This window comes from Hoplias malabaricus, chromosome 9 (assembly GCF_029633855.1).
Source record: "Hoplias malabaricus isolate fHopMal1 chromosome 9, fHopMal1.hap1, whole genome shotgun sequence".
In the NCBI taxonomy this organism is placed as follows: domain Eukaryota; kingdom Metazoa; phylum Chordata; class Actinopteri; order Characiformes; family Erythrinidae; genus Hoplias; species Hoplias malabaricus.
In genome coordinates this window covers 40,722,046-40,794,134 of record NC_089808.1, presented here as the reverse complement: position 1 = coordinate 40,794,134, position 72,089 = coordinate 40,722,046, and the positions used below count along the sequence as shown (strand labels likewise).

Below are 72,089 nucleotides of genomic sequence, written 5' to 3'. Positions count from 1 at the left end.
TTACTGCTTGTGTGGACAATGGATGACCCTTAACGTATTTATTTTACACCCCTCTCTACATTAAGAGCCGTCTCGACTTATACACTGAGCGATCACTGGATTAGGAATATCTACCTTGTGTCTACACTATTTGTCCACACTGACCACACTGGAGCACTCTGTGGTTCTACAATTACAGACACAGCAGTGCTCCTGGACTTTTAAACCCCCTCAGTGTCACCTGTTGGACTGAGAATAGTCCACCAACCAAAAGCATCCAGTGTCCACCGATGAAGGACTAGAGGACGAGCGACACACACTGTGCAGCGACAGATGAGCTACTGTCTCTGACTTTACATCTACAAGGTGGACCAACGAGGGAGGAGTGTCTCACAGAGTGGACAGAGAGTGGACACAGGGTTTAAAAACAACACATGAATACATGATGAGTAAACGGTGCCAAACTTTACCGCCCGCTTAGTTGTGCTTTTTCAGAGCTAGCGATTCCATTTAGAGACGGGGTTTAGTGACGTCACGGCTCCATTCCATGGGGAAGCCCTGGCAGTGGAAAAGAGACAAGCTTTAAGCGTGCTGAGACAAGCCGAGCCGAGTCGTTTAGAGCCGGATCCATGCGGAGGAAAAGCGACATAACTGTGATTTAATATAAGTAAATGAATACTTCGAGCATCAGAGAAGCATCTTGGAGCCATATAAGAAGGACCTGGTCCCATTTTCTTTTCCATTAGGTGGACTGTATTTATCTGGAGACGTGATGAACCAAGGCTCTGTGGGGAGAAGAGGAACCAATGGAGAAACCTTGGGTCTGTTTGTTCATATGGACAGCGATTTGACACATGCCATCTACACCAACAGAGCACTCAGCGGGTGCTCTTCATGTTGAGGTTCATTGCTGTACACACAGAGAATTGCTCTGGGACATTGTTTTCCTCCACACTGATAGAGTTGATAGTGGGGAAATGTTTTCCTCCTGCTCCACATGAAGCACAACAATGACACGTTTGTACCAATTCTTTGAGGAAAATGGAATGAAAGGTGGGCTTGTTTACCTCAGGCCCTACTTTATGCTCATGTCTGGACCGTCTAAACCAAGAGGTGGTCCTCATTCCTTTCATAATGAACAATACGACAAGGTAGAGTGGAAGAAAATGATGTTATGGACCAGGAGAAGAGGCCTGGGCATGGGGGATTCAGCAATATTTCCTTCAAGTTGTAAAGAAGCCCCTAAAGTCACTGTTTAAGCATTGATCCATTATTCATTCATTCATTATCTGTAGCCCTTATCCAGTTCATGGTCGCGGTGGGTCCAGAGCCTACCTGGAATCATTGGGCGCAAGGCGGGAATACACCCTGGAGGGGGCGCCAGTCCTTCACAGGGCAATGATCCATAATCCATGAAGAGTAATATGTAGTGCCATTGGTTTGATCGAACATTACAAACATTTTGGGGGCTCCCGATTTGTCCAGACTGTTGGTCCTATCATTGGAAATTCACTGGGTTGATCCCTGGTGGTGCATTGGCCATCTACGTCTGGGAGTCCTAAGAGAGCACTACTGGCTTAACCCTGAGGCTAGTGATGAACCTGTGGTTGATGATGTTTTAAGACATGCACAGCATCTACCCACCCCCCTTCACTGAGGACCCATGCTCCATGCTGCCCCAGTGCATCAAACATTGGGCAGAAAGTGTCATGGCCGCCTAAAAGAAACAGTCAGGGTTGGCATCAGAAGACCCCACAACCTCAGAGAGTCAGGACCTTGGTTTTAAGTCTCACCCACTTGTTGAGGACAGTGTCCCTGTCACTGCATCCAGGCATTGGAATCCACACAGACAACAGGATAGCGCCCCCTGTTGGCCCATTCAACACCTCCCATACAAGTACAGGCCCAAAAATTCTTAACTTCAGTGGGTCTGAACTTTCTGGAGTTCAGTGCTATAGTGTGAGGCTGTGGGTCATTTGACTCAAAGTGACAGTTACAAATGCATCTCTACTTTATCTTTATTTTAATCCAGAGCCCCACACTGTGGCTGTATTAATATGTATTTTTCCGAGAGTCACTGATACACTGAGTATTGATTTTATCAATTAATCTGACCACAGTCTTCAAACCCATTTCCACAGTGTTTATCAGGACATGTGCTTCTCCTGGAAAAGACAACAATAAGATAAAAATAAAATAAAAAACAATCAATTTGTGCCTTTAGTATTCAGAGAGGCCTCCTACTAATGGTGCGGAGGGAAATGGAGCTAGGGCTGTTGCTAAGTGACCATAACTCTCATGTTTTTATGGTCTATTTTCAGGTCTCGGAGTTATGTTTTTTGCCCCCTGGTGAATGAAATTCAAATAATCGCAGGGTGCTTTAGCTCCATGTGTGGCGTATTTGCTCGAGGAGTACTGAATGCTAAATGGTTCACGCTGTGTTCTGACTTCATGGTGCGGCCATCATGGACACAGACACGCAGCATGTGTAATCTACATAGAAAAGAATGATGCTCACAGTACTAGGTAAAAATTAAATTAAGAAATGTAATTAAAAACAAAGCTGTGGACTGTGTTCTCAGGACAGATGGAGCTGCAGATGTGTACAAGTGTGTAGGGTCTTTTTTCTTGTCCGGTCTACAATTTTGTCATTCTTTTGAATATGCTTCTCTGGCTGTCGCACAACTGTTTTTTTCTTCTTTTTTTTTTGCCAGTTTTCATGGAGAAATGTCAGACACACACTACACAACTGGGGATTATTTCCCCCTGGTTGTGGGAAGGCATGTTCAGCACGGTCTCTACATACTGCAGAGGGAGCTAAAGATAAGCAACACACACCTAAGGCTACGTTCCGCCTTAAATGGCTCAGCAGTAGCAGACTCCAATATGTAGTGGCTGCATCATTTAAGGTGGAACTGAATGTTAGAATAAAGTTGGAATAAATGCCTTTTTGGCCCACTGTGTTGTTTCTGTTACAGGTAATACTGGTCATTTGGGGACATGGGCATCTAGCACTATAATGTCTTCAAAGTTTTCATAGTTTGAGCGTTTAATCTGTCCTTCACTGTAGAGAACCACTGCCCCTTGTGGCCACATTGCAAGTGTGTGTTTAATATCTATGCTGTGTTTTCATTGGCTGTTGATGGGCCTTGTTCAGACTCGAAGAAGAAAGAAGAAAACACCTTTTATGGATCCCCTTAGGGAAATTGCTTCTCTGCATTTGACCCATCCGTGGTAGTGAACACACAAACACACACTAGTGAGGAATTCTTCACAAACACACAACCGTGACTTCAGCTGTGAAATATTTTTATTATTACTTTTTCTTTTGCCGGTCCTGGGAATTGAACAGGCAAACCTTCTGGCCTCAACCTCGCTTCTCTTACCTCAAGGCTATGGCTGCCCCTTGAGTTGGTGGAGAGTTTACACTACGCAATTACATCCAAAGTTGTGTCGAAAAAATGCTGCGTTTGAAAAACGATTTGGAGTCATAAAATTGGAATCAGAGTCCCTCGCACTCTACATGAATTTCCCACAGGGTCTGCAGTCTAGAGCCAACAAGCCAGACTCACCCCAACTGAAAACTGGGGTTGAAATCAGGCTAAAAGTCATGACGTGTAACCCCTGATTTAGGATACCTCGCTCTGAGAGCTCAGGTTTGGAAGGAGTCTTACATAATACTTCACCAAACTCCCAAAAAGTGCCTGAACTCACAGCACCTTTTCTCACTAATGTTTATGCAGCTCAGTGCCATCATATCCTCACAGAACTGTTCCAACATCTACCTGCCAGAAGAGTAAAGTAATACACTCCCTATGAAACACCCAATAACCCTTTCTTCTAAGAAGATAAGCTGCGGGAAAATTAGTTGTTCAAAAAGGTTTGCCCAGATGGTGTAGAGAGATAAGTGGAAAGTGAAGTGAAAGATGGGCTTATTCTGCATTTTAAGGCTCTCGCTTGAGCCCATCTCAGACCTCACAGCTGCTGCTCATTCCTGTCATTATGAAAAATGACAAGCTGGAGTGGAAGAAAACGAGAGAATCTCGCAAAACACAGAGGAATGACAGAATGGCATTTAGCTCTTAGAGCTCAGTTGGGAACAGTGGCTCATGTTGTAGAAGACCCTCAGAGTGAGATTGATGATGCTCTCAGGGTCTATGAGCCGATGCGGTCCCTAAAGAACTGCTGCAGCGCCAAGACTTTCATGAACACCAGATGAGGGCGATTCCTTAAACCGAAAAGCCTGGACTCCAAATGTGTCTCAAAATGATTATTTCATATTGTTTCAAACAAGAAAAAAACAGTCAAACGATAACAGCTCTGTTTTGATTAAGTCATAAGTCATGAGTATCCCCAAGACATTACAAGATAACAACTTAACAGCCTTATAAATAAAAGATGTTCTATTAATCAGATTTTTGGCAACATTATGAATGATTAATGATCACATATTAACTGTTTTGTCATCTTTGACATAAATATAGTTATTGACTAAATGGTTACATTAATTTAACGGTGTACATAAATACATCGTCATGGAAACTAAACATTTATCTCCACTTCTAATTTATTTATTTATTTATTTATTTATAACCTTCAGCAGCCCTAATAATTTGAGAGATTTTCAGGGTGTTCGAGGACAAATAATATCAGTACATAACTGTATCTCTGCCACACAACTCTAGGGTCTTTTGTTTGTGGATTCAACCCCCACCATGGGTCACTGTGGTGTTCTCCCAGTGTATGTGTGGGTTTCCTCCAATGGATTGAATAAAGCTTTGCATCATTCAGACATATTTCTTTTGACTGAAGTCATGTTCCTTGCACTGAATCCAGTTTGCACAAACAGAAGCAGACAAAAGTGCATTTAGCTAATTAGGAGAGTGCAGACCACACCACAGTCTGGTTCTGGTTTGCTCCAGATTGCTTACAGTATCTGTATAACAAGAGAGTAATGCTCTAGTGGTGAGCAGAGAGGTTAAATACTGTGGGAATGTGAAGTGAATGACTGCATGACATCATTAGAACTATTAACACTAGCTATTAACACATTAACACTAGATATAAATATTTATAATGGATATTGTACAGTAAAGTGTCCATGGGTATTCTAAAAGGAGCTTAGATACAAACTATATTATTATTATTATTATTCTTTTTTTTTTAAATAATTTTGTTATTCCGGATTTTCTTTTGTTACCAGTTTCTGAGACATACAAGAGGTCAACCATCCAATACAGAGTTCATTGTTCAGTGTTAGACTGCAAGGAAAGTAGTGACCTAACCGGCTGAACCATGGAGGGAATGACTATGATCAAAACAACACAAAACCACATGGAGAAAATATGGGAAAGTAGAAATTCTATATTCTTTACACGTACATATCACACACACACGGGGTAATACACTCTGCGGCACATGATTTGGTGAAGTCTAACTCAGTGTCAGATGCTAATAAAGTTATCCGTATGCCGTATGGAATTCTCCAGTCTATTTATTACTTCCTGCCTTCGAGCATATATCAGACTAATATTCAGGAATAAACAGAGACAGGGAAAAATCTGTGAACATGCGTCTGTGTGGGTGACTGACGTTACTGTGGGTGTAACTGTGGTACCTCAGGTCATCAGATCATTTGTGAATATTAGAGGAAAACTAATTTAATTCTCCTCTGGGACAGTGTTACTCACTCACTGACTGGGTGGCTCCTGTGGCTGTTAGAAGTGATGGGATAACAGTCTGGCCTTCAGTATGATGCAGGCAATTTTAAACTAATTAGATTTTTGAATGAGACCCTCACTCTCTCTTCTTAAAGGAATCCTTTCACAGTGTCTCCTCAAGGGTTAACTCCTTATGAATGGATTACATTATATAACATAGATAGATATTTATATCAGTTGTGTTAACAGCCTTAAGTTCACATTTCTCAGTTGAAATAAGTGGGATGCACTTGTTCCCGGCTGTTCAGATTCAGATTCAGATTCAGATTCAGAGCTGGAGCATGAGAGGAGCATGAAAGTGAGATGCGAAATCCACCAGCAGCACTCCATATGAAAAATATTGTGTCCACCCAGTTTTGCCAAAGCCCTCCCAAGATCACTATCTGGTTACCCCACTGCTAATGATGGAGCTGTATTAACTACTACACTAATAGATGGATGGTGTTTAAGCAAGAGAACACGAGAGGGATTGTGTTATCGCACAGCTGTGATGCAGCGCAAGCACGAGTCAAAGGCGAGTGGTGTAGTCCATCTGTTACTTCACAATAACCCTTTTACACAATGGTTCTGATAATAAATATGAAATAAATAAACAGAGCTGTAAATAAAATAAAATAAATAAACAGAGGTGGCAAATATGTTTATAAAATCTGTAAATACTTCTGCCAAATTATAATTCCTTAACAAGTAGCTTGTGGCACAGTAATGAACTCCATTTCACCCCAGACTGGATGAGCCTCAGCTCACTACAATGTCACTGACCTGCAGAGTAAACTACCCACACCGCTAATCTGCAGAGTAAACTACCCACACAGCTAATCTGCAGAGTAAACTACCCACACAGCTAATCTGCTGAGCAAACTACCCACACAGCTACTCTGCTGAGCAAACTACCCACACAGCTAATCTGCAGAGCAAACTACCCACACCGCTAATCTGCAGAGTAAACTACCCACAACGCTAGTCTGCCGAGTAAACTACCCACCCCGCTAATCTGCCGAGTAAACTACCCACATCGCTAATTTGCAGAGTAAACTACCAACGCGGCTAATCTGCCGATTAAACTGCCCACACAGGTAATATGCAGAGTAAACTACCTGCACCGCTAATCTACAGAGTAAACTACCTACACCGCTAGTCTGCCGAGTAAACTACCCCCACCGCTAGTCTGCCGAGTAAACTACCCACACCGCTAGTCTGCCGAGTAAACTACCCACACCGCTAATCTGCCGAGTAAACTACCCACATCGCTAATTTGCAGAGTAAACTACCAACGCGGCTAATCTGCCGATTAAACTGCCCACACAGGTAATATGCAGAGTAAACTACCTGCACCACTAATCTACAGAGTAAACTACCTACACCGCTAGTCTGCCGAGTAAACTACCCACACCACTAGTCTGCCGAGTAAACTACCCCCACCGCTAGTCTGCCGAGTAAACTACCCCCACCGCTAGTCTGCCGAGTAAACTACCCACACCGCTAGTCTGCCGAGTAAACTACCCACACCGCTAGTCTGCCGAGTAAACTAGGGCTAAAAAAGGGTAAAAATGGCTAAGTATAAAAACATAGAAAACAAGAACAGAGAAGAAAGAGAACCAAGCGAAAAAGATTAAAAACCAAAGCTGCTTCTCCTCGCTCCTCACTGCTGTGCGCTCAGGGTCAGGGTGAACAGAGAGTGGCTCTTTATCATTTAAAGGAACAGGTGCTGAAAGCGGGTGTTCTGCACAGGACCCTTTAGACATGGGGAACGCGGCTGTGGAGTTTGACCGAAGCAGGTCACAGATGTTTCATTACTTTTGGAAAAGAGGACGAACACATCCCCTTAACAGAGAGATATGATCAGCTCTGTCATGTGGACACAGCTTCAGAGGCACTGCCATTTTGATCACTATTCACACATTCTATTTTCCAATTAAGTGAAAAGGGCTTCACCTAAATTCATAAACAGACGCTGGCGCTGGAGCTCTTGTGATAAGCAGAAGGTAAGTACTGTTTATGAAGCAGTGCATATTTGTGGAAGTTCAGATTTCCCTCCAGCAGCATCCACCTTTACCTCCACAGTAAACTCAGAATAGGTCATATAAATTCTACCACACTGAAATGTAACGTGCTTGTGCAAAGTTCACTTCAAATCCGCCCCCTTGCTGCAAATACAGATACAGGATTTCTGCTCCAGAGCTCTGCTTGGCTTCTCAAATTTCAGGAGGTCAGGGAAGTGGAGTTGAATTGATGAGAATATGAGAGGCAGTCTAACGATAAGGAGGCATTAATGAGGAAATGATATCTGTGAGTGGTTCAACAACACTAGGGATACTTCAGGAGTCATGGCATGTGCTTGGCGTTAAAATATCAATTAGACACTTACAATGGCTTCAGGTCCAGGTCCCCAGGTATTTTAATGCAAATTAATTTATTCATGGAAAAAAATGCATGGGCAAAAAATACCATGCTGCACTCATTTTAATATCCCCTCTATTCATGTTTGCTAAAGTTTCCCCTGAGGCTAGAAATGTCAAGCACATGTGATGGAAATACTAAATCACAATGGAAATAACAGAATGAATACACTCTATGTGGCCAAAGGTTTGTGGACACCAGCTCAGCCACAATTTCTTTTGAAACAGAGGGTTGTAATAAAGGGCTTAGTATTGGCACTAGCTGTAAGAACATTGCTGTGATGATTTGATAACATTCAGCCAAATCAACATCAGCGAGGTCAAGTGAGATCAGTGAGATAGGATGGTTCCTCATGCTCCACAGCGCAGGTCTGGGGAGATTTACCCAGTGACTTAGATTATAGATGAGAAGACCAGTCACGGGTTGAAATATGAATGGGAGTTCTCATAACACTCAACGGGGCATCCGTTTTACGGATAAAGTCCCTCCACCTTCAATCAGGGGATCTGAGCAGTCACGATTGATGAAGTTTATGTCAGACTGTGAGATTGTGTTGTCCAGAAAGAAACTATAAATGGGCACAGGAGCATCAGACTCAGTCCATAGTGCAGTGGAAAGCCTGGTCTGAAAGGTTGTATTTTCTTTTCCATCATTACAACAGCTGGCTGCGTGTGTGGCAGTGTGTGGCAGTTACCTGGTGAAGAGATGCCCCCAGGATACACTGGGGGAAGGAGGAGAGCTGGCGGATACAGTGTGACACTCTTGGTGAGGTTCTACTAGGTCCTGCTGTTCATGCGGATGTTACCTAGACACCGAACACCTCCTTAAACCTTACACACATCCATACAGCCTTAAAGGGTATAAGCTGTAGACCCTGTACAACCTTCATGGTAATATTCACTGTGACCTCTTTCAGTAGGATAATGCTGTTTAGGAATAGTTTGAGGAACTTAGTGCTGACTCATCTTCCAGTATCAATCAGATGTATTATCTGTGGAATAACAATAATAATAGGTTGCATTTATATAGTGTCTTTCTAATACCGCAGGTTGCTTTACACAAGGAAAAATATGAGAAAAAGGGAAGAAACTTATTCCTGTGGAGGAGTGCAGAAGAACTGAGAGAAGAGGTAGGAATTTCAAAAGAAAAAATTGAAGAGCAGAGGATTCCAGAGTCTGGGTGCCATAACACTGCATGATCTACCACCAGCAGTAACTAATCTGACTTTAAGTACTGACAGAAGACCACTCTCAGAGGACCTCAGTGATCAGGACAGTAGTGCTGTTCAATTCAGAAAGGTAGGCTGGTGCCAGGCCGTGTTGAGATTTGGATATTAGCAGGAGAGCTTTAAACTGTATATGGAGCGAGACGGGTAGCCATGGAGCTGATGAAAAACCAGGGTGATATGAGCTGATTTTTTTAAATTATAGAGAATACTAGCAGCAATATTCTGAACACACTGAAAGGAGTGTATGGTTTTATAAGGAAGACAGATGAAGAGAGAATTGCAGTAGTCTAGATGGGAGGAGATGAATGCATGAAGCACAAGTTCAGCATCCTTAAAAGAAAGCAGGGAACAAAGGTCAACGATATTACAAAAATGAGAAAAGGATGTTTTGGTTAAGTCCTTATTTTATGTGGTTTGGGTGAATAGGAGGAGTCAAGAAGTACACCTAAATTGTGAACAAGTGGAGAAGATCCCAAACGAAAGGGCAGAGGAGGCAGAATGGAGGTTGCTTACATATACTTGAGTGTCGTCTGTGCAACAATGGAAATTAGGACCATGGCCGTGAATGGTCTGTCCAAGTGACAGCATGTAGATATTGAATAGTATAGGGCCTAGGACTAAACCTTGGGGAACACCTTGTGCAACTGTACTAGGTGAAGATTTGTGTTTACCAAGAGCATCAAAGTGAGATGTATTAGTAAAGTAGGAAACAAACCAGGAAAGTGCCGTGTCAGTAATGCCATTATATGCCGCATCAGAGTCAGTAGTGAATAGGAGATTGTTTAAAACCCACAGAAGGGCTGTTTTGTGGGGAAGCCAGACTGTAAAGGCTCAAAAGGTCATTGTCTATCAGGAATGATGGCAACTGGGTGGCCACCACAGCTTAGCTAAAAATGGAAGGTTAGAAATAGGTCAGAAATTTGATAAGGTTCACTGTGTTCATACCAGGCTTTTTAAGAATGTGTGTGATGGCAGATGTTTTAAGGCCTACGGGGACATGACCTGAGGCAAGATACATTTGAATGAGATGGGAAATGGGGCAGAATAGGACTGCAGAGTAGTTTTTCTGAGGTATAGGGTTGACTCAGCATCGAGGAGACAGGTAAAAGCATTGGATTTAGCTATTAGTTCTGATATAAAGGCTGGACAAATAAGTATGATCCATGATCTCACTCTACGACTTGGGGACTAAGTGGGGCTAAACTTGCAACAATGTCTTCAGAGGAGTAATCAGATTTAATGTTAGGTATTATTTCAGCTATTACTCTTGAACATCTAAATTACATGCAAACCAATATATCTGTTTCTGAGGCTTTAGGTGGCCCTGGGTTGGCAGGTCCACTACTACCCACTGTCCGACCCAGTGGGGCAACACTGCCTCACACCGGCCTCTGAGGGACAGGAGTACTCCTTTTGTCTTTTTAGTGTCCAAATATGAGACGATTCCACATTCTAAGTGACAGCTTGTGCGGTGGGTACTAAAGAACTTTAGGGGGCTATATCCGACCTGAAACAGGTCTAACCAAGCCACGGCAATGTAAAGGACTTAAAGGGTATGCTGCTAAATTCTTGGAGCATACATTCAGATCTCGTGTGGTTCATCGATAGGTTAGAGCTATTCCCAAAGGACACAGGGGAATGTACACAATATGAAGAAGGCGGTTTTGAATCGAAGTCCTTGATGTGGATGGTAAGATTTCGAATGTGGAAAATATTATAAAAACAAATGGCAGCGTTAAAGGTCGTAGATTGCGATGCTGTGCACTTGAGCGCAGAGTTAAGAATAAACCACGGCTGGGGCACATTTACAATAACAAAGCCAGGAGTAAGATAAGGAACTCACAAAGCTGACATATGCAATGATTGCTGGGTAGATGTGCGTCGGCGCCCAGAGCAGAGACGTGTGGAGTGTGGAATGAAATTGTGGCTGTTATGAATGCGCACTAAGCCGAGCCACAGATTCTCCATATCCAGCGGGGTGTTATTGCCGCTGGTGGATTAGCCGTTTCTGTCGTAATGAAACAAACGATGAGCGAGCAAAGGTTATGGCACTGTTCTTATTTCCATGGAAAGTTTGAGCTTGTATTTTGTTTAATATTTGAATCTGAAAAGAGCACAAAATGCCATATCTATCCCTACCCCTATTTTTCTTGCTGGTTGTGGGGACTCAGCTGGTGACCTTTTGGTCAAAATCCTGCTTCATTAAACATTAGGCTACGATTGTAAATACATTGCAATATCATTTTATCTTTTTCTAGACGTTATATACTTGTTTTAATGAAACACTCATTTTTAATATGAAATGACGACGCTTGTTTGGACCATGCACTCGGCATGTAAACACAAAATAGGGGGCCATGTGTTGCCAGAGGTCACTTTTTGGAGCACTTCAGATCCAATACAGTCTGCCAGGGCCAGAACAGCCATGCCTTTGCTAGAAATGGGCCAGATGTTATCTGCTACAGGTGGCCAAATGAGCATGTTTAATATGTGGGGCATGTGCAGTTCATAGCTCAGACAGTGGTCAAGCTGGACGCGGCATATAAGTTAATAATATTGGTTACTTAGGTGTGTGACCTCAGAAACCGTGGCCGACTGAATTTGTATTTTTAAGATACTGCTTGGAACACTACAGTTTCAAAGTGGAAAAACTATATTGACTCAGGATATGCCTGCTAGCAAACACACACACACACACACACACGCTAACAAAACTCAACACCACCACACACATGCTAACAAGACTAAACACCACTACGCTCATGCTAATAAAAATAAATAACACCACACACTGACCCATGATAAAAAACACTAGCACCCCACCCACAAACTCTCTCTCTCTCTCTCTCTCTCTCTCTCTCTCTCTCTCTCTCACACACACACACACACACACACACACACACACACAAACACACACATGCTAACAAGACTAAACACCACTACACTCATGCTAATAAAAATATATAACACCACACACTGACCCATGCTAAAAAACACTACCACCCCACCCACAAACTCTCACACACACACACACACACACAAATGCACGCACGCACACACACACACACTAACAAATCTAAGCAATTGATGTTCTAAAGAGGGCGTCTTAAAGTGTTTCATTATCAATTTAAGAATGTGTTTTCAGATGAGTCCAAATGACCTGTCGGTGTAGTGGGATTTACTTAAAACCAGTCAAAGACTTACTCAATCTTCTAATACCCTTACTACAAACTCATGATGAGAGACAGCAGAGATATTGACTAGATTTAAGACTGTTTCGCTTGCCGAGACGTCATTTATTGCTGTGAGGCTGAATTTAGATAATCATTAGAGATGAAACTAATTACTTTCCCTTAAGAGAGCAAGACTGCTCACGCTAAACCGTGTGATTTTATTACATCCAGATTTTATTACATTCTCCTCTCCCTAGCTTTGTATTATTATGGTGTCATTTCAGATCCCATCTGATCGTTTGATTTCCACATAACATTTTGTTTCGACTACTTTCTTCCATCTTAGGAAGATCTCTCGACCCTTTCACTCTGAGAAACACCTTTATTCTCCAACCACTGTCCACTCATTATCATACTTCTCTTCCGGCTGTTATCAGTCTGTTTGATCCTAAATGTGTTCTGAGAGACAGCAAACGGAGTGTCCAAACCTGGGCTAACTGGGCTAGCTTCTTGCTCTGCTACTGACATATGCCACTGTTAATCACTCTGAGATGTGACCCACCCTCACAGCTTTGAACAGCAGCAGAGAGGCATTAGTTTGAGATTTTTAAACATTATTTCTCTAATTAAACAGCATAGCTTTAAGAGTAACATGCAGACGTCATGTGGACAGTCATTTTAAAGATTAGATTTTTGTTCTTCTGTCCTCTCTGGGCTCCCTGCCTCTGGATTTAAAATGCTGCAGTGTGTAGAGGACCCAGCAGTGAGGGTTCTCACCATAGATCTCCCCTATGTGCTAGTTCTTTCAGTTCAAACATCATTAATGTATTTCGTATTTAATAAATTAATATTAGCTTTATTTACTTTTTTTTCAAATACTGGAACCGATTGAACGAAACTTATGTATAAATAATATTGATAATAAACATTTTACAGTCATGCTGCTGCTGTTTTCTCAGGACATCACTTGGAGCTATGAAAACAAGCTGATGGCTTCTTTACAGAGCGAGTGATTTATGAATCGATGCTTGTTTATTGAGCTCTTGTGTGCAGCCCTCACTGGAACCCACCACTGTTAAACTTTACAGATAATTACGCGTGTGTATCGATAGAGGAGGCGTTAGTGCCTGGGGCAGATGTGTGGTTTTTAGAGTATTAGCGCTGCCCTGTGGCTCTGGGCTATGACTTCCCTCCCTGACACTACTCTGGACAGGCGGCTCTTAAAGTTCAAGCTCTATCTGGGCCAAAAGCAGGGCTGAGTCCCCTGAGACCCTGGAGATGGATCCAGAGCTGACGGCTGAATACAAATATGGATTTTGTGGCTTCCACCGACCTTCACATCTCCCCATGCTGCCTGGCAAACTTTCCTCCAGTGCTCAGCAACAGGCTTTCAGCCCCAATTAAGACCCAGTAGTGCTCTGTTTCATTTAAGAGACACTTGGTTTGGACTGGATTTAATAAATCCACTTTGGTTCAGACAAAGCTCCGTCTCTGAATGAGACCAACAGCATGTCTGGGGCTTGGTTTTGGCCGAGCAATGCAAATCTCCTGTTCTTTTACTGGAGTTCTGCTGGGAAATCCCAGCAGGCGAATGGTGTAGTGTCTCAGCCATTTTTTTTTTCCGTTCCCTTAAGGCACAACAGGGAAATAATAGCTCTGCCCTCCACCTGTCTTATGTAACACGCTGTAGCTTCCCACATGCTAACCGCATGAACCTGGATATTGTCTTGCCCTTAGCAACAGAATCCCCAACCCAGGCAGAAACAACTGCATTCAACGTCTAAATACAGCGACACGAGTGGCACAGTGGCTTAGTGGTTAGCACGTTTGCCTCTCAGCACTGGGATCTTCAGTTTAGGTTCCATCTGGGGGGAGTTTCCATGTTCTCCCTGTGTCTGTGTGGGTTTCCTCCCACAATCCAAAAACTTGGAGGTTAGATTAATTGTCTTCTGTAATAACTGTCCTGGTGCGAGTGAATGGGTGTGTATATGTGTGGGCCCAGATATGGATTGGCTGCCGCTTCTCGCCAGTGTGTTTGTGTGGATCGAACACTGAATTTTGATTGTAAAGTGTCCTTGAGTTTCTAGAAAGGTGCTATATAAGTAATGTTAAATATGGGAAGCTCTGGAGCAGCTGCACATGGGCCTACAGTCACCATGCTCAATAACAAGCGTGGGCTAGAGGGCTATAAAGTCCCCCAGCTCTGGGATGTGTTCTCCATTTAGTATTTTTTAAGATGAGTTGGAGCAGTTTATGTGATCCACAACTAACCATCCAACATCAGCACCCAGCCTCACTAAGGCTCTCAGGGCTGCCATCAAATCCTCACAGCAATGTTCTAACTTCTAGCATAAAACCTTCCCAGAAGAAACTACGGCGGGATCATGAGCACACACAGCGAGTCAGGGGGCAGGTTTCTCAGAACAGGATTTATGAGTTAGCCTGACAACTCAAGAGCTGAGAGATGCTTAATTGTTCCAGAAGCCCCACTCAGCACATCTAGTGTCCATTAGGAAAGAGGCGCAGCTGTTTTCACCATTGACATGAGGCTTAACTGAGAAATCCTGATGTCTGTGTGTGTGTGTGTGTGGATTGTAGATTGCTGCAGTAGACTTCTGTTCTCCCTGTGTCTCACTGTGTTTTGTTTGATTTGTGTTTATCTGTGAGAGTACTTGAGTGAGGCTGGTTTTCTTCCTCTGCTGCTGTCTGCTGTGAGATCTGCGCCCGGATACAAACAACACCTGACCTTCTTTCCTCAAGTATAAACCTTAAGGGAAGATTTTCCCGCATTTAAGATAATTCATTAAGTGTTGCATAAAATCCCTCAGACGTCTCGTAACGTAACTAAAGGGCAAACTGTAAAGGATTTACTGCAGTGACTAAGGTTTTGTGGCTGTAACTTTCAGTTGTTTCCATGACAACGGGACCGCTGGGGGGGAAAAAGCACTCACTTAATGGCTTTTAAACAAAACACAATGGAAATGAAAGGAGTAAACAAAAAAAAAATCTAACTGGACTGATGAGGAATCATCAAATCAAATCAAATTTATTTGTATAGCGCTTTTTACAACTGCTGCTGTCACGAAGCAGCTTCACAGAATTCTGTTAGACAATGTGTTGACATGAAATGTAATAAACCCCCAGGTGAGCGAGGCCAAGGGTGACAGTGGTAAGGAAAATCTCCCTCAGAGCTGAGGAAGAAACAAGGCGCACAAGGGGGAAAAAGTGTATTATTGTAGAGGAATAAAAAAAAGAAAAATGTGACGTATCCATTGTGGTTTTCAGGCTCACTAGTGATTATCTATATTGAAAAACTGTCAGATCTGTCTTTTAATAACAGCTCGTCGCTCAGAGGGTGAAAATAATTGTCTCAAATTTCAGCAAATTACAAGATCAGCTTCAAAACTTCCAAAAACTCAGACATATTCTTCATCTTTGGAGAGTTAAAAGGAGTTTTTCATTCATTATCTGTAACCACTATCCAGTTCAGGGTCACGGTGGGTCCAGAGCCTACCTGGAATCATTGGGCGCAAGGCGGGAATACACCCTGGAGCGGGTGCCCAGTCCTTCACAGGACAACACACACACACACACCTATGGACACTTTTGAGTCGCCAATTCACCTACCAACGTGTGTTTTTGGACTGTGGGAGGAAACCGGAGGCACCCGGAGGAAACCCACACGGACACAGGGAGAACACACCACACCACAGTCACCCGAAGCGGGAATCGAACCCACAACCTCCAGGCCCCTAAATAATTCTGTTCCTTAATTAATTCTGAGGGAGTTGACAGCTTCGGATCTTTATAAAACACTTTAGGTTTTTAGGAATATTTAAGGATTTGTAACGATTTCCTTAAGAAAACCTTCAGGTATCCCTTTTTCTGCTTAACTTTAACTTTGAATGTTAATCTTAAGGGAAAATGTTCACTTAGGATGTTTTATGCCACCAGGCACAGTGGAATACATCTCTGTCTGTGCTGTTTGACTGGGAATGTAGACAGAGGTGCCTGTTGGTTGGTGTCCTGCTGTTTCTAATGACGACTGAGGGATCATGTCTCCGTTATAGCTGCTTAATGGGTAGCTGTCTGCTTTCTGCTGAGTCAGCCGGGGAGCGTGTCCTCATGCCGCTGCTCAACCATGGGTCAGTTTTCTGGTGCTGCCCATGTTTGTAAGCTGAGGTGAGTACGTCCCTATGCCACTGACTGTGGGAAGCGTCCTGTTGACTCTGCTGCTGTGTGGACCGGTGGCCCTTTTCCAGCTACTTGCCTGCTTACAGTGACTTTTTTTTGGGACCCATTTTATTCCTTTTGGCTTGGTGCTACTCACTTGTGTTTTGAGTGCTGGTTTGTAAACGCTTTGGGTTCTTGAATAGCACTATATAAATGAAATATATATATACAGAGTGACAGAGACAGTTAGAGTGATATAAACCCTAGCTTTGGGCTGTGGAGCAGTGGATCAGGCCACTGTTTTTGACAGTTACTTCTAGCAATACAGTTGGTCCCAAAGTTATTAAATGGAGCTCCATTCCTCATGAGAACACAATTCCACTGCTCCACAGTCCAGTGCTAGGTGGATTTTTTCCCTCTGTAACCCATGATTAGCATTGGGCACAGTGACAGTAGGCTCCCATTCAGCTTCTTCAAGGTAAACCCCATTGCATATGAGCCTAAGGCATAAGCATAGCCCAGATGGCCATAAAGGCCCTAGCACCGGGCTGGGGAGCAGTGGAACTGTGTTCTCATTAGTGATGGTAGTCCATCATAAGTAAGTGAACACACTAATGATCATGTGGCCTCAAAGGGGACATCTAGAATTGTGGGAAAACACTGTTATCTCATGTTTGTTTATGTTAAGAAGCACAGCATCTTTTAAGGTGCTCATTTGTAACTTGAGTTGTTTAATTTTGTAGCACTGTCGCTAATGCAGTTAGCCAGCTCCCAAACTTGGTGACATTTCTACATTAAGGGATCTGAAACAGCAAATATATGTCAGTATTACCCACCTATGGAGCAGGAATAGAGCAATCTCCTCATCTCAGTTCATGCTTTTCAAAGTTTGAAGATCTTTCCATTGTCTTAAACTCAAGATGCTGTTTTTCTTTCATGCGCAGAGAGAGAGAAAGCCTAGTACACATGACTGAGACACTTGTTTTTTTCTTTTTTGCCCATTTACAGACACTGGGGCTTTGTAAACACATTAGACCACGCAAAAATGTTTAATTGCTCCAATGTCACGCTGACTGTGAGTCTCTTGTCTTTTCACTTCTGTATTTTCAACTGGACTTGGCAGACCTCTGCTCTTCATCATCATTGCTTCCTCAAACAAACAGTAGTCTGCTCAAGGCTCAGTTGATAAACCTATTTTACCCGGACGCTCTGAAGGTCTGCAATTTCAGAGACATAATGACCTGTGGTAATGACTTCATTTCAGATGCAAATTAGTAACAAAGTGGTGGGACCTTGAAAGCATTGGATATGCTAATGCTCAGTGCGCTTATGTGGTAAATACATTTATTTAACACAGAGATAGAAAAAAAATGTTCCACTCCGTCCAATTGGCTACTTCAGAATACAAGCATTTTTATGGATGTCCATGACCACAGCTCCACTGCCCAACACTGGAAGGCTTAGGCTCATAAGCATCCTGTTCCTTTAAAAAAAAAAAACCTGTAGATAAACCCTATAGGAAAGCCTCAGTCGCCATACAACAGTACAGGAAGATGTAGAGCAGCTGCACATGAGCCTAAAGTCACCATGCCCATTTCCAAGCATTGGCCAGTTTGGTATAAACCTCCCCAGTGTTGAACTGTACAGCTGGAGCTCCATCCAGTACATTTGGGTTGGAAAGGTGTTTGTGATTTGGAGCCAATCATCTGCCATCAGTACTCCATCAAATTATTGGAAACAGAAATGTTCTGACATGTAAATGCCACACATGGATAAGTAAAATAAATCTGGACACTGTCTTTTCAATCACTAATGTCAGCCACCACTCTGCAGAGGTCAGACATATTCATTTGTTTGATTAGGTGATGAAATTCCAGTGCAGAACCTATTACAGGACTCATTATGGAAAGACATTCTAGACGTCAATCTGATGGAGGCTAAATGGAATGTGCAGCTGCTCCATTAGTGCTCTGAATGAAGCGACTCTTATCTGTGGGCACTGGGCCGGGATTAGCAGAAACCTTGGGTCGGGGCGGACAGAGAAGTGGGTAATCAGTGGAGTATTGATGAAGCGACCCACCTCTGTGGTCTCGTCTGCAGGAACAAAAGAGAGGCAGAGTGTTGAGAGAATGAATCGGAGGCTGTGATTGGTCATTGTCACTAATCTTACACTGCGCTGGATGTGAGGACAATGAGCTGCTGCTGTGTGAAGGAATTATTTTTGTCTCCAAACACAAACCGCCTCCAGTGCTCTCTGTTGTTTTCTTCATCTATATTACACATGTATGTAATTAGCCTCTGCCTCTCTCTGTTTTTCTTTCTCTCTCTCTCTCTCTCTCTCTCTCTCTCTCTCTCTCTCTCTCTCTCTCTCACACACACACACACACACACACACACACAGTCTTGCTCACACACTCATTGCTCATTTTCCTTTTTCTCAGTCTCTCTCTAATCATCCTGTCTGTCATTTTGCCTCATACTGTCTCTCTCTCTCTCCCTCTCTCTCTCTCTCTCTCTCTCTCTCTCTCTCTCTCTCTCTCTCTCTCTCACACACACTTCATATCCAAAAGTTTGTGGGCATTTAACCAAAATTTCATTTCCATCCACTTTGCACCCCCTGTTTATTCTCCATAGAAATAATGCACTGGCTATAGTCACCACAGAGAGAGAGAGAGAGAGAGAGAGAGAGAGAGAGAGAGAGAGAGAGAGAGAGCATGTGAGCACTAGAGAACCTTTAGGACAAGGTGGAATAGTAGAATTAAAGTGTTCTCCTCCAAGCGTGTTGAGCAGATGAACAGAAAATGAGCCGGGATTCGTCTGTTCATAGAGGGAGGAGTCAAGGTTCTGTCCCAATTAGCACCCTACTCCCTACATAGTGCACTACACAGACTATTAAACTAAGACTACTACTTCTACTACTACTACACCCAACGCACTAAATTTGCTTCTTCTTCCTATTGTTCTTCCAGGATCAATTAAAAAAGCTTAACGTAGAAACTATGCTAAAATTTCGTTGCGTAGGTTTGTAAATGGCTATAAATGAGAAGACTTCACACACACACACACTCACACACTCTGTCACAAAGCCTTAACATCTGTGTTTTGTTTGATTTATACAAGGAAGAGTGGAATAACTGTGTATTACCTACTGGAATAACTGTGTAAAGTGTAAAATCCACATAATGTGTGTTTTATAAGAAGAAATAGAGGAATTAAAGAGGAATTAAAGGTGTACAATTCTTGGTTTTTGTGTCTAATATGAGAAGGTGGAAAGAGAATAGAGGCTGGATTTTCTGTGAACACAAAGCGCCTCCGGTGCTTTTCTGTTATTTTTCCCATCTATATTACTCATGAATCAAAAAACTAATTCTCTCTCTCCCTCTCTCTGTCTCTCTCTCTCTCTCTCTCTCTCTCTCTCACACCATCTTTCACTAACCCCTTCTCTCTCTGTCTCTCTTACCTCCTCTCTTTCTATACAACCCCCCCCCCCCACTGCCCCCCACCCCTCACTGCCCCCCACCCCTTCTCTCTCTCAGAGCTGGATATGAAAGACAGAGCCTGAAACTGTTGCTAGGAGACCCCACATCAGTTCACAGTCTTACTGAAGCCCACGTGTGCTGGGGCTCAGTATAAAGCCAATCGGAACTTGTCTTGGGGTGGACGCTGCGCTGAAGGCTCCCTTTTTAAAGGAGAGAGGAGTGGTGTGAGCAGATAAAACTCATTTAACCTCCAAAGAACTGACGAAACAAACTGAAACCTGCTTGTTTTCTTTTGCAGTTTTTTCTGAGGTTTTGTTTTGTCTTTATTCACGAGGACAGAACCCAGTCGGGTCAAAAAACTTCAGACGAGGGGAACTTTAGGGTTCTCATGTTTCCCACCGAGATGTGGAACTCCTCAGAGCCTCTGATGAACGTCTCCATGGGGAACTTGTCTCTGGAGGACGCAGAGGATGCCGAGGACGAGGGACAGCATCCGTTCCTGATGGACGCCTGGCTGGTCCCGCTCTTCTTCTCCCTCATCATGCTGGTGGGACTGACGGGAAACTCTCTGGTCATTTATGTGATCTCCAAACACAGGCAGATGAGGACCGCTACCAACTTCTACATTGGTGAGTTCTGGCAGACACCAGCTGCCATTGTTATTATTATTATTATTATTATTATTATTATTATTAAGTGTTTAGACTGCAGGATTTTTCTATCTTCTGTACTATTTCACTTTACGTAGGAGTAGTAGCAGAAGTTTAGAGACCCAGTGCTCTCTAAAACCCATCTATATCCAGAACACTAAGGAGAAAGCAAACCAGGGTTCTAACTTTTGATGCAAGACTTTATTCCCAGTCATTCATGGACGGTTGATGGTGGTCTGTGTAGTGTAAATATCTCACACAAGATAAAGAGCAAGGGATGATTTCCAAAGATGTAGGAAAACTCAGAGAAAAATGGAGATACCTGGTTTTTATTTGGACAGCGACGGTATGTCTCACATTCATTCAACTCCTCTGGGTCCTTTCACTGCTACATCTGGGCACATCTGAGAGAGAGAGAGAGAGAGAGAGAGAGAGAGAGAGAGAGAGAGAGAGAGAGAGAGAGGAAGAGAGAGAGAGAGAGAGGAAGAGAGAGAGAGAGAGAGAGAGAGAGAGAGGAAGAGAGAGAGAGAGAGAGGAAGAGAGAGAGAGAGAGAGAGAGAGAGAGAGAGAGAGAGAGGAAGAGAGAGAGAGAGAGAGAGAGAGAGGAAGAGAGAGAGAGAGAGAGAGAGAGGAAGAGAGAGAGAGAGAGAGGAAGAGAGAGAGAGAGAGAGAGAGAGAGAGAGAGAGAGAGAGAGAGAGGGAGAGAGAGAGAGAGAGAGATAGAGAGATAGTGGGGGAGAGGGAGATTGAGTGAGTGTTGTGCATGCTTGCCATTTTTGCACGCATCCTTCTACAGACTTTAACGTGAAACAAAATGAAAGCGTCGTGGTCTCAAGGTGAATCTGTAAATATTTTACATAAAGAAGTAAAATCCCAGGATTCCTGTAATAAATAAATGTGTGGATGTTCCCATGGATTTCTGGCAACCCTGCATACATCAGCCTGAAAACCTCCCACAAACATGCATTAAAACATAAACCTATTTCTAAATTCCCAAAGATTGGAAACTGGAGCATTTTGTGCTTATCCCTAACAACTAATCCCTAAACTTATCCCTAATCCTAGCCATATCCCTAAAGATAACACTAATCCAAGTCAGAGTCTAACTCTAAACCTAAACCTAATATAAAGCTAACCGTAACCTTAAATGTAACCTCAAACATAACCATAACTACATCCATTAACACGTACTTTAAACTTAAATTAAATCCTAATCCTAACACAAACTTAACCCTGAACCTAACAGTAGGCTCCAAACGATTTTCAAAGCCACTGTGTTGTGTTTGTGTAGCGCTGTCACTAACACATTACAGCACTGTTCCTCAGAAACATTTACTGACACAGCACCACCCAGTGGACAGGAGCTCGCTCAGTGAATGATGACCAATCATAACGTAGACGTGTTCGGAATATCGTTTTAGTAAAATATGTACACATTTCCATAAATGTTCTGGAATGAATTAATGCATGTAAAAGTTTACTGATTTGATGTTTGTGTTTTATTTTATTGATATATTTCTACAGTAGGATGATGACGCTAGTGTAACTAGTACATTCAGGTTTATTACATTAAGTGCTCATAGAAAACCAAGCTGCTGACATTTCTATCTCTATGCAGTCATCTACTTAAACCCCAAGGTCTCCAATAGCAGCAGCTGACAGTTTTTATTGTGTTACAGTCATGAGATAATTACGGTAAAATTGTAGATGAATTCTGTTTTGAAGTGTGTTCCCTGTTGAAGATGTTCAGCGAGGAGACATGGCACACGGTATGTATTTAGGTCCTCTGATCGTACAATAGCGCTTCTCAGTTCTACAGTAATCAGACTATAGTCCAGTCGTGGCTCTGCATACTTCATCAACCCACTTTCACCCTGTTCTTCAAAGCTTAGGACCCCCACAGAGCAGATATGATATGACTCTCAGTGCTGCAGTGGTGTGTTAGTGTGTGTTGTGCTGGTGTAGAGTGGATCAGACACAGCAGTGCTGCTGGAGTTTTTAAACCCTGTGTCCACTCTCTGTCCACTCTGTGAGACACTCCTCCCTCGTTGGTCCACCTTGTAGATGTAGAGTCAGAGACAGTAGCTCATCTGTCGCTGCACAGTGTGTGTCGCTCGTCCTCTAGTCCTTCATCAGTGACACAGGACGCTGTCGGCTGGATGTTTTTGGTCGGGGGACTGTTCTCAGTCCAGACACTGAGGGGTTTAAAATCTCCAGCAGCACTGCTGTGTCTGATCCACACATTAAAACGCCACCACCAACACCACATCAGTGCTGCACTGAGAATGACCCACTAAAGATCCAGCTAAATCATACCTGCTCCTTAGGCAAAACACTGGCAAAGTATGCAGAGTAACACATGAACTGCAGTCTGTGATTGTAGAACTACAGAGTGCTGCTGCAGGGTACGTGGAGCTGAGGGAATGGGCAACGCGTGTAGAAACAAGGTCTTAATGATTGGGCTTTTTTATCCTTACTACCTAACACTGGATTTGCTCTGATTAACTGGATGTTTCTGTGAGCAGTATTTCACCTGGATCTGAACACAATATAATCCTCCTCTCTGTCTAAAACTAATTAAAACCTAATCAGAATAAAATCTCTGGTCTTTCCTGGTGAAGCTGGAATACATGGAAATGAATTATGTCCTTCCTTGGGCTGATAAATCAGAACTCCACAGTGTTACACTGCATTATTTCTACTCCTCCACTTTAAAGTGTTAATGCATTTGTACTTGGTAAAAGAGACACATTCCTCCCCTTTTCCACAGTGTAACACAGTCCTGGGTCGTAACGAAACGTCTGTGACAGGCTTTGGTTAAAACACCATACGGATCAAACCCCACAGCAGTGTTCTCCCCCTGTGTAAACAGCCCCTGTTCAGAACGCCCTGTTCCTTTAAATTATAATGAGCCGCTCTCTGTTCACCCCGACCCCGAGTGCACAGCAGTGAGGAGCGAGGAGCAGAAGCTCTGGTTTTGTAGCCGTTTTCACTCTGTTCTCTTTCTTTTCGGTTCCCGTTTTCTCTGTTTATACTCAGTGCTCCTATTTCTCTGCGCTTGTTGTGTCTGTTTTGCTTCGATTAACCTTGTCTTTGTGGTCTGAAATAGCACGGGTCCAGCACTGCGATTGGACAGACTCAGACGAGGGGGCGGGACAATTTTAAAGTCTCTGCACTTGGCCTCAGCACATTATCAGATCGGCTCATAATTTTAACCCATTTTTTGACTTAGGAATCACAGAGAAAACTGACTGGGTGGGTAACAAGTACGTTTTTCATAATCACTGCCCTTTAATGTGTTTATTGAGGTGTGGCCAAAGATGGTGAACCCTTGCTCATTTAATAAATTCCCTGAAATGAAGTGTATTATAGGGGATTAGTTCCTGCAGCAAACCTAATGGGGAACCTTACGGTACAATATAAATTGGTTTCACAAACAAAAAGATTTTGTTCTCAGATGGAACCAAGGAAAAAATGGTTATTTGGTGTGAAGTGATGTCGTCAGTGGGCGTTTTGAGATAAAGAAGCTCCAGAAAGAGACAAATAGCTCCTCTCCGCTGTTCATGAGCTGAGCAGACGACTCCGAACTCTGCAACATTTCCACAGGTGCATCATATCTCAGTCTGATCTGATACAGTGCTGTAAACAGTGGATAAACCATGACTCTGTCCTGATTCTGTGGCTCAGTCCTGCAGCGCCTCCCCGACTGATGACATATCCTTGGTTCCAACAAAAACTGGTGGATTTGTTGCTGGAGAGCACCAAGGTTCTAAGAATCAGGAACAGAAATGTTTGATGGAAAAGTGTCACCATCTTCAGCCTTGACCTCAGAGTATCACCTGAAGGATGGTGGTGTTTATTCAGTACAGTGTCCTTGTCTCAGACCACAATGACAGCGCTCCCTATTGGCCACACCAACACCAAGCACCAGAATTCACTGATGCTCTTGTACTGCCATGAAACGCTCACAGTGATGTTCCACCAACCAGAAATGTGAGTGTTACAAAAGAAATAGGAATACTATAGACTTTATTAAAACTCTTGATTTCAGAAGAAATGTTTAAAGAGCAGGTGTCCAGCAACCCACCTCTACGTCCGACCATTAGAGAGTGTCTGTCTTTAAGCCTAATGAGCCTGTATTTCAGACCAAATATCAATACTACGGTGGCTGTATCTCAGCCTCTGTGGAAGGGCTCTCATCATTAAAGCCAGAGTGTAGGGAAAAGACCTGAGAGTTACAGGGCTGTCCATGAATTACTGGACAACAGCACAGTTTTCACAAGCTCCGACTGTGGTTCCTAGCTCTGTGAAGCATATATATATATCAGAGGCGATTGCTCTAAGACTGCAAAGGAAGCTCAGCTTCCCCTAAAATGTAAAAAAATAAGTGATCAAATATATACTGTTGTGTGTACGTGTCATTGAATAAATATGCACTACAACGCGCTCAACTTTTGTTCAGAATCAGCTTCTTATCACTGGTAAAGACGTAGCTTTCCTCTCAATCATTCGCGCAGCTTCACAGTGCTTTAAACAGTGAGGACGCTCCACAGAGTTCAATAGCGAAGCAGCTAAACGAGACGAGTCATTGGATAAATGCTGGGCTTTGTCCCGTTCATCGGACGCTCAGCGTCTCTGGGGGTCTATGGGGCAGTGGGCTGGCCTCGGCTGGCCCGGACACTCAGCTTCTGCATGATGATTGGATGATCTGTCTGAGGCTGAATCCCTTTTTGATTGACAGCGAAATGAGCGAATCAGCGAGCCTTTGCTGTAGAGATCTGTGGAGGCACAGGCGGACACACTAAACATGGGCCAAGGCCATTTAAGCCGCCTAGCTCTGCTGGCCATTGAGAGGACACTAGTCAAGTCCCTGGAAAAGACGCCTTGTTGGTACGACAGGGTCACAGATCATTTTCTTAAAAAGGAACGGAGGGTAGAATTTACGTATAAATAAACAGACACATTTTATAATGTAGGCCAAAATTGAGCTTCCCCTCCTTGAAAGACCAGCATCCGCCACTGAGATATATATATAAAACCATGAATAAAATTATATTAGCAATAGTAAAGGGGTAAAAGAACGGCATGGAGCCGCAGCAGGTAATGCTGCTCTCACACAGGGACCTGGAGGTTGTGGGTTCAAGTCCCGCTCCGTGTGACAGTCTGTGAGGAGTGTGGTGTGTTCTCCCTGTGTCTGCATGGGTTTCCTCTGGGTGATTGTCTGTGACGAGTGTGGTGTGTTCTCCCTGTGTCTGCGTGGGTTTCCTCCGGGTGACTGTCTGTGAGGAGTGTGGTGTGTTCTCCCTGTGTCTGCGTGGGTTTCCTCTGGGTGATTGTCTGTGACGAGTGTGGTGTGTTCTCCCTGTGTCTGCGTGGGTTTCCGCCGGGTGACTGTCTGTGAGGAGTGTGGTGTGTTCTGCCTGTGTCTGCGTGGGTTTCCTCCGGGTGACTGTCTGTGAGGAGTGTGGTGTGTTCTCCCTGTGTCTGCGTGGGTTTCCTCCAGGTGACTGTCTGTGAGGAGTGGGGTGTGTTCTCCCTGTGTCTGTGTGGGTTTCCTCCAGGTGACTGTCTGTGAGGAGTGTGGTGTGTTCTCCCTGTGTTTGTGTGGGTTTCCTCCAGGTGACTGTCTGTGAGGAGTGTGGTGTGTTTTCCCTGTGTCTGTGTGGGTTTCCTCCAGGTGACTGTCTGTGAGGAGTGTGGTGTGTTCTCTCTGTGTCTGCATGGGTTTCCTCCGGGTGACTGTCTGTGAGGAGTGTGGTGTGTTCTCCCTGTGTCTGCATGGGTTTCCTCTGGGTGATTGTCTGTGACGAGTGTGGTGTGTTCTCCCTGTGTCTGCGTGGGTTTCCTCCGGGTGACTGTCTGTGAGGAGTGTGGTGTGTTCTCCCTGTGTCTGCGTGGGTTTCCTCTGGGTGATTGTCTGTGACGAGTGTGGTGTGTTCTCCCTGTGTCTGCGTGGGTTTCCGCCGGGTGACTGTCTGTGAGGAGTGTGGTGTGTTCTGCCTGTGTCTGCGTGGGTTTCCTCCGGGTGACTGTCTGTGAGGAGTGTGGTGTGTTCTCCCTGTGTCTGCGTGGGTTTCCTCCAGGTGACTGTCTGTGAGGAGTGGGGTGTGTTCTCCCTGTGTCTGTGTGGGTTTCCTCCAGGTGACTGTCTGTGAGGAGTGTGGTGTGTTCTCCCTGTGTTTGTGTGGGTTTCCTCCAGGTGACTGTCTGTGAGGAGTGTGGTGTGTTTTCCCTGTGTCTGTGTGGGTTTCCTCCAGGTGACTGTCTGTGAGGAGTGTGGTGTGTTCTCTCTGTGTCTGCATGGGTTTCCTCCGGGTGACTGTCTGTGAGGAGTGTGGTGTGTTCTCCCTGTGTCTGCGTGGGTTTCTTCCGGGTGACTGTCTGTGAGGAGTGTGGTGTGTTCTTCCTGTGTCTGCGTGGGTTTCCTCCGGGTGACTGTCTGTGAGGAGTGTGGTGTGTTCTGCCTGTGTCTGCGTGGGTTTCCTCCGGGTGACTGTCTGTGAGGAGTGTGGTGTGTTCTGCCTGTGTCTGCGTGGGTTTCCTCCGGGTGACTGTCTGTGAGGAGTGTGGTGTGTTCTCCCTGTGTCTGCGTGGGTTTCCTCCAGGTGACTGTCTGTGAGGAGTGGGGTGTGTTCTCCCTGTGTCTGTGTGGGTTTCCTCCAGGTGACTGTCTGTGAGGAGTGTGGTGTGTTCTCCCTTTGTCTGCGTGGGTTTCCTCCGGGTGACTGTCTGTGAGGAGTGTGTTGTGTTGTCCCTGTGTCTGCGTGGGTTTCCTCCGGGTGCTCCGGTTTCCTCACACAGTTCAAAAACACGCATTGGTAGGTGGATTGGCGACTCAATATTGTCCGTAGGTGTAAGTGTGTGAGTGAATGTGTGATTGTGTGTCACCCTGTGAAGGACTGGCGCCCCCTCCAGGGTGTGTTACCAAATCTGTGCTAAACTGTCTAAAGCTTTTTATATGATTAGAAAGACTTTAAAATAAATTCTAAAAGACCCAGGGAACCAGTGAACTGCTGATAGAGCTGGAGTGATGTGCTCCTCGTTTTGGTTTAAAATCTAGCAACAGACTCCAGAATCAGCTGTAATCTCTCTCTCTCTCTTTTTTTAAACAGTGTGTTACAGTAGTTCAGTCTACTCAAAGTAAATGCCTAAATCTTCCCTTTAAACCCTCAGTGGTTTTGCAGATTGGACAAAGGCACCTACAAATGTGTCTTAGTCTGTGATCAAGAAGATCGATTTCTCCGCTTCACATTGATCTGCTTTATTGGCACTTTAATCTGATGATTGATTTTATTCAGAGTCCAGGTGTAAATTCACAACATCTGGAGCAGACTCTAGAGTGTGTGTTAGCATAAATAAAGGCTGTAGCAGAACCCTGCTACATGTTTGTTTGCTGCTGAACCCTGCTACATGTATGTTTGCTGCTGAAAAAGAGAGGAGTGAGGTTTTAAAGGCTCCAGTTTCATTGTTTGGACATAAACACCCAAATGATTACAGCTAGGAATCGGCACTTTGTTTTGTTCATTGAAATCTATTGTGTGGACACAAAAGAACTTCATTACCAAGCATCATCTCTGCATTCAGACTTGATCTATTCACGCCCAAGGTTGGTAACAGGGAGTTATTCCCTTCCAATGCATCAATAACGTCTCTAATTTCATGGGAAAGCTTTTCACTAGATGTTGGAACGTTTCTCTGAGGTTTGGGTGGCATTCAGCCACAAGAAAGACGTCACATTCCAGATCTAATCCCTGTCCAACTCACTGTAGAGAATGTAATTTCACTGATGCTTTTCTATGGAGATTAAGTAGTATATGCAACATTTATTGTCCACATTTTAGCATCTTAAAGGAACACTACTTAATACCTGTACCTTAAAATTACAGCTTTAAATTCATTGGCTGCGTCTGAAATCGTGTATTCAACGGTATGAATTGGATCCAGTGTGCACTGCCCGACCGTTAAAGCAGTACGCTCTTTCAGTACGCGAGTGTGCAGTATCCACGCAACATCAGACGCACTACATCCGCCATCTTACCAACGTCCTTTCACGTATGATGTCACACCACCAACAAACAAAAGTCCTACTAGTCACTTAAAAAAAGGCCTGTTTGTCAACTCTGTTATTTTAATTTTGTATCTTTTTGCAAAACTTACCAGGCCTTTTTCCACCATGGATTCTAACTCCACACTGAGTGTACTGCTTTTGCGTACTGTTCAGTATGGAAGCACGAGATTGTGATGCTCCACTGACCTGTAAGAGGAAGAATAAAGCCTTTGTCATTTGTTCTCCAGCCTCAGCACTGCAGAAACCATACTATGTATCTTTGTTGAGGAGGGTAGGAAACCAGCCCACCTCCATCCCCCCTCCCTATTCATTTCAGGAAAGTTTGGTAAAATGAAATATATTACGTGGAGCTCCAGGAGCAAAAAAAAAAAAAAAATCAATATCTCACCTAATGCTCCTAATTCACAAATTTCAAGGTGTGTCTATAAACTTTTGGACATGTGGAGTTTCACTGAACTACACCACCACTGAGAGGTAGAAATACAACCTAATATTCATAATAATGTGGTATAAAATGAATACAAATGAACCCTCTTATCTTAATTGCTCTTGGAGCAGAAGTGTGAGTTAAATAGCTGCAAATTAGCGACCCTTGAAAATAAAGCTAAAAAAAGGAATGGTTCTTAAGTGTGGGTACATCACTGTAGGAAATAAACCGGACCCTGACATCTACAAGGTGGACCAACGAGGGAGGAGTGTCTCACAGAGTGGACAGTGAGTGGACACAGGGTTTAAAAACTCCAGCAGCACTGCTGTGTCTGATCCTCCTGTCCATCCAATCATCCATTGGCTCCTCATTCATTCAGCTGGTATTGCTTAGTTGTTGTCCTCTGGTGTCTACATAAAAAGGATGGGTTCCTCTTCTGAGTCTCGGTTCCTCTCAGTGGTTCTTCCTCATGCTCTGAAGGACTATGTTGCCCGCACTGACCCTGGACACAGATGCCTATAAAGCTGATGTGTGGCACTGGCACTTGTTAAATGCTCTTTGTGAATGAAAGTGAACTGAGATGAAATGAGTTGCTTTGAACCTGGCAACCCGCATTAAGCATTGCTTTCTTCCTGCAGCAAACCTGGCTGCCACAGACATCATCTTCCTGGTGTGCTGTGTGCCTTTCACTGCCACTCTCTACCCACTCCCTGGCTGGATCTTCGGAGACTTCATGTGCAAATTTGTTGCTTTTCTCCAGCAGGTAAGTGTCCCTCCAGCTCTGTCCAGGTTTCTTAAGGCTAATAAAAACAGCTAGACCTCTATAACAAAGCCCTGAATTGGCTGAAGTTGGATAAAGGAAGTTTGAATAAATTCTCCAATGCTTTTCAGCACTATTTCTGAACCAACTGCCCACTGAATCCTATTACAGCTGTGTTTCATGTTAATAGTTTTTTCTCCTTTCTCAAAACAGAGGAAACGTTTGAACATGCTGTCTGTGCTAATGAACCATACGCTACACACACACACACACAATTGAGATTAGGCTGAAAAATGGCAGAGTATTCCATTAAATGTCTCCTATCATTAGAAATTCCATTTCTTTACTTTTCTGAGAGTACTTTGCAGAGTTCATTTAATTAAAAAAGCTATTTTTTTCTTTCATTTCTTCACTTTTTCCTCTAAGTCTATTTCTGCTGAGTGTAGACCGTGTTAGTGTTTTTAAAAATATTCCCAATTTTTAATGCATATGTTAAAGGCATTGTCTAACATTGTGGGTAAATGCTGTTCTCTCTGGTTTGTTTAGGTTCGGAATCTCTGTGTTTTTTAAGGTGGAAAGGAATATGTGAGGAGAAAAATGTGCAACACACCTTACGTGACTGTACTGTTCACTGTTTGAATTATCACAGAAACTCATTCCTAACTCGAGTTTAGTTTTGTGGCACTTTCAGTCTGTGTTTACTCTTGAATTTAGAGGGGGTTCCTACCTAAATCATCTAAAACAGCACACGTAAATAAACATGTATTACACACCTATGGAGAAGGAATTAAGCAATGTCTTCATCTCTGTTCATGACCAATTTTCTACCGTGAGCAGAGAGAGAAGAAGCCTAGCATGTCTGACCCAGCCCCTTTGTTTTGTTACTCCTTTACTGGCACTGAGGCTTTGAAAACACATTAATCCGGTATCCACCACAAACTGACTGGAGGGCAACTAATGGTGAGGAAACATCTCCTGGTCTTCAAATAAAATAGTTTTTTGATTACAATTATGAATACCGCCTTTATGTCACATAAACCAACTTTTATCTGAGGCTTGGATCATGTTTAAATACTTACACAGACAAATGTCCAAGATGGAAAGCAGCTGCCCAGTAGCACGCTAGTGTGCAGGACAGTGCGTATGTGGTGCTTGGCCTCAGTGCAGTTCTAGTCTAGTTGGAGAACAGTTGCTTACATTTTTGATGTGGCTATAATATGTTTGTGTTGTGTCTAAACACCAAGATACTTCACCTGGTTATCAGAAGGTTTATAGGAAGACCCTTACAATGATCAGATCTTGGAGTAAAACATTCGGAGTCAGATCTTGGCTTCTTTATAACTGGGGTAATTGCAGCCAGTTTTATGCTGGAAAAAAACACCCCAGAACTAAGAGAGACATTAGTAACATTAAAGAGAGAGTTAAGAGTAGAGGGGGAAAGGAATCACGGGGCGGACTGACGGAGGCGGACGCACTTGCTAGAACACAATGACTTTATTGAAACACAAGATAATAATAAACCAGAGACGGACTTAGATAACTTGACATGATATAAGACAGAGAGACTATGACAGATAGAGAGGGAACAGGACAGAGAAACCTAGTAGGAGCTAAACAGACAGAGAAACAGACTCAACCTAGACATAGAACTAAATAGACAAACCTGGACACAGAGCCAAACAGAAACCTAAACAGAAAGAGCTAAAGATGCTAAGCTAAGACAAAGAACTAGACAGAAATACTTAACAGAGACCTAGAAATCTAGACAAACACAGAAGCTAAAGCTAAAACTAAACACAGTGCTAAATCCAAAACTAAACACAGAGGGCTATAGCAAACACAACAGACAGACTTAATAACATGACCTAGGAAAAGACAGACAGACCAGACTGAGTAACACGACACAGCAAAACTGGAAGGAACACTAATGACTTGGGGCATGAAACAAGTACGAGAACAAATGACCGACAAAAGGAAGTGAAGGAAGGGGACTTAAATACAAAACACAGACGAGACGCACCTGAGACAGATAACGAGGGGGCAGGGTAACAAATGAGACAAACAAGGAGGCGGAACAAAGGCGGGACTAGAACAACAACAAAACAGAGCCATGCGCTGAGAGAGCACATGGCCAAGAAAATAGACATGACAAGACGAGGGCGTGACATAAACCAGGAAGAACAGGATCCAGGAGGCAGGTCTTAGACCTACAATTTGAGATAAGCCTAGTTACAGAACTTTCATCAACTGGAATCAAATTGGGGTGGGTCAGGACTCTAGGTTCTCTGCAGAACTAGCAGACTGTTTGAGTTCTGAATAGATGTTTCCAGACTCTTAATATAGACATTTCAAAATGATAGAACTCAGGTTGTTGGGCCAATCGATAGCTATAGCTGGACCTCAACAGTTAATTGACAGTGAAGAATAAAGACTCTTGAATTACCCGGCATAATTCAGAAGGCAGAAGAGCATCCTTATATCTGTGGATATCATCTCTATAGGCAAGATGCTCTAGCTCACGCCCTGTAGCTGTCATGTTCATTGGCTGAGGGGTAAGCCATGGAGAGGGATTATAAAAGTCATAGCTCATGATCTAAGAGAAGAGTGTTGATTTAGGGGAGCTGAGACAGTGTTGCCATAGTGATTGGCCAGGGCATCAGGATATGTTCAGGACTGTGCGATGGGAAACTGATCAAGTGCATTGATAAGAGCAGGATGATTGGCGTCTCTGAGATTCGTATAAGGTCACGTTACAAGGAGGACAATGTGTCTGAACATGGCGAGACAAAGAGACAAATGAAACCCGACTGCCTTAGGTGAGAGATACAGAAATAGGTGACAGACAATTTAGTGGGAGCATCACCAGGAGTAGTACAAACAATGTCAAGAATGTGCCCTTTGGTCTGGAAACTGGACTCTCACATGATGTTACTGGACAAATGGGAACAGTTTTTATAACTGAAATGCCATGAAAACACCTGCTGTGTTTGAGAACAACAGCAGCTTGAAGCGAACACTATACTATACCATATATGATGTACATCAGTAGAATATCAGTGTTTCATCAGTGTTTTCCAAGTTCAGTCGAATGGCAGCAACACCAGAGCTGGAGTTAATGATGGACATGACCACCTCCCCATAAGGTTCACACATGTTTTAACACCATGAACTTGACCTATTTCTTTTTTGTTTTCATCATGACAGCACATGGTGTTACTTTGTTTGTGTTTCATGATTTACTTTTAGCAACGTGTAACTCTAGAGTCTTTTCTGGAGTCAACTCTGACTCTCGACTCTTGTGGCTGGATTCGACTGAACTGTGTCACCTCAACTTCACATGATATTAACCAAGACAGACCTCAGCTCTAGATGGAGCTAAGTTGACGGTGTTCTAAACATAGTTTAACCACTCTTAACACTCTCAGAGTCACTCGCCTGGAGTCTTTTGTAAACGACTCCTTGTCACGTTCATTCGGGAGACAATTGGGACAAGTGCACACAGTGGAAATAAACACAGTGCTTTATAATGAGAAAAATCTAATAAATAACTGTAAAATCAGGTTTAGTTTTGAGAATCTTAAAGAGAAAGAAGCACAGGGGTCCAGATCCAGTTTCTTTATCCAGTGACAATGGCTGCTTTGTGGCCAAAACAGCAGTCTCTGCTCCCGTTCCTTTTCCACATGTACCACAAAATTGTTCAGAATTATAACAAGCTAAAATTCAGATTAGAACTTCTTTTTTAAGCTTTACTTGTCCCAGCCATTTTAATGTCTAGTGTTAGTCTTCAGATTTAAAGCTGTACCTTTTAAAGTTGAGAGAGTAGCAGTCAGAGCAGTTGGCATTAATCAGAGTTGCGGAATAACATACAGCTTGTGCTGTGAAGAACATAGCGCGACTGGTAAGCTATTCCTGAAGTGACATTGTAGGACGCCTGAATGTGCTGCAGAATAGTAATTAACCTTAACACACTCCACAAAGCATAAGACAACTGGAGTGGCTGCTAACGGCTGTATGGAGTACATCGTGATCTACCCAGCTGTAATCACAGCTAACTCATATGCCACATTAGCCAGCTAATCACAAACTACTCTTACCAACATGTAAAAATAGTTATATCTAACCATGAATACAGAAACGAGGGTGAAAACCAAGTCAGAATAGTAGGTTAGCACCAAGCAGAATGCCATAGCGAGGGCTGGTGTTAACAAAGAGGAATGACACAGTTCAATTCAGCAGGAAGTCAGCAGTGAGTGAGGCAATGGGAAGGTCCGGCAGCGATCAGGGACATTTCTCAAGACAGAAAAGGTTTCCGGAGTCATGTAACTAAATCCAGGAATTATTTTTGGACCGTTTCCACTCTCCATATCAAATCCAGGAATTGTTTAATACCAACAGAGGAGTTCCAAAACATGGTTTCTAACTTCCAATGCACGACATCTGCAATCACCATAACAGCAGCCCTCAGATGATGGGAAAAATATTTGTAGAGCTATTGGAAGTCCTGAGCCAGTCCAGGAAGTTCAGCAAAATCCTGTAGACTTTAATACCTGCTGAACGGACAGCAAAGGGCAGCTGTAATTGTCTTGAGCTACAACTACAAAAAACGCCAACTCCCAGAATGCTCCAAGGTGATTCCCTAGACACCATTCAGATGGGAAAGGGCCTGTTATAACCCAGAGACAGACTTTCATTCATTCATTCATTGTCTGTAAACCTTATCCAGTTCAGGGTCATGGTGGGTCCGGAGTCTACCCGGAATCTCTGGGCACAAGGTGGGAACACACCCTGGAGGGAGCACCAGTCCTTCACAGGGTGACACACACTGACACATTCATTCAAACACTCACCCATATGGTCACTATTGATTTGGCATTCCACCTACCAACGCGTGTTTTTGACTGTGGGAGGAAACTGGAGCATCCGGAGGAGACCCACGCGAACACAGGGAGAACACACCAAACTCCTCACAGACAGTCACCCGGAGGAAACCCACGCAGACACAGGGCGAACACACCACACTCCTCACAGACAGTCACCTGGAGGAAACCCACGCAGACACAGAGAGAACACACCAAACTCCTCACAGACAGTCACTTGGAGGAAACCCATGCAGACACAGGGAGAACATACCACACTCCTCACAGACAGTCACCCGGAGGAAACCCACGCAGACACAGAGAGAACACACCACACTCTTCACAGACAGTCACCCGGAGGAAACCCACGCAGACACAGAGAGAACACACCACACTCCTCACAGACAGTCACCCGGAGTGGGACACGAACCCACAACCTCCAGGTCCCTGGAGCTCTGTAACAGCGCTAATACTGCCTCAGTATAAAGCATTTTAGACGTTTCTGTCACAGCCACTGAGAAAATGGTGTACCTTGTAGAGGATTAGCTGGTAAAACAATACAAAAAGAAAACAGGGAAACAAACGGGAGAAACAGCTGCAAAAACATGAGCAAAAGAACAGGAAATATTTAAATACAAATTTCAAACTAATTTAAATAAAAGTCAGCTGATAGGAGCAAAAAACAAGCTGCTGTTAATTTGTTAAAAATATCTTTTTTTTTTGAGTATACCTCTTAGCCCACATTCAGCTACATTCACAAGCATGTGGCGCCGTGCTTGTGCTCTCGTACTTTGTGGCTCCCGAGTTTGGTGGTTCAAACAGGGTTTCACCGAAGTACTCACTCTCTTTTGTGTTAATGTGAGCCCTCTGTTAGCATCTACTTCATTTTTAAACCTGTTTGTACAAGGTACACAATCAGATCCATACCTCTGCCGTGTTTTCTGCCTTTTGTGAGTTAAGGGGAGAATCTATGTGCCTTAACAAATTCTAAGGGAATTGACGTTTGAGGAGCTTTATACAACATTTAAGGGTTTTAATGGAATACTTAACAGAGCATTTAGGGGTTGATGATGATTTCCTTTAGAAAACCCTTAGGTAGCACTTAAGGAATTGTTTTCTGTAACACACTTAAATTTAATGGAGATTTAAGCACATTCTTAAGGGGAAAATGTTTTACGCCACTGGGCACAGGCATCTGTCTCAAACATGGTTACTTTTTTCTTCCAGGAATCTAGTGTTTCAATTAAATGAGCAAAAAACTGTCACTGTGGTGATACCACATAATTATACCTTATTAATAATTACTCATTAATTCATTGTCTGTAACCCTTATCCAGTTCACGAATGGTTCGGAGCCTACCTGGAATCACAGGGCACAAGGCAGGAACACACCCTGCAGGGGGCGTTCTCTTCCTTCTCCGTCATCCTTTTCTCCGTTTTTACTCAGTGCTCTTATTTCTCCACTCTTGTTGTGTCTATTTTTCTGTTTTTGACATTGTCTTTGTGCTCTCACATAAACACTGCTTCAGCGCTGTGATTGGACGGACTCAGATAAGGGGGCGGGGCAATTCTAAAGTCTCTGCACTTGATGCCAGAAGTGGAGCAGAATCAGAACGGCTCGTTTTATCACGTGTCAGACGTAGGTAGCACACAGAAAACTGTCTGGATGGTCTTGTTTCACAGTGTGTGGGTTGGTAGACGCTCTGCATGGTCTCTGTGTGTCTCTGACTTGAGGAGGCTAGGTATTATCACTAGCTGAGGAAATAAATAGATGTTTCCGCTGAGGATATCTTGCGGTTTTCAGGATGGGGCGGATGTACACAGTGAATGCTGACACTGATCTCTGTGCTTACAGAATGCTAAAGTGTGACTCAGGAACTGGAGGAGTTTGCTGAGGGTGGGACGTTCTCTTTTATCAAGTGTTTTGCAGGATTTGGGGGATTAGTGATTCACCATGCTTTGTGTAGAAAACGGAGTTGTGACTCAGTTCTTAGTCAGGGCCTCGCAGCAGGACTTCAAGAGGAAAGTAGGGCAAGCACGTAATGAACAAATCGGTCAAATCAGATTCAGCAGCAGATGGTCAGAAAAACCAGTGACCTTGTGGCCTTAATTAAACACCTATGGTTTTATAGGGTTTCTTGAGTGTGTGAGAGCTCGTCTGAATGCTAGAACTCTGCTTGGAGGATCTTAAAGATCAGGTGCTGATGTTGAGTAATTTGCTCTGGATCCCTAATCAGTGGACAACCATCACTTCTGAAAACCAGGCGCTTTGTTCATTAGGGCGATGGGGCGCTGCATTGCCACAAGGGAAAGGAGGATGTTTTTCTTTCATTCTACCACAGCATTAACCCATGACTCTGTATTAACCAAGACAGTTTGTCCCGCCTCTGAGTATCACAGTCCAATCAGCGTAGGGTTGCCTATTTGTGGCCGGTTTCAAAAATATCACCCTGACTTATCTCATAGTCTCCCATGTTAAGCCTCTTTTTTTTTTTGAGCTGCAGAGCCTTCAGTTCATTCTCTAGGGCTCTTGGAGTATTCACCCTAACCTACTTATTGTGTTCCTCATACACAGCATGAGGCATTTTCCCAATGGCCCCCTACTCTGTTCCCTACAACGCAAGTCACCCTCACAAATATTCTGAAGAGAGACCAGCTTTATTATTACTCACGAAATGTTCTACATTTTTCACTCTTCAGTCTAACATTTTGATAACATATTTTGGGTGCAGGAGATCCTGAATCAAGAGTATTGTGATGTTTACGGTAGGCATACAGACCAGATCACTGGCTGCTCTCTCTACACGGCTCTGGCTGCTCCGGTGACTAAATGACAGTTTGTTAATTTCAGTGAATGTTCAGTCACCGTAGAAGCAAAGTAACTTCATTAACGAAGACCTTTATAATGCCATGGGCTTTACAAACCACTTCCCATTCCCCACCACTGAACAGTTTTCTAGGACTGTGCGTTTCATGTTAATTCACATGAATGAACAGCATTAAACTCTTCAAACGTCTGGTTCCTTTCACCTGTGTGCACATTTTATCTAAAACAGAACATTTCACATGAACATACTGCAGTAAACTCGTCTGGTTCCTTTCACAAACACTGGTTCTATTCACAGAAGTGTTCATCTGGATGCAGCATTCCACACACCCCTGACTCTGAGTGCACCCTGAATGTGTTTAACAGTACAGAGGTTTAGAAACAATGCCGGAGCTGTGATGAATATGTAAATAAGGGCCTTTAGGAGGATACCTTTGTGACTTTTAAGAGTCAGACTCATTCTGACTGTCCTGCTTTCTCTGAGGGTGTTACATATTTGAAGGTAACAGCCCTTCAGAACATGCACAGTGGCTGTGATGGCCTTTTCCATTGTAATTTTCCCTCATTTGCAACAGAAAGGCAGTGACACTTGTTTAGAGAAACATAATTAAAGCCCGGGCACTGGGCAGCACTGTTGTTGTATTCCTGCTCATGTGAGTGAGCCAGTTTTCCCACATGCTGACGTCTTTGTGTCGTCTCAGTGGGCGTCTGAATGAACAGGTTCAGCAGAAGCCAATTAAAGGCCAGTTGATGATGGGGGGGCTTTGATCATGAAGGGTCCTGGAGCTGTTAGGGACGGGTCAGTATTATTCAGTGTGCTGCGCCCACACACACAGCCCGGTCAGACCACAGAGAAACGCATCTCCATAATTTATAATTGATAATAAAGCAGCACCATGTGTGGATTCTGGCTCATTAAAGGCTGCTTACACTACAATAGCAGGGCCACTTCACAGGAGAGCTACGCCGATTGTTCATGACGTGGGACGCATTTGCATTTCTCCTCCTGGTCCTGAACTTCTTGCACTGTTTAACTGTTGCTCTGCATACTTTATCAGCCCCCTCTCCCCCTGTTCTTCAGCGCTCAGGACCCCCACAGAGCAGGTGTGATGTGGTGGTGGATCATTCTCAGCGCTGCAGTGACACTGACGTGGTGGTGGTGTGTTAGTGTGTGTTGTGCTGGTGTAGAGTGGATCAGACACAGCAGTGCTGCTGGAGTTTTTAAACCCTGTGTCCACTCTCTGTCCACTCTGTGAGACACTCCTCCCTCGTTGGTCCACCTTGTAGATGTAGAGTCAGAGACAGTAGCTCATCTGTCGCTGCACAGTGTGTGTCGCTCGTCCTCTAGTCCTTCATCAGTGACACAGGACGCTGTCGGCTGGATGTTTTTGGTCGGTGGACTATTCTCAGTCCAGACACTGAGGGGTTTAAAAACTCCAGCAGCACTGAGAGTGATCCACCACCCAAATCAAACCTGGTCTTTGAAGAACAGAATGAAAGGGAGCTAAAAGTATGTAGAACCACAGATGAAACACGGTCTGTAGCTGTGGTACCTCATAGATTCAGTGTGGGACAGTGACAATATTCAACTCAAAACTCTCCCACCAACTCATAGACCTTTAGATGAGACGAAGCTGGAGATCCAGGGCTGACGAAGAGATGATTTTATCTGAGCACCTGCTGCCAAGGGAATTGATGGACCCTTGAATGCGTTGAATTCACCTTCCACTGAAAGCAGCAGCTCTTCTGAATCAGCTTTGCATTTGTTTCAGTTGTAATTAGGGTCAAGTTGTGTTGAACCCTCCGGTTTAATTAAACAGGTGTGTGTTGTTTTTCTTTCCTTGTTTGGAAGACAGAAAGCACGAGCGAAATGTCTCGTACACGTTAGTCCTCATCAGATCTGTCACGTGTCTTTTAGTCTCTGAAGGAGTAGAAAAATATAGTGCGTGTCTCTTGTCACTGACACTTCTGGAGTTAGTCAGGAGTACAGATGTGGTAATGACCCCTGATCAAAGGAAACATCTCTGTGTGTGTGTGTGTGTGTTTTACAGGTGACAGTCCAGGCCACGTGTGTCACGCTGACCGCCATGAGTGGTGACCGTTGCTACGTGACTGTGTATCCGCTCAAATCTTTACGCCACCGCACCCCCAGAGTGGCCATGATCGTGAGCGTCTGCATCTGGATCGGTACGTCCTGCGATTCTTCTCTAAATGATCTGCTTTACTCTGCTGATGAATACCATACCTCCACGCTTTTCTGCAGTAACAGGCACTGTGAGGTTAGAACATTGCTGTGAGGATTTAATGGCATCCACATGGTTGCTAAAATCAGGTGCAGATGTTGGATAATTAGTTCTGGATCAAAATCCAGGTGTGTGACTGTGCTAAGTTCTCCATGTGTACATGAGTGACTGACTGGGGGAGTGTGTGGTGCTCTGTCCAAGGTATGTTCCAGGACCTATTACAGCCCTGTTAAGAGTGAAGCAGTGACAGAATATGAATGATCTTGGTAAACAATTTAAACAATTCAGAACGCTCCAGGATCTTGTTTCCTTCACAGAACACTATAAGCTGTTACTGCCCTAAAGAAGGAAAACTGACTGAGAATCTTTGGTCGTGCTGTGAATTGTGAAATGATGGTGGTCTTCTCTGTCCTGCACCAGGCTCTTTCATCCTGTCCACTCCAATCTTCCTGTACCAGAGGCTGGAGGACGGCTACTGGTACGGGCCGAGGCAGTACTGCATGGAACGCTTCCCCTCTAAGACTCACGAAAGGGCATTTATTCTGTACCAGTTCATAGCTGTCTACCTGCTGCCGGTCCTCACCATTTCCTTCTGCTACTCCTTCATGCTGAAGAGGGTTGGTCAACCAACGGTGGAGCCCGTGGACAACAACCACCAGGTATGTGTGCACCAGGTCCTTATCAGTAGTAGATCAAGAGTAGAGTGTGTTCCTTTTCTTATTTCACGTCACATTGAGAAATCTGCAGACCCGAAAATTAGTTTTGCAACCAGTCAGTGTTGGTGTCTTTAAGCTAACAAACAAGCTAACACACCAAATATGAACAATGAACACATGGCTATGGTTAGCACTTCCTTGTTTGTAGGGTGACTGTGGTGACCGTATGTCCTCTGTTTCCCAGACATGTCCCTTTTCTGGGATTTGACAAATGTATCATGCCTAGATTTCTAAATAGTGTGAAATGTCCTGGGTTTCACAATCATTTCACATAAGGATTTGCTTCTCACCGCCTTCTAACCATCGCTATTGATCTACATGTACCTGCATCTACATCGACCACTGGTCAAAACGCTTCCCAACACAGCCAACTGACCACAGTCTAACAACGCCTGAACACAAATGTAAATAAAGGCAAATCAGTTTGATTTTACCTGCCTTTTTTATTTTATTAATATATTTATTAATATTTTTACATTGCTGTTTTTATTCTTTTTTTTTTGCTTATTATATTTTAAGACATGTTGAAATGAAAGGAAGTGATTTAGGAATATAAGCTATTAATGCTATTTCTTAGACTTGATAAATGTTTTTGATAAATCACTAAATTGTTTAAAAAAAAACGTAAACAAATTTTAAATTTGAATTAAACTATTGAGCACAATTATTTGCAATGAACCAAAATTAATTAATTGATTGTCCCTTAAAACTGAAGCTTTCAATAATGGATATAAATGAAAATAAGCAAATCAATGTGAGGTAAAAACAATGGAGTTATATTTATATTAGTAATGAACATAGATTAAAAAATGAAATCACAACAACAAAGTTAAAATACTAGTACTTCCTTGTATTTCTGGGAGAGGATAAATGCTGCGTGACAAACAGGTGAGAGGAAACCTTTCTTTAATACTTTATTACAATATCTCAGTGTGTTTTTAATCATTTTTTAATTAGAATCCCTTGCTGCGTTAGAATATTAATGGGTTGAATTCAACTGTGCGTTAACACGTTAATTTTGACTGCACTAATACATTTCCATTAATATAGCTGCATGATTCTAGAGGTATTTAATACCCTTCTAATCTTCCTCTCTCTCTCTCTCTCTCACACACACTGCCATGGTCCTAAATAATAAGGCCTTTCGAGGCCCCCCAGCCACAATATCCTAACCACAACAGACTGCAGTGTGTCCCCAGTGTCCTCATTTTTAAAAATCACAACATGGTCATATGGTCACCCCTATATTTTGTGTCTAAAGAGCTGCTGTACAAAGCCTTGCCCCTGCTGCCAAAGCCAAATTACACCAAGCTTGACCCTGGCTCAGAGTTTTGGTCATGAAATGTGTTCTCCCTGGACACCTGCAGCACGACACACTCATCACATGGAATTCAATTAAAATTAATAGGATTTCTTATGGCTTTTTTTTTGTTCTTTATCTTCTTAAAAAATTTGCCATTAATTTTTAAAGCACAAGACCGGGAAAGTCAAACAAAAGGATATTACCTACGGAGCCCCAGAGAGTCCAATTCATTGCCGTGTAGATGAGTTATGCCATTCTGTTCCTTCCTTCTCTCAGCAGTGGAGGAATTAAAAAATGAAATGGAGCGAGTGGCTGTTTGACCGAGCCATTGATCTGCTTAATTGAAGTGTGTGTCCGTCACTCCAAGCTCTATTTCCCGCTCTGTTTCAGGTGCACCTGCTCTCGGAGAGAACCATTTCCATCAGGAGCAAGATTTCCAAAATGGTGGTGGTCATTGTTTTGCTCTTCACCGTCTGCTGGGGTCCCATTCAGATTTTCGCCCTCTTCCAGTCGTTCTACCCCAACTTCAAGGTCAACTACGCCACATACAAGATCAAGACATGGGCCAACTGCATGTCCTACGCCAACTCCTCCATCAACCCCATCGTTTACGGCTTCATGGGGGCCAGCTTCCGCAAGTCCTTCAGAAAGACCTTCCCCTGCCTCTTCAGGCACATGGTGAGGGACAGCAGCGTTAACTCTCGAACGGCCAATGCTGAGATCAAGTTTGTCGCCACGGAGGACAGCAACACTGAGAGGAAATGAGCAGCTAGCGCATCATGACGGAAGAGCATTACCAGCTGTAGGCATGTGGGGGAAACAGCCACTTGCTATATTGCTCAAATGCTGCGTTGAAACCTGCTGGAATTTGGAAAATAGAAACTGGTGCAAGGGAAATGTAGAGTGAGATGTGAAAGCTACATATTTACCCTTCACTAACAGGATGCAGGACGTGACATTTCAGTCCACTTAAAGCAATTCTGCTACAGAATTACCCAGCAGGAGGTATGATTTTGAAAAGTCATATCCATCTCTATGGCTCATCTGTCCAATTCACATGTGACAGATAAGTGCTGCCATGGCACATTAGCTTTGAAAAGCAAGATCTAGAAAACTTATCAATAGTTTGATTCATATCCAGAGCAAGGCTCCCAGAATGCTGGTGGGTATGCACATGCACCACAGTGCTCATCACAATATCCTGGGTTGCAGCCTTTTCCTGACTTTCACCCCTTTCCTGCCATTTTTTCCAAACGTCCAACTGCATGTCCTTTGCCAACTCCTTCTTCTGTACCATCACCTATGCCTTCATAGGGGTCAGCTGCTGCTTCTCAATTCAGTTCGATTCAGTTTAAAGCAACTGGGGTTGTCACACACTTTACAGAAGGGCCTAACCCCTAGCGAACGAGCTGAGTAGCAATGGAATCTCCATCAGAACACAAGGAACTCTTAAGAAGACCAAGGCTGAGTCCACGTTTTTCATCAAAGAGGTCAGCAACACAGAGAGGAAATGACTAGCTAGCCATTCCTGAGGCTAAAGAGCTAACAGCTTTCCTGTGGTGAAAATGGCCACTTGCTTCTTCGCCCAGGTGCTGGGACACAGTGAAACGCACTGAGGAATTTGGAAAACAAAGACCTGTGTGTGGGACGTGGAGGGGTGGAATGAGAAACTCCATAATGTGTAATGCTACATGTTTTCCCTTAGCTTACTGCAGGATGTGGCATTCTGAGTCCATTAATAGTAATTGCGTTAAGCAGTTACTGGCAGGGAGTGATTGAAAAGTCCTGTCCAGCTGATCCGGACGCTCCACAGGTGACTGCTTAACTCTAGCGTGGCTTCGAAAAGCAGGATCTATGATGAGAATCAGTCGTGCTTCAAAGGGGATGTAAGTCAAACAGAGAAATAGTGGTTGCCAGGCGGTTGAATGGATGTCCTGCCAGCTGAGATATGCAGGACCCAGCCCGGGAGGATGTTGACTAAATGACCCGTGGAGGATCATGACTCATTCATTGTGTTTTGAGACATTCTCCAACACCTCTTTGGGTACAGACACACACACACACACACACACACACACACACACAGAGACGTTTCCACCGCAGGCTTATCTCAAAGGGCGTTATTGACATTCCCCACACACTCCCTCTTCTGACTCAACTGGGAGAGGTAGTCTTATTTTGACAGCTCTGACTGACATCTTTCACACGATACCACGGTTTTATCCACAAGCCCAAGGAAAAGAGCTGCCTCCAGCTGGCAATTTACTCCACACTCGCTATGTGAGAATATTAGACGTTCTAATGTACTGAAAACATGAAGATGAAGACGTCATGTGTAGAAAATACTGGGTTCATATTTTCCAAAGAAATGTTCTGACTGTATACAGCACTGTGCAAAAGTCAGAGACCACCCTGTTTTATTCATTTGTCACTCAAATGGGTAGAAAATATAAATATATGTGATTTTTTTAGCATCATAAACAAACCAACTCACTGTCCATTCTCTCAGCTCCACAGACCATAGAGGAGCACATTGTAGGTCTACAACTGTGGTATGTGGTACTTTCTTAGCATTCTTTCACCCTGTTCTTCAATAGTCAGGACCCCCACAGAGCAGGTGTGATGTGGTGGTGGATCATTCTCAGCGCTGCAGTGACACTGACGTGGTGGTGGTGTGTTAGTGTGTGTTGTGTTGGTGTAGAGTGGATCAGACACAGCAGTGCTGCTGGAGTTTTTAAACCCCTCAGTGTCTGGACTGAGAACAGTCCAATGACCAAAAACATCCAGCCGACAGCGTCCTGTGTCACTGATGAAGGACTAGAGGACGAGCGACACACACTGTGCAGCGACAGATGAGCTACTGTCTCTGACTCTACATCTACAAGGTGGACCAACGAGGGAGGAGTGTCTCACAGAGTGGACAGAGAGTGGACACAGGGTTTAAAAACTCCAGCAGCACTGCTGTGTCTGATCCACTCTACACCAGCACAACACACACTAACACACCACCACCACGTCAGTGTCACTGCAGCGCTCTGTGGGGGTCTGGATGATTGACCATTGAACAGCAAGGTGAAAGGGAATAAGAAAGAATGCAGAGCAACAGGTGGACTAATAAACAACTAAAAACTAATAAATGGGCAAATATGGTTCATTTTATTGTTTTGTACATTTTGGACCTTTCTACAGCTAATATGATTGTAACATAGCTTTTGAAAAAAGAACACAGTGAGTTCTGTACACTTCTCCAAAATATGAACATATTTACACTAAGGGTGTTCTTCATCACGAATTTAAAACAAGACTGAACAGAACAATACAGACACCTGAGTTCTAACTGCACAGGACTGCATTGTTTATAACAGCCTTGTTGATAATAAAGCAGAACAATACCGTCTCTTGTACAAAGCAGATCTTCTCAACTTCAGCTTCCGTGCTTTTCTACCCTGGACCCAACACCGCTGTCTGAAGTGTTGTCATTTTAACCCTGAAGTCATTATGTAGCGTACCTTTAGCATTTGTCTCCGTTAGCTTTAGAAATGCCTTAATGAATGCTTTTACAGAATGCACCTGAACCTGCCCTTGGACGTCTCCCTTTCAAAAGCTTCTTTTGATCTTTTCTCTCTCTCTCTCTTTTTGCCGGAGAGATCGGAGCTTGCGGAGGGAGATAGAATAATCTTAATGAACTCACTTTTGTTGCTGTTTGTGAAAGCTCACCCTGATTAAATTTTCATTTTCCCAATTAGCTTCCCTCTGAACCTTCTCAAGGCTTTTATTGTTCACTGTAATATATTTTCCTGTAAATATGTGTTTATGTAAACAGAGTTTTTTAAATATATATAAAGATTTGCTCATACAGTAACAGAATGCACTTTGGATTTGTCAAGGAACAAGCTGTGATTTGTTTTGATTATAACTTTCAAAAATTGTAATTTAATTAGAAAAATAAACCATTTTTAATTGGCTGGCTTTGTCACACAGTGCTCACCGCCTCATGAGAATGGGGGCAGTGTGTTCCTTCGCAACTCAAGGCCGAGTCACCACTTCTTTTTGAACTGCTGCTAACTTAATGTCACTGAACATTGAACTGAACTGAACTTGGCGCTCCAGTGCTAACTTGGCATGTCAGAGGAGAATGCAAACTGCCTAGATCTATCACATCAGATATGCGCCATCATAACCACCCAGACTGTGAGGGCAAGTGTGCTTTCTCGGATCCTATAAACCATGGACAGCTGAGGGATCACAGTGGATCGAAACGTACATGTAGCGCTGGAGAGTTTGCATGGCATTGCAATTGTGACACACTTAGAGTTCAGGAAACGCAAACTGAGTTCTAATATGTTATGATGACATTGTGGGAACAATTAAGAAATCACAATAAAATGATATATCATCCATGAAAGAGTGATATTCACTGCGTAATTCACAACATGAAACTTTCTCAAGGTTAACCCTTAAAAAATAAAAAATAATTGTAGTTTGTCTCTAACAGTTCACTCATTTTTGCTTATTTTGACTTCACTCTTGTTGTTGATGGTACCCCTGACGGTCCATTTTCTTCTGTCCTGTTCGATCCAAATCTCAGCTTTTTCTCGCATATCAAATCTCTAAGTCTGCACTTTTGTTCTTTGTAGTATTGCAATAGTTCTCCTTCTTCTTTGTGAATACAATCATTACACTGAGGTTAGATCATTGTACTTTTCTATTTTGTGGCTTTTTTTTTAAACACTTTGATCTCTTCAGTACATTCAAAACTCCACAGCCAAGAAATCTTCTCATATCACTCCTGTCCTCCACCAGCTTCACTGGCTCCTAGTTACAGAACACATTCTTTATAAAAAACACTGCAGTTGATTTTTAAGGCCACCCTCTGTCTTCTCTCTTACATTCTTCTCTGGGTGGCAGGTTTTTTAATAAGGCTTTCTCCATACTTTGGAACTCTTTATTTATTATTATTATTATTATTAAATACTTATATATAGCATCCCTGTCCAAATCTTTTACAGGAGAAGAAACCTTCTCAGCTTTCAATGGATTTCTATTGGTCCATTCATCATGAAAAGTCCATGCAGTGTGAAGGACAGCTACTACATCATTCAAATGACACCATCTTTTTGAATTGGACAGCGACAATATACATTTTGTGTGATCTCCACAGAACAGCACTGACCAATGGGAGCCTCTGGAGCAGCTGCATGTAATCCTAAGGTCACTATGTTTAATGTCCAGCATCAGCTAGCAGTGTATAAAGCCCCCTAGCACCCGTGGACAATGCCCATTTGGCAGTACCTTTGTTAAGTGTTGGTATCACCAATGTTTGTGTAGTTGACAGCCATAAGTTCTTCACACCACTCCTCTGAGGTGTAGCATAAAGCCTTCCCAGAACAGTGGGAACTGATACTGCAGCAAAGAATGATCAAAGCCAATCTCACTACCTTTCATTTCAGAAGAAACACTGGGCAAACTCCAAACGTTTGGCTGTAGAGTGTGTATGAATATTCATTGACTTTCAGCTTTGAAAAATGGATGAAAATTGTCAAACCAATTATATTTTATGTGAAGGAACTGGAGGAATCTATTTCTAAGTGTTTCTCACATAGAACAGCTGCATGTGGATGATTAATCACCCAGAGGATATCGTTTTCCATAACTCCCTACACCTGATGTGGATTAAATTGCCTTTAGGGTCCTGATTGCAATGGTAAACAGTGCAGGATCGGAAGGTGAGGGCCACTGACCTGGCAGCGTCGAATCAAGCTGACCGATGCTGGATTTAATGGTCTGGAAGTGACCCCCACACAGCCGCCCACACAAACGCTCAGTCATTATCTCCAGCGGCTCATAATCACTCTCCCCGCGGCTCGGTGGAACATGTCTGCATCATAACCACGGCTTTGTTTAGTGAAAAGAGGGAGGGGAGAATAACACCGTGTCCTAGGGGCTATTTCTACAGCGCTGAGCTAATGGCAACACATTTCCCCCTCCATTCGGCTTATTTACATCACACAGCGTGAAACGGCAAGTTCTGACCTTGCCACCAGGTTTACAGCGGTGTTTACCATGGGTTGTGTTTTAATGAAGAGGTGGAGAAAGATAAGGAGGATAGTAGCCTACTGTCACCCAGGAAACCTTTCAATAGATCACTAACCCGAGAGGAAATGAGTTTTTCACAGATACAACGCAAAGCATTAAACAGTGAGTAGAACTTAAGCAGCACTGCTGTGTCTGATCCACCTGCAGCAGATAGTACCTGCTCTCTGGGGGTCCTGACCATGGAAAAACAGGGTGAAAGGGGGCTAGCAAAGTATGCAGAGCAACAGATGGACTGCAGTCTGTACCTGTAGAAGTACAAACTGCTCCTGTGGACAGTGGACCTTGCAAAATAGACAATGAATGTAGAAAGGCAAGGTGAGACAGATGTTCTTGCAGAGAAAAAGGCCCTTATTATACACGTGTTCTACTGACACCTAGTGGCCGGAAGCTGTCGGTGGTTCTGTACAGTTTCATTCTTCAACAAATGTGACCTGGACTTAAAGCAACACTAGGTAATATTTTTACCTTAAAATGACAGCTTCAAAATCATTGTGGTGCTTCACTGAGCTGTAACAGAAAAAAATAGACCCTCTGTCATTGCGACTCCAGGATCAGCACTGCAGAAACTGCACTATGTAACTTTTAGGAGTGGGGGGAAGGATACGCCCCCCCACCTCCCATCCCCCTTGATTATCAGGACACTGCTTTAAAAAATGAATTACATTCTGCAACTGTGAAAAAAGTGAAACCAGGAGCAAAAATACAAAATCTTACCTATTGCTCCTTTAATAGAAAAATAAGGATAATAACTGATCATTAGTTGTAGCTAGTTCTTTAGGGTAAAAATGAGGGACTGCTGCTTTAAGCTTTTCTGAGCTCTGTGTGATGGAGTGCTACCCACTAGGAGCTGGACATTTCTGTGATTGTTCCCCTTGGAGAAGTGGGAGCTGTCGATATTCTCCCATCTGCTCCCACGTTGTTTCCTTATTCATTCATCCATCGAAGCCCAGGGAAGCGCCGGGGTGCCAGCTCTCCCTGGAAACTCACAGCCTAAAGGAGAGGGTTTATTTTTCTCCTCGTGCCCTGAGGAGGGAGGCAGAGAGCCAGACTCTCAAAGTGTCTGCAGCAGAGAAGACTGGGAGCGCCCAGTAAAACCTCACTCTGTAGCTTTTTCTCTTTCTCCAGTTTCTCTCTAGTTTAAGCTTCTTAAAGTTGACACTGAGATATGCAAATGAAGCATTAAAATATGAACAGACTGATTATTTTTTTAGAAATAACCTGCTAATGGTCTGTTTTGGTTATTTATGTGGTCTGTTGATGATTCTCTTTATTTTAATATTTTAATAGTTTTTTTCTGCTGCTTTTAGTTGTTTGAATACATGAATTTGTGTTCACTATGTGGTGTGGCTTTATTCTTCTGTTCAATTTTTGGAACGTTTATTTTGCGACGTAGCAGTAGCCTTTGCATGAAGTTTAAACTAAAAACTTTAACGTTACACTAGGGAAGATGTGGGCTTTTATTGCTTTAGTGTAATTCACTTTTACTACACTGTCCTGTCATCAATAGGGAGAGGGGTTATTTTCTACCCTCCTTCAAGAGTTACATAGTACAGTTTCTGCAGTGCTGAGCCTGGAACAGCAACGACAGAGGCTCTGTTCTCTCTGTTACAGCTCAGTGGAGCATCACAATACTTTTGAAGCTGTAACTTTGAGGTAAAAATGTTACATAGTGTTCCTTTAATTAGGAAGACACTACAGAGAAAGATTGTATAGAAGTGTTGTTAATTAAAAATAATAAATAAAATACACAGTGCACTGTTGTTGTTAAACTTTTCAAACCTTTGAAGCCATTTTTTTGGAATAAAACCTAGGATAAATCCTGTCTTGACTGATATATAAGGATCATTTTCTGGAATATCCTGCAAAATAGGTTTAGGAATGAACCTGACAATTTCACAAGCGTTCGCGGAAACTTTTTGAGTGAATGTGGAGGAAAGCTGTCTTCATAAGAACGGTCTTCAGAGCCGCACTGACCAGCGATATCTCAGAGAACACTCTGTACTTGTCTGAATGTCATCATTAGACCAGAGGAAGCGTAAGGCTAATGTACTTTATTCTACAGTGAATGAGGTTTTCTGTGAAGCATGGTGGAGGTAGTGCAGATTGCACTTACACCCAGATGGACATGAGCTATTTAAACACACTAAAATAGACTTATCTTTTGAGGTCTGACAGATTTATGATCACAGGCTGAACATGTTCATGCCGACAGCGGAGAAAGCCAAGCCTTTATTGAAGCCACTCACTTCTGGAAAATGGACTTAGACACAAGTGAGCGTAAATTGACTCTTGAGGTTTGACATTTCTATGATCTTCCAGCATGCGCTCTGTCAGTCCTTGGCCTGGGGCATCCAGCAGCAATCAGTGAGACAGAGGAGGGGCGCTTTTCGAACTGATCTGACCTCAGAAAACCACATCAGATGTGAGCGGCTCCGCTGAGAGACTCGGAGACACACGGCGTGAAGTCCATGGAAAAATCCTGGACCTGGTTTTCTGCCCCTGACCAAAACGTGGAAGTCAATAAAGCTTGGTACTCCACGCGTTGGTGCACTGCCTTGTAATGTATATGAGGGGTGGCTTTATAGCCAAAACATTAAAACCACCTCACTGCAGCACTGAGAATAATCCACCAAGTCATATTCGTTCTGTGGGGGTCCAGACTTTTGAAAGACAAGATGAAACACAAAGTATGCAGAGCAACAGGGGTAATACAGCGTGTAACCGAACTAAAAGGTGGTCTTATGGCTGATCATGTGGTGTATGCTGACAGAATATTGGAGCGAGCACTGGAACCCACAGAGAATGCATTGAAGGTTCTGCAGCTCAACAAAGTTTCATTTATTAGTCATTTTTAAAACAATTGCTTAAAATTCATGTTATGATTAGAAACCTTTACATCCAAAATTCTGGAAGGAATATGTCCATTTTCTTCAAATAAATTTTGCATTTATTACTTTAACATTAACATTAAGTTCCAGCCGAGACTGAGTCACCTCCAAGAATTTCAACTTTATGGATCATTATCCAATAGTCGCTGTTTCTCAATACACAGTCTGTCAGGTCTGGACTGTTGTAGTACAAACTCCCAAGGACTGGAGGACACTGTGTGGTGGCTCTGTAGTTGAAACGTTGGCATACTTGATGATTCAGCCTCAGTGGGGTGGTGTAGGGGTGGGTGGGGGTGCATTCTGGGATATCTGACTCTCTCAAGTCTACAGAAGTCACGCTCTGTGTCCTTTTATAGGGAACTGAATTCAGGAGCATAGTGAATGATTTCAAACACTACCTCCTGCAGGTTTTCACCAAACAACGCAGTGGATTATGGGTAATCTGATATCTGCTAGTGTGCATGGGTTGTACAGTACTTTTTGCAGTGCATTGTGGGATAGTTTGAGTGCACTGAAAGTTGTTCACTCTGATTTCAGACACTACTACAAAATGGCGGAACCCCAAATAGTTCACTATATAGTGAATAGGGCGTGGTTTTGGACACAGGGACAATATTCCTCGAAGCATTTCTGACTTGGAAACTGATTAATGGGAAAACGATCCTTTTGTTTGCTGTTGTCATGGTGATGAGAGCGACAGGGCCAAGAGGAATAGACTCACAAAGAATCGATTTTTGAGTGACTGGGAAGTTACTATCATTTTATCATTTTAAACAGTTTTAATAATTTGTAGCATGTTTTCTTTTACTCTTTTTACGTACTTCCTTTTATTGTACTTTGTTAATAGTTTTAAGGGAATTGTATTATTTTCATCGTTACTTATAATTTAACAGATTTTTCTGTAAAGCACTTTAAATTAGTCTTGTATGAAAGGTGCTCTATAAATAAACATGCCGTGCCTTGCCTACTGTTAACTGGCTGTTTCTCAGTGTGTGTTCTTGTTTGAGCTTGTGTTGTTGCAGACGTGGGAAACATCGTCAGTCGCAGCCTGAGTACTTTTCAGTTATGTCCACATCTACAATCAAGTACACTCCAAATACCCAGATGTGTTCTTGCTTCGCCTGAATTATCGAGGATTATTGTCCCTGTGTCCAAGACGGTGCACTATATAGCAGATGTCAGATTACCCATAATTCACTGCATTGTTTTTTTGAAAACCTGTGGGAGGTAGTGTTTGAGATCATCCACTATACTCCTGAATTCAGCTCCCTATAATAGGACATAGCGTGACTTCTGTAGACTTCAGAGAGTCAGATATCCCAGAATCCACCACCGCAATGGATTTAAAACTGATGCCATATCATCTCAAATGTCGTAGATGGGGCACTATCACTCCTAAAAACACAGTTCCCTTGCCCCAAACCCCAACGCTGGCGGGCTCTAAACCTCCTGAGCCCACGTTTGACACTGGACATTCATGGACTGCTTTAAAGTGTCTTTTCTGTGGAGATCACACAAAGTGTGTCAGCAATGGGTGTTCACTCTTAGGAATCCCCGCGACCACTCTGCCGTTTAACAGATGGAGAGGCGGGTGGGCCGGCCAGTTTTGTGCTGGTGTGTGTACTTGCATGTGTGTGTGAGTGTGTGTTTGAGAGTGGAGGGGAAAAACAGAGTCAGCAATGCAGCCAGAGCCGACAGCAGCAGAACCAGCACAAAGAGCCCATTCTACAGTGTGTATGTGTGTGTGTGTGTGTGTGTGTGTGTGTGTGTGTGTGTGAGAGAGAGAAAGAGTGGGTGGGTGTGTGTCTTGCGTCACAACACAGGCAGGAAACCACTGGAGGGGCGGGTCGTCTGGGGCCCAGCAGCCGGCTTTAATGAAAACCCATAACACACCAGCTAAAAATACCCCCAAAATACCCAGACCATATGCTCACTTTTGGGGGGTGGTGTGCTGAGGAGGTGCTCGGGGTGCTGAGGAGGGGCTGGGGGGCGCTGAGGAGGGGCTGGGGGGCTAAAGACAGGCTGGGACTTCTTCTGAAGGGACTTCCTTACTATCTCTCATTTACACATCCCAAAGGAAATTGTTATTGCTCACAAATTGCTCATCTTTGGCTCAGAAAATGTGTTGAATACTCTCTTCAAACGCCACAGGATTCACAACATGAGACAAAAGCGGAGACAGGAGACACTGACATTGTGTCCAGATCAAAACACTGACTTTATGTTAAGCATCAAACATGAGATGATCATGAGTGCTGGGGAGAAATGGTGAAGCTCTGCTTTAATTCAGCTGCAGATAAACAGAGGAACGCAGAGGAAGATTTTATTGCTCATACATTGCTCTGTAATGGCTCAGGAGTCATAAATATGATTCTTAAAAATGTCCTTCGGAGAAATTGAATGAGAAAAAAAGGAGACATGAGTTCATCAGGCAAATCTGAGCACAGTTTGTGACTTTACTGAGATCTCCATAACAACTCCAGAGAAGCCACATGTGAGAACACCGAGGTCTTTATCGCAGGAGACACATTCGAGCAGCAGGAGATTCATGTGAAAATCTCATCTGATCTCAGTGTCATCCAGGAGAAACCAGGAGAAATTAAGGAGGAGTTACAGGGATCTAAAGGAGACACTGCAGGAGATTTATAGATGGAAACTACATTGATATTAAGGATGAACTACAGAGATTCTTTCTCTTTTTTTATTGTAAAGTCAGTGATCCACTGAAACAAGCTAAAGTCCGGTGAGTAAGTATCCGCCAGCCTTTCCAGCAGGAGACGTGGTTTATTTGAACTGGAATGAATCTAGACACTTTATAGGCCCTGATTTTCATTATTTGACTCAGGGGCCAAGCTCCGTGTCGTCAGTGTTGCTGTTGGCAGCAGTGAAGCAGGGTAATTAACCTGGGGCCCACAGAGATATATAAACATGTCCAACACCCGCACGCTTCCAGTCTGTGAGTGTGTGTGTGTGTGTGTATGTGTGTGTGTGTGTGTGTGTGTGTGTGTGTGTGTGTGTAAGCAACACTATATAAGCAAGCTATGTTTAAAGGTATCCAGAAAACCCTTATAATACATTCTCTGGACTGAAACATTTACACACACACACACACACACACCACCATTACAAACTCCACAGAAATGAATAGTTTGTTGAAAGGGACACTCTGGAGCAGCTGTACATGAGCCTAAGGTCCCTCTGCACATTGCAAAGCATGTGCTGGGGGGTGTATAACTGTATCATATTGTAATTATTAGTTCTGTAGTAATTAATACTTTAATAACACTATAGAAATTCATAATGTAGTCATTTGTAATGCAGTAATTAACAATACAACGTGTAAAGCTGTAGTATGTAGTAAACTAATTTGTAATGGTGCAGTACTTTTGAATAAAGTAATTATTGATCTAGTCGCTGATAATGATGTAGTCATTTTATTAGTGAGGTCATTAGTAACAGTGGTGTGAATATTAATGTAGTAATTATTAATATAATCATTATCGTGAGTGGAGTTTGTGAAAAATTTGTGATTTTTGTCTGCGATTATCACTGTACAGTGCACACACACACACACACACACACACCCATCTATAGTCTGCTTCACTAATTAGTAATTTTGTAGAAATCAATAAAATAATTAACCATTTTCTAATGTTAATTAATGGAGTGGAACATTTACTGATGGTTTATCAATTAACAATTTAATTAGAAAACTCTGCAGTAATTATATCATTTATATCAGTGTAGTAATCAATGCAGTAATTAATTATCTAAATTATAGCACTGTATTAATTGACTGTAATTACTAATAATGCAGTATTTAGTAATGAATTATTTTATAATGTAATTATCATTAATGCATTAATTGCTAACACAGTTATTAATGAGATAATGGAGTCATTTTAGTGAAGTTTTTACTAAAGCATTTAGTTCAGAATTATTATTTTTTATATAATTATTAAAGCTGAGAGCAGTATTTAATTGTTTTATTTCTCCTTTGTTCTCACCACGCTCCTGACATCTGTCCACACTCAAAAGTTCGGGATCACATTCATTTCTGAATTTAATTCCTGACAAAAGCAGGAACAGGGCAGGTTTAAGAGTCTGAGGTAAAGACGAGTAATGATTAGACCTTTGGAATATTTTGTAATACATTAGTGTCAGGGGAAAAGTGTTCAGTGACGAAAAACACACAGGAATTCTTTACAGGAGCCTTCTGTTTACAGTGAAACGGACTGGTGTTCTGAGCAGAGTGGGCTCCAGACCCACAGCGGACCTCACCACAGTGAGGCACTTACAGTAAATGAATGAATGAATGAGTGAATGAGTGAACAGGTTGTCTGGGTACAATAATCATTGATCAATTATTAATCAGTGTTCATATATACATGTATTACACAAGTGTGTGTGTGTGTGTGTGTGTGTGCACGCCAGGCCACCTGGAGCTGGTATGTGTGTGGGGGTGTGTGTGTGCTGAGAGACAGTTAAAGTGCAGTCACTCAGTCTAGCACAAACACGCCCGTTTGAGACACACACACACACACACACACATGTTTAAACACACCTTAGCTGTTATGTTAACACTAAATGAATGTTAATGATCTTAACGAGGTGCTGATATTAAAGACCTGTGAGAACCTTCTTAGCACTTTTTAATATAAAATAAGATGTTTATTCCGACGTTGGGATCAAAACACAAGCTCTTCTCTGGGTCCGTGTGCCTCAGTGTCTTAGAGAATGGCACTTCCAGATTTTAATGGAGGAACAGTGGTGTTAGGAGCTTTAGCCGAACCTCCTCTCACTGGTGTAGTGTGGGGTAATTACTCGGGAGGGGAATCAAACCCTGGTGTGCTGTGGTGGTGTGATTGACACTAACCCCTGTGCTGTGCTCATATCACAGAGCCTCTGACTAGTAACTATTAGAGTGGTGTAGAACATGGTCATGATGTTTACAGACTGGTGTACAGAGACACTCAGACACTCAGGCCTTACACACTCGTATACACGGGTTTACCCTCATTTACAGAACCCTCATCAGTCAATCACCACACTAACTACAACCGATAGAAACGTATAAATATATACCACAGTCAAAAATTGAATGAATGTAAATGCAAGCAGGTATTTAATGCTTATTAATCTTAGCAAATCTGGCCACAAATTCCTCCATAATTCAGTTTCATTAGTGAATTATTAGTGGGTTTATGTAGCAATGTAAACACAGCATCACTACGGTTAAATTCAGATGGGTTACATATTATTTATACTGCCCTCCCTCTCTTTCTTTCTCTCTCTTTGTCACACACACACACACACACACACACACAAACACACACAATCCATTATAAAAAGAAATGCTTCAGTCTTAAGAATGGACAATGCGATTAATCAAGATCAAATGCAGGAAATTGTGTGGTTTGTGATTGAAAGCCCTAATACTTTATAAATAATAGGGCTTTCAATCACGAGGTGCACAGTTTCCTTCATTTAATATTAATTAATCACGGTGCACAAATTATATATATATATGTGTGTGTGTGTGTGTGTGTGTGTGTGTGTGTGTGTGTGTGTGTGTGTGTGTGTAATTTGTATTAACTACCGAGCACTGTTAGTATCTTGTGCATTCAAAGAAGTATCAGGTGCTAATAAATAACCACCAATAACCGGTGCAGTCAAGTTTAAACTCAGGGGACGTCTCAGCCTTGTGAGGTCAGGAGTCCTGTCCAGCACTGGACTCACTTGTAAGGGGTCCGCGCTCTCCCCTCATTATCCTCCACAACTCTGGGCAGTTGTTGCCCACCTCCAGCAGCAGTTCGAAAAGAAGTAGTGGTTAGGCTTCATTTGTCCAAGAAAAAAGCAAATATTTGTGGATATTTCTGCGGTGGGTTTGAAATCACCACAATGAACCACTCAGAAATATAGATTCTACATGTCAGACATCTTTTCTCCAGGGAAATGTGCATTGGTATTGGTGTGTGTGTGTGTGTGTGGGTGTGTGTGTGGGTGAATGGGTTTTCTCAGATCTGCCTGGAGAAGGTGCAGTCCATTCAGCTTTAACTGAGCTTATCTAAGCCTCCTTATCAGCTCTATCGGTCAAAACACATCGCTATCGAAAACAAGTTGTGGGGAGGGGCCGGGGACTTGTCCAGAAACTTCTCAGCTCTGGCAAAGAGTGTTCTGTCCAACCACACATTTAAACTTGTAAGTGCTGCCCACTGAATAAAAGACTGACTCTTATATGATGCAGTATAGAGCTCCGAGGACAGCAGTGAAGAACTAAATCAGACGGTCATTTGTGATAATTAGGGCTTTGGTTAAGTGTGATATGGGTCTCCCCCTGTGTAAACAGCGCTGTTCAGAACGCACCTGTTCCTTTAAATGATAATGAGCCGCTCGCTGTTCACCCCGACCCCGAGCGCACAGCAGTGAGGAGCGAGGAGCAGAAGCTCTGGTGTTTAGCCGTTTTCACTCTGTTCTCTTTCTTCTCCGTTCTCGTTTTCTCCGTTTTTATTTATTTATTTAGTTTCACTCCGTGCTCTTATCCCTCCACGCTCGTTGTGTCTGTTTTGTTGGCACAGAGTCCCTGAACAGGATGAAGTGGATAAGGGGAATGAATTACTACTTCACTGTTGAATAAACATACAGAACAGGCATTAAACATGTATTAAAGGTGTATTAAAGGTATGGTGATGGTATACATAATAAAAGTTCCTGAAGGCTGTGAGTAAGTGAGTTGTTGTATTTGCTTGTGTTTGTTGTTGTCACATGATCCGCTCTGCTCTGATTCTCTGTTCACGCATATGTTCCTTCAGCTACTGTTTATTGAAACAGTGGGTGTTTATTTCTGCTGCCAGAGGTGACGGTGATAAGAGGTTTGGATAACCGAGAGCGCACTGGGGTCGAACTGAGTTTAATTAAAAACGGCCCTCGACTTGTTTGTCATTGTTTATTCTGTGAACAGCACCAAGCCTTTTCTTCAAGATCAGCTCCGCGATAAACAACACTTATTAAATCCTCCTTCACCCGCTTCATAGAAATCATATTAACAATCAACTTCATTCCTACAACATGCTTCAGACGTTAGCGCGCAGCACATAGTGCTTTACAACACAACATTTAAACAACAGAGAAAGAACATTAGAAAAAAACATAAAAGGACAGGCAGGGCATCATTGAATAATATTAAAATACGCAAAAGAAATAATAAAACACAATAGATTAATAATGAATAAATAAAATATACAAAAATTAAATTTATATATATATATTTAGTCAAATAAAATGTGTTAAAATTTAAAACAATGTAGAAATTAATCAGAAAATAAATACAGCCACTAAAATATCGTTTAGAGTAAAAAAGTGAAATGATAAAAAAGAGAAAAGAACACAGTGAAGATAAGAACCAATATATTATTTTAATCCAGGGAAAATATGATATTTAAAAAATAAAAATATACATCTAAGATGAATGGTAAAACATGCAGTTTAATAATAATAATAATAATAATAATAATAATAATAATACGTTAAAAATTGTCATAAAAAATTCAAAATAATAAGAAAAACATAAACAAATACAAAAAAAAAAACAAACAAAAAAAAAAAACTAAAATGTAAAAATAAAGGAAACTGTAAAAGTTAATGAAAATAAAACTAAAAAGAGGGAAGAGTTTAAAAAATCATACACAAAATTAAGTGAAATAAGTAGTAAAAATATGGAAAAAATATAAAAAATGTAAAATAAAATACAGTAAATATAACAGAAATTAAATGGTAAATTAGTGAAAATTCCAGTAAATAAATGGAAAAATGAATACCATTTCAACTCCAAAGTAAAAAAATAAAATAAAATAAAACAAAATAAATAAATCAGTAACATCAACAGCCCCATGGAACAATGCTGGAGCATGGAAACAGAACACAGTTCTTCACTATTTTCAAATCTCACAAGTGAGGGCTACAGTGTCATCATCTGGAGACTGATCTATGAGACATTCACTGTTGAACTGTAGAGCAGATGTACACACATTTACATAAGGTTTCAACTATTTGTTAAAATATATATATATATTATTTTTTTCAATTTCCAAAAAATTCAAATGTATCAGAGTATTTTCCTAAATTAATTCCTGCCTGATTCCATAACAATCCCAGTCTAAAACCTTGACACACAGATTGACAAATATATTTAGAAAATGTTAACTCAAGAGCACTAACACATTACAGATTCTTGTTTTAATTGCATTCTGAAAATGTACTAATTTTCTGGAAACAATGGCTAATAATTTATTTTTACATTATTATTATTATTATTATTATTATTATTATTATTATTATTATTATGTGGTTTCATTTTACTGTGTAACTTAATGGACATTTCTGAAACTCATTCAGACAGAAATAAAAATGAGAGAGAAAGAGAGAGAGAGGGTGAGAGAGCAGTTAAATAATAATAATAATAATAATAATAATAATAATAATAATAATAACAACAACAACAGCAACAACAGCAATAATAATAATCATAATAATAATAATAATAATAATAATAATAATAATAATAACAACAACAGCAACAACAGCAATAATAATAATAATAATAATAATAATAATAATAATAATAATAACAACAATAACAGCAACAACAGCAATAATAATAATCATAATAATAATAATAATAATAATAATAATAATAATAATAATAACAGGACATGATCATTTTTCCACCTTAAACGGAATGGGTTTCTGGGAAATGAACTGAAAGTAATGTAGATTTTTAAAAAGAGCAAAAATCATTAGATCTGGATCGTAAAGTGAGTTTTGTTGAGGTTTGGATGAAGAGATGGAACATCAAGGCTGACAAAACTGAGCCAAGAGTAAAACTTGACACTGTTTTCAAAACTAGTTCCTGTGTAACTTTGTAATTTCTCAATAATATCTCTGCAGTTCCTCCTTAATATCTCAATAGTGTTACCTTCATACCTCTGTTGTGTCTCCTTCTTTTTTTTTGTAGTTTCTCCTGAAAGGCACTGAAGTCACATGTGGAGAAGGTGGAGAATATAGCTTGTGTCTCTTGATGCTCAGATGTCTGAGTCTCCTCTTGAGCTGTGGAGGTCTCAGTGGCATCTCATGCTGGGCTCAGTGCTGAGATATAAACACTCCTGTTGATCTGCAGCTGTACCTAAGATCCCACCATTTCTCATCGGGGCTCAGAACTGGCTCAGTTTAGATGCTCCTTTCTGATGCTGGATGTCCTGAGGAGTTTGAGGAGAATGTCCATTATGTCTCCTGAGCCTAAAACGAGCAAAGTCTGAGCAGTGACATGTTCCCCTGGGGTTGGGTTATTTGGAGATTTGCTGTGCTCTGACCTTGACCTGACCTTTAGGGTCGGTCACTCAGTCACTCAGTCACTCACATAATCACCTGTTCATATACACACTCACTCATCTTCACTCAGTCATTCACATGAACATACTCACATGATCACTCACACTGACATAAATACACTCATAAACATTCACTCAGTCACCCACATAATCACTCATTCATGTATACACTCACTTAGTCATTCACACGAACATACTCACATGGCCACACACACACTGACATAAATACACTCATAAACATTCTCTCACTCATTCACTCACCCAGTCACTCACATAATCCCTCATTCATATACACACTCACTCATCTTCACTCAGTCATTCACATGAATATACTCACATAGTCACTCATTCACTGACATACATACACTCATAAACATTCACTCACTCACTTATTCACTCAGTCACTCACATAATCACTCATTCATATACACACTCACTCATATACACACTCAATCATCTTCACTCAGTCATTCCCATGAACATACTCACATAGTCACTCATTCACTGGCATAAATACACTCATAAACATTCACTCACTCACTCACTCAGTCATATAATCACTTGTTCATATACACACTTACTCATTTTCACTCAGTCGTTCACATGAACATACTCACATGATCACTCACACACTGACATACATACACTCATAAACATTCACTCACTCATTTATTCACTCAGTCACTCACATAATCACTTGTTCATATACACACTTACTCATCTTCACTCAGTCATTCACATGAACATACTCACATGATCACTCACACACTGACATACATACACTCATTTAGACATTCACTCACTCACATTAATATACTCACTCATTCACTCACTCGGGGGTTCCTATCCAGGACAGTGTGCTTATTAATGTATGTGTTTGTTTCTACAGTTACTCAGTGTTAACCTTCAAGGTGAGGTCTCCAAGTTGAGAAGGATAAAAGCTGCAGACTAACTGTCATTAGCACAGCATCGCTGAAGCTCAACACGCTTGGAGGAGAACACTAAGGGCCCGGTTCTGTGTTGCGATTGGGAGAGTCGGGTGCAGGCTGAGGAAATGTGCTCGGATAAAGGAGTGTGTTCGGGGAGAAACGCTGTAGATCAGACGTGTCGTGCTGTTGCTGAGCTGTTGTTTGGAGCGAGAGGCAATGATTCATCCGTTCTTCCACTTTTAAAAGAAAAATCCTGATTGAAATGAGGTAAAGATGAGCAGTGTCTCAGAACTGCACAGTAAACATCTTTATTTGTTCCCTTCGTTCCAGAAAACCTCCTTCCCTCACATGGGAAACACGTGTGAGCCATGAAGCGTCAGGGTCTCTATTCCTAGCTCCAGAAAACAAGACCCTCTGCTGCGGAGCTGAGTAAACAGGTTTTATGTTTGCTTCAAGTGGAGCGCCTGTCTCCGTTTTGTAATTTGGGTTTCCCGCTCCTCTCTTCTCGGCTACTGGCTGGCCCACTGTGTAATCAGTCTACAAAGAACAAGAAGAAGGGGAGTAAACACATAATGAGCGAGTGCGGTGTGGGGACCCAGCGTAAAGAGCCCTCATCTGGTTTTATTTGTCTGCCTCGATTATAGAAGATAACAGCCTCTGAAGAGTGAGGGCCCATGAGCGCTGACTAGCTGTGAGTCCTGAGGAAAGAATGAAGGAGACGCTCGTTTTGTTTATTATTTTCAGCAGAAATAAGCTTTCCATTATGGTGGGAATTACACTCCTGGAAAGGGCTGAGGAAATCATAGACACCACCTTAAAAAACTCAGGAATAGGTGGAAAACTTCTCAAAGGGGTCACATTTTCCCTTTTTCAACAAGTGAACACAGTGCTAGGGTCTGAGTATAGTGTCATATTGTGAAATACCACATAGATCAGCGCCTGTTCCTTTAAATGATAACAAGCCGCTCGCTGTTCACCCCGACCCCGAGCGCACAGCAGTGAGGAGCGAGGAGCAGAAGCTCTGGTTTTTAGTCGGTTTCTCTCAGTTCTCTTATTTCTCAGCGCTCGTTATATCTGTTTTGATGCGTTTATCCTCATCTTTGCGCTCTCACATAAATGTGGGTCCAGTGCTGTGATTGGACAGACTCAGATGAGTGGGCGGGGCCATTCTAAAGTCTCTGCACTTGACGCCAGAAGTGAAGCAGAATCAAAACGGCTCGTATCCTGACTTAATCAGCCCATAGAAAATGAACTGGGTGGTCTTGTTTCACAGTGTGTGGGTTGGTGGACTCCAGATAATCACACTGATATGCACTGAACACGTTTTAATAATATGTCATTTTCTTAACTCATTAAAAGACTATTCGTTCAAAACATCACAGGCCGAAAATCAGAGGGTTATTTATTATATTTAATATTATATATAATAACGTATAACTCGTTATCATGCCTCACTAAACCCATCATATTTTACTGCAATGTTTTGCTGATCCCATGTTGTTCTCTTTGTGTTTGGGTTTGTTAGCCCCAATGGCCTCGTAACTCCAGCGCAAATCTGACCAATCAGAGCACGGACCCCAAATATCCCTCAGATGTTAGAAAATTGGTCATCATCCGTTTATTTCAGAGTTTCAGTTCCTCCACTCACTCTCTAGTGCAGGAGTTTAGCACGAGTTTGGAGTTTAGTGCCTTTACTGCATCCCAGGAGTGGAGGGGGGTTCGGAGTTGCTGTGTATTGTGTACGTTTCCTGTGAGTGAGTCACTAAGTCGTGCCATTGTGCCTCATTATGAGTGGCGTGTTGACATCTGCCCTCTGGAGCCGATGAATCACGATCTCTCGGACCCTGCTGAGATCCATTTTCCCTTTCCAGCTGGAATGCCCGCTCATTGTACAGCAGAAGTCCTGAGTTTGTTTTATTCCTCTCCAGAAATTCAGAGAGGAATGAATCATGGTTTTACTATGGCATGGTGTCCACCATCTTCTGGTGGAAAACTACAACCCTGTTTTCTAAAATATTTGGAGATCGAGGGGTGCAAAACTGCAATTATGTGTAAATCATTTAAAGTCTATATTTAATTATTTGATTATTTGATTATTTGAAATATTTGAAATAAATAAAAAGACAATAAATCACCAAAATCAATCAAAACATCATCTACAGTGAGTGTAATCTGGCTCATGCAAAGAATGAATCAAATATAAACAGGATCCAGAAATGATGATGATCTGAGGCAAAGTGGAAAAACTTTCTCTGACAAATCACAAGTGGAAAGTGTTTTTTTGAAATTATGGAAGCAGCATATCCTAGGGGAAAGAGGAGAGGGGCCATTCCTCTGGGTGTAAGAACACAGTTCTAAAGCCTGTATCTGTGATGGCATGAGGGGGCATTAGTGCACAGGGGAACCGTTAATGCTAAAGGATATGTACAGGTCTTGGGGCAACAAGCTACCATCCAGACAACGTCTTTTTCGGGTAGAAGGTCAGTCCATATTCTGCATGGATTACAACAGAAAGGATCCTTAATAAAATCTAAACTGTCACCCACTAAAATCATGTGATGCATTATGAAACAAAAGCTACAGCAAAGGACATCCTGAACTCATCAAGGAGGGAAGGGAAAACATTTTACTTTAAAAACTACAGCGACTGGTCATCTCAGTTCTCAAATGCTTAAAGCTTAAAAGGCATCAAATTCATTTTTTATATTTGAGATGTTATCATTGTAATATTTTAAACTAACTGTAGGGTGTAAATAATTTGCATATCAAAGCATTCTGTTTCATTTTAATTTAGTCCAGTGTCCCAACATTTGTGGATATATTAAATATATTTTTATCTTATTATTATTATTATTATTATTGTTATTTTTATTGTTATTATAGTAAATAATCCATAATTATTTGAATGAAAAATATGGTCTGGTCGCTATGGCGTCTCTGCCTTGTTTTTCTCCAAAATGAAATGTAATTATTCATTGTTTTTACCACAGTTTTGTGGATATTTATGGCAAACCACAATAGAACATCCAGAGCAAAGTTGTTCAGGTGCAAATTAATGTGTCAACACTCACCAAGACCCAGACAGGAAGACAACCCTATATTTATTTATAAAACAAACATGAAGGGCAACATTTTTGGTACAACTCTCACTACCAAACTTCCACGCTGGCTTTTAGAGCTTAAAATGGACTTTAAGTAGTCTATTAACCAAGAACATGGTGTTATTTTCCTGGAACGGGGAGACGGTTGTGTTCCTTCAGTCCTGTTTGCAGTGTAATAAAATCAAAAGCCCATTTTACACAAACAACATATTGGTTTCGAATAAATGTTTTATTAATTTCCCTTAAAATAGACAAAGAAAAAAACAGATGCTACCCCCGACAAAAACACCGATCCAAATAAGTGCCTGCGCATGCCTCAGTTTCAAGCTGGCGTTAGTTAAACCAGTCAAACAAATGTAAGGGTTTATGAAGCTAACAGTTCAGCTTAGAGCAGGGACAGAATGAGATGGAAACTTGGGATATGTTTGAAGTGGAGAAACCAGATTTAGGAGGTAGTTCTGTCACAGTATCTCTACCCGTTTTCTAAAATTAACATTACAGTACAAACAAATTACAAAAGAATATAAAATATATATTTTTATAATATTTAAATACTTAATTGAGATTTAAGTGTGTTACAAATGTAAAATAATGTGTGATATATTTTATTTTATTGAATTTATATTTACACTTATATAGCACTTTTCTAGTTCTAGCGCCCTCTAGCTTCTGGTGCCTGGTGATGGGGCACAGCCAATCAATAATAGTTGCTGAGAGAAAATGCACACATAACAACATAAATTTAGCCAATCAGCGTCCTAGAATTAGGCACCTCCGGGGCGTTGTCTCTCAGCCCATGCAGTGTCAGTCTGAGGTTGTGTAAGGACACCTGACAAATATTGGTAGAATCCAGGGCACAGGCGTTCTGCAGCCACACACACACACACACACACACACACACACACATCCCTATTCTATAGTAAAACCATAGTTAATTTCAGCTGAAAAACAAGGAAACCCCAAAAAAGAAGAAAGAGAGAGAGAGACCCTGGTAAAATCATACCATTGTTTTGAAAATTATTCATAGTTTTTTATCAGAGTATAGTACTCATTGTCTATTGGCTGAAAAGGTAAAACCCATTCTGTAGTCAGAGCATTTGTAGGAGGTTTGTGTGGTTTATAATAAAATAATTTTTTTTTTGCTTGTTCAGGCAGGTGAGCGTCAAAGAGTTCTGTTATCTTCCTGTTACAAGGTGTACAGGGAATTTTATACAATGTCAGAAACCACAAGAGAGATGTTCTGAGGTAAAACAAGTGTGACTGAGGTGCTTATGATGGTGTAATCAGTGGGTAAACCTCAGGATTACGTGGTAATTTCTTTAATGTTAGGTTAAGATTAACATGACACTGAAAGCCCTTTAGAGGTGCTCTAAAAGTGCTCTAAAAGTAACCCGCGTGCTAGACTAGTAGTTAATAGCATTAGCTCATTAGCTTCCTCTTCTCCTGTTGCACTCTCCTCACAGCTCAGTGCAAAACTGCAGAAGCAGCTTCACCAAACACATCGTTCCCGTCAATACCGAAGGAAAGGTGTGTATTCAGAAACGTGTTCTCACTCAGTAAACCCTGCTTTTCCTTAGAAACAACCCTGAGTGTGTGTGTTAGTGTGTGTGAGTGTGTGTGTGTGTGTGTGTGTGTGTGTGTAGGTGCTGGTTGGCTGGGAGACGTTAGGTCTGGGTTGTTCCTCGCCCTGTGACTCATCCACCTTCAACAGAACATCGCTGAGGCCTGAGTCATGCAGCTCCACCCTTCACCCTCCACCCTCCACAACTTTCACTCACTCAACCAGTTCTCTCTCTCTCTCTCTCTCTCTCTCTCTCTCTCTCTCTCTCTCTCTCTCTCTCTCTCTCTCTCTTCTATCTCTCTATCTCTCCCAATCTAAACAACCGCCCTCAGCAATGTTCACAGTAAAAACAAAAAAACATAAATAAAATAATGGTGAAGTCGGCTTCAAATTTCAGCTTTCCGTTCCACCTTAAATACTGCAGCAGCCTCAGAGGCAGCAGACTGTAACTGTGGAACAGAATATTCGAATAAGTGACTCATGGGGATAATATGCTTGTTCAAGCCTCTGATACACTGTACTCTGGACAAGTCTTGGGCACTTTAACAAGGTCATCAGGCCTATTCCCTTCACCAATCAGTGGTTTTAATCTTGTGTATATGGGCTATATATACAGTGCAGAAAATTTACTATGAATTATAGTTATTTAAAAGGGACGTCTAAGTTTGTGGGGAAACGCTGTTCTCTGGTTTGTTTACATTCAGAAGCTTTGTGATATGGTGTGTATGAGGGGAACAATATGACTGCTGAAGTTGGACTTGCCTGTGTTTATTCATTGTTAGAATTACCACAGAAAATCATTGGTTCCTCGAGTTGTTTAGTTTTGTAGCACCTTCGGTCTGCGTTTACTTTCATGCTGTAAGTGCTCTCCTAATTTCAGAGTCAGTTCCATCTACAGCAAAAATAATCAATATTACCCACCCATGGAGCAGGAAGAGAGCAGTACCCTTATCTCGGTTCATGCTTCTACACATTCGCTCTATTGTCTCAGAATCCCAAACAGCAAACAGCAGTGAGCAGATAGAGAGAGAGAGAGAGTAAGAAAGAGAGAAAGCCTAGCATATCAGCTAACTGCCTCTTTGAACCATTTCAGTATGGATTTCGTCCCTCACATAGCACAGAAACTCCTGGTGACTGTGGAGTTTGGTACTCTTAGCACCCTTCTGCTCCTGAACTGGAGTGCAGCCTTTGACATTGTGAACCACTCAATCTCCTATCAAGGCTGCTGCATGATCTGGGCATTAGGGACACTGTCCTGGAGTGGTTTAAGACATATCTCACTGGCAGAAAACGGTTTGTCACTGTCCATACTTCTCAAACATCTGTGTTTGCTCAGGGGGTCCCTCAAGGCTCAGTCCTTGGACCTCTTCAGTTTATTGTGTACATGCTTCCGCTTGGCTACATAGTCTTAAGCTGCACTTTCACTGTTACACAGATGAAGCACAACATTCTCTTGTTAAATAGTGAAAAAACAACTTATTCTTACTGGAAATCAAAATCAACTCTCTGTCTTTTGTCTCTCTCTTTCCACTGACAATGTAACTCAGTCCACTTCCCCTCTGGTATGAAATCTGGGCGTTCTCTTTGACTCAACTCTCTTTTTCAGTGCACATGTTAACTCTAGTTAAAACCATTTTTTTCCATTTCTGTAACATTGCAAAAATTTGATCGTCACTCTCTCAGTCTGCTCCTAGTCGCCTGGACTGTAACTCCCTACTCTCTGATATTAACTGCTTCTATTTACACAAACTCCAGATGGTGCAGAACTCTTCTGCTCACCTCCTCCCCAGCATCCATACACATCAGCGCATTACACCCATCCTGCAACATCTCCATTTTATCAAAGGTATTATTTTACAATTGTGAATGTCGTCTTTAAACAAAACAAGAAGAAAACGAGGAGTGAATTTTTCTTGCTTTTTCTTATTCTTTTTTTAATCTGTTCATCTTTCTCTCTCTCTCTCTCACTCTCTCTCTTTCCCTCTTTTTATTCTTCTCTATCTCACAATCTTTCTATCTATTCATCTCTCACACACAGAATCCTCGACTGTGCTTTTCAAAGACTGCTCTATCTGTGTGTGTGGGTGTTTTTTTTTTTTTTTTTTTTTTTTTTTTTTTTTTGTTCTTTCCTCGTCTCTTACATTTTCAGCAGAGACACCAAAGGGGAACATCATTGCTGCGGCATCAGAACATTTCAGCCTCTTAAAACAGCATCAGTTTTATTAATTTTATGTTTTTAGCTTATTTTGTGGTTGCTAAGGTGTTCCACGTGGTTGCTAATGTTACTGTATGGACACTGTGCAATGGTGTTGCTGGGGTGTTAGGGTATTCCAGGTGTTTACGAGGACAGGGTATTTCCGGTGGTTGCTAAGTGGTTGCTATAGTGTTACTGTGGAGTTGTCATGGTGTCCCAGGTGTTTGATAAGTGGGTGCTATGATGTTGTTGAGGTGTTTTTATAGTATCTATGTTCTTTTATAGGGCAGATTTCATGCTATTTCAGTATAACACTAAGATGTTGTTCCTATGTTCATTTTTAACTATTGCATTTATACAGATTTTGATTATTAGCCTGGTTGCTATGGTATTTGAGGAGGTTTGTAAAAAGTTTCAAGTGTTTGTTAATGTGTTGCTGTATAAATGTGGCACTATGGTATTGCTATGGTATCCTAGGTGTTTATAAGTGCATTTCGGGTGGTTGCTATGCTGTTGCTAAATGGATGCTATGATGTTGCTGAGGTGTTACTATGGCATTCCTGTAGTTTGCTAGGGTGGATGTCATGCAATTCCAGATGCATTTTATGACTGTTGCATAAACAGTTGGTTACTAGACTGGTTGCTAAAATGTCCCAGGTGGCTGCTAAAGTGTTGCTAAATGGATGCTATGTTGTTGCAGAGGAGCTGCTTAGGCATCCCAGGTCTTTAATAGAGCAGTTTCATAATATATCCAATAGTTGCTAAGGTGTTCCAGGTTGTTGCTATGTTCACTTTATGATGAATAAATTAATAGGAATGGCTAAGAATCATGTGACATTACTTTGCAGTCACATGACACAAGGTTTATACACCACATGGCCAAAAGTTTGGGGACAATGCTCATCCAATACTTCTCCTGAAATGAAAGATATTAATAGGGAGCTAGCCTTCTTCCACTGTATTTACAGCTTCTTGTCCTCTGGGAAGACTTCACGCTGCAATTTGGAACATTATTGTGAGGATTTGATGGCAGCCATGAAAACTTTACTGAGGTCATGTTCTGGTGTGCCCCCTCCAGGGTGTATTCCCGCCTTGCGCCCAATGATTCCAGGTAGGCTCTGGACCCACCATGACCCTGAATTGGATAAGGGTTACAGATAATGAATGAATGAATGAATGTTCTGGTGTTCTGGATCACAAACAGCATTGCAGCTCATCCCTAATGTACTAAATGAAGCTCAGTATCTTTAGAAAACATGGTTCTATTGTTGTGTAGTGTTTTATACTCCCCTAGTTAACAGTCAGCATTTTGCTGTGCCTTTAGTCTCGTGCAGCTGCTCCAGAGTTTTTATTTTTATGATAATAAAACATATCATGTAACCAAACTGCCTGAATGGAGCTCCGCTCGACTGTTTACACACATGCAAATTATCTCTGTGAAGCTTTGCATGAAGCCTGCGGTTCTTGGATGTGATTGGTCATAGAGGAGAGCAACTCCATGTCCTCAGGACCTCGTGTTATTCTTTAGTTCTAAAGCCATGGGGCTGTGGCTGAGATATTTATAGGGTTTTACAATTGCTTGAGTGCTTCACTCAATGTTTTCATTCGTTCAGTTTTCACATGAAGTTAAGTGCTACTGTATGGAACCTACACACAACAACAAAAATAATTCAAGCTGTTTTTATGTACAATAATTTTAAAGCTATTAATTGGGGCTTTACAAAAACATCAATAAATACAAACAAAAACTGCATTTCATAAAAAAAAACAAGTATATTTTTTCCTAGAGCGTTCCAAGCAGTCGCTTGGCTGTAGTTGCTAAGGAGAAACTCTTTGTGCTGATTGGTTGCAATGACATTTCAGTTACTAAGTTGTTTCTTGGTTGCTATCTTAGGTGGCTGATGGATGGTTACTATTTCTAAGGTGTTCCTAAGTGGGTGCTGTGGTGTTAAGTTATTGTTTTGTGGTTGCTGTGTTATAACTGGTGGCTGATGGGTGGTTGCTGTGGTATTTCAGGAGGTTGTTAAGGTGTTCACTGTGCTTGCTTTGGTGGTTGGGTTTGAATTTCAGGTGGTTGCCAAAATGTTGCTAAATGGGTGCTATGGTGTTGCTAAGGTGATTTTGATGGTTGCTATGGTGTTTCAGGTGGTTGCTAAAATGTGGCTCCCCCAACCAACACACACTGACACACCTGTACACATCTGCATCCAAACACTGTAAACACTGACATCCATACACATTCATTGTATTCATTTGTTTTCCAACACACCCACCTTTAATAGCTCTGTGTCCCCTCTAGGTGGTGCACCCCCCATTTTGGGCACCATGGTGTTGCTAAAGAGTTCCTTGGTGGTTGCTGTGGTATCCCAGGTGGTTTCTAGGACAGTTGTTATGGTAATTCAGGTGGTTGCTAATGTGTTTCTTTGTACACATGTTAGCTCAGTGTTGATTTTATATACGAGTCACATACTTCCTTCTTATCTGTGTAAAGTTTTGTCACATATCAATGTATACTATGATTCTCACTCTTTTACAAGGAACATAAGATGAGTTCAGAAAGGTGTAGACCATCTTTCTCAGATTTTCTAACATGGTCATGGAGTAAACTTTACAAAATATTGCATCCAGTTTAGTCTCCTTCAGTGACTTTAAAGCCTTGATAAAAACACTGTAGTGCTGAAGAGTGCGAATGTTACTCCTGAGCTGGACTCTGGGTATGATTTATGTAATTGTTTGGAACATGTCCTGTTTAAAATAGTTCATGTTTGTTTTGTTATGCTCAATTTTATATTTCCTGTAACTGGAAACACTGTGCTATCTTGGCCAAGTGTCCCTTGAATAAGAGATTTTAATCTCAAGAGACTTCCTGGTTAAATAAAGGTTGAACCAAATAAATTATTATGGTAGAAATGTATTCCCCTCATGACACATAGCGATAATCAGCCCAATATCAGCTAAAACCAATAGCACATCAGAGCTTCATTTAGTACATTCATTCAGCTTCTGTAAAGGCTTCGTGATGATGAGGGACACTACACCAACTACAGCGCCACCCTGAAAAATTCAGAGTGAAAGTTGGCAAATAGGAAGACAACTTAGTCTAGGTTTCCATTCCACCTTAAAAAGCCTCAAATGACACTGCACTTCTTAAGAAAAAGAAAATATATAGCTGCTAGTCCTCCTACTTGGGCATCAATGAGGGTGCCTACTGCTTCCAGTCGGTGGGTGGGTGTGCTCCGTGCAACCTGTGTGTGAGTGTGTTTACCAGGTATATATCACAACCTGTTTCCACACACATATGGTGGGGGATTTTCTGCTTTGTGTTGGACATCAGCTGTAATTACTACATTTTGAGGTGAAGACATGTTTCCATGGGTAGGTTTAGGATTAAGATTAGGGGTTAGGATCAGTGTTAGTGTTGGGGTCAGTGCTAGTGTTGGGGTTGGGGTTAATATTGGTGTCAGTGTTAGTGTTGAGGTCAGTGTTAGTGTTGGGGTTAATAATGGTGTCAGTGTTAGTGTTGGTGTTAATAATGAGGTCAGTGTTAGTGTTGGGGTTGGGGTTAATATTGGTGTCAGTGTTAGTGTTGGGGTCAGTGCTAGTGTTGGGGGTCAGTCTTGGGATCAGTGTTTGGTGTTGGGGTTAATAATGGGGTCAATGTGTTAGTGCTGGGGTCAATGTTGGGGTTAGGGTTAAGCTAGTAGCACTTTTTGAATATTGAAAATAGTCTCCACAAAATCAATTGAGGTCTAGGTAAAGTCCCCACAATTCACATATACAAGGTTGAGTGTGTGGGGTGGGTGGGGGCTTACACTGCCACAGCTGGCTTAAATGCAGAGGCTAAAATTGAATTGTCCTGCTGTGCAACGACAACAAAAACACGAGCAGCAGACACAAAGGAACAGCCGTTCCTCAGCCTTCGTCCCGCAGAC

General features: G+C 42.2%; 1 protein-coding gene across 1 annotated transcript; it reads left to right on the top strand.

Moving 5' to 3' along the window:
• Window positions 1–20,540: 20,540 nt before the first annotated feature.
• kiss1ra (KISS1 receptor a) lies at window positions 20,541–42,906 on the top strand. Its single transcript, XM_066680704.1, has 5 exons — window positions 20,541–20,781; window positions 29,936–30,060; window positions 39,792–39,927; window positions 40,404–40,642; window positions 42,393–42,906. The coding sequence occupies exons 1-5, from the start codon at window positions 20,541–20,543 to the stop codon at window positions 42,765–42,767; spliced, it is 1,116 nt and encodes a 371-aa protein (XP_066536801.1). The 3' UTR covers window positions 42,768–42,906.
• Window positions 42,907–72,089: the final 29,183 nt, after the last annotated feature.

Bases quoted from the DNA above. Each gene is read 5' to 3' on its own strand.
- kiss1ra (XM_066680704.1), top strand. From the start codon at position 20,541: ATGTTTCCCACCGAGATGTGGAACTCCTCAGAGCCTCTGATGAACGTC. The intron at 20,782-29,935 runs GTGAGTTCTGGC...TTCTTCCTGCAG, and splicing joins CGCTACCAACTTCTACATTG to CAAACCTGGCTGCCACAGAC. The intron at 39,928-40,403 runs GTACGTCCTGCG...GTCCTGCACCAG, and splicing joins GAGCGTCTGCATCTGGATCG to GCTCTTTCATCCTGTCCACT.